At 34.8% G+C, this 72,089-nt stretch overlaps 6 protein-coding genes across 6 annotated transcripts; 3 read left to right on the top strand and 3 right to left on the bottom strand.

Moving 5' to 3' along the window:
* Window positions 1-19,817: 19,817 nt before the first annotated feature.
* LOC133328592 (neuropeptide FF receptor 2-like) lies at window positions 19,818-21,679 on the bottom strand. The gene is made up of 5 exons (XM_061537149.1): window positions 21,662-21,679; window positions 21,112-21,597; window positions 20,916-21,059; window positions 20,198-20,548; window positions 19,818-20,009 (listed from the first exon to the last, which is right to left on the bottom strand). Exons 1-5 carry the CDS (start codon window positions 21,677-21,679, stop codon window positions 19,818-19,820), a joined length of 1,191 nt encoding a protein of 396 aa, XP_061393133.1.
* Window positions 21,680-23,011: 1,332 nt separating this feature from the next.
* On the bottom strand, window positions 23,012-24,087 carry LOC133328591 (alpha-tocopherol transfer protein-like). Its single transcript, XM_061537148.1, has 3 exons — window positions 23,777-24,087; window positions 23,330-23,702; window positions 23,012-23,266 (listed from the first exon to the last, which is right to left on the bottom strand). The coding sequence occupies exons 1-3, from the start codon at window positions 24,085-24,087 to the stop codon at window positions 23,012-23,014; spliced, it is 939 nt and encodes a 312-aa protein (XP_061393132.1).
* Window positions 24,088-30,133: 6,046 nt separating this feature from the next.
* LOC133328590 (uncharacterized) lies at window positions 30,134-36,350 on the top strand. Its single transcript, XM_061537147.1, has 3 exons — window positions 30,134-30,432; window positions 35,647-36,013; window positions 36,093-36,350. Exons 1-3 carry the CDS (start codon window positions 30,134-30,136, stop codon window positions 36,348-36,350), a joined length of 924 nt encoding a protein of 307 aa, XP_061393131.1.
* Window positions 36,351-40,323: 3,973 nt separating this feature from the next.
* Window positions 40,324-41,541, top strand: LOC133328589 (glutathione S-transferase theta-1-like). The gene is made up of 4 exons (XM_061537146.1): window positions 40,324-40,439; window positions 40,526-40,628; window positions 40,902-41,221; window positions 41,384-41,541. Exons 1-4 carry the CDS (start codon window positions 40,325-40,327, stop codon window positions 41,539-41,541), a joined length of 696 nt encoding a protein of 231 aa, XP_061393130.1. The 5' UTR covers window position 40,324.
* Window positions 41,542-42,659: 1,118 nt separating this feature from the next.
* LOC133328588 (glutathione S-transferase theta-1-like) lies at window positions 42,660-61,262 on the top strand. Its single transcript, XM_061537145.1, has 4 exons — window positions 42,660-42,774; window positions 43,700-43,802; window positions 43,870-44,189; window positions 61,135-61,262. The coding sequence occupies exons 1-4, from the start codon at window positions 42,660-42,662 to the stop codon at window positions 61,260-61,262; spliced, it is 666 nt and encodes a 221-aa protein (XP_061393129.1).
* Window positions 61,263-63,163: 1,901 nt separating this feature from the next.
* Window positions 63,164-64,221, bottom strand: LOC133328564 (retinol-binding protein pinta). The gene is made up of 3 exons (XM_061537122.1): window positions 63,913-64,221; window positions 63,482-63,854; window positions 63,164-63,418 (listed from the first exon to the last, which is right to left on the bottom strand). Exons 1-3 carry the CDS (start codon window positions 64,209-64,211, stop codon window positions 63,164-63,166), a joined length of 927 nt encoding a protein of 308 aa, XP_061393106.1. The 5' UTR covers window positions 64,212-64,221.
* Window positions 64,222-72,089: the final 7,868 nt, after the last annotated feature.

The following is a 72,089-nucleotide window of genomic DNA, read 5'->3' as shown; positions in this document are numbered from 1 at the left end:
CGAACATGTGTCACTCTTATTAGAATATAATGCCGCTTCGATAGATGCGCACATCTAAAGCCAACAAAAATGTATTTTTGCACATACATTTTAAATATGGTGTGCTCCATTCCTTCGAAAAGAAACCGAAACCGAGCCACATGGCATTAGTAAGCAGTAATCATCATATATTGTGAGAGAATTATATCATTTTCTCATGAAAACCCAGCCATACATACAAACATTTGAAATAGCAACTACTGTTGCATTTTATTAAATGACATTTGTAAACACAATGCGCTGTTATAGTTACATCAAAAATGGGTTATTCTTTTTATTCATCATCAAATCCTGAGTACGCTCTTTTAGCCAGATGGTATACATGATATATGTGAGGATGCACACACACACATGCACATGTTCCTTTTTGTCGAACCAAGGGGGACAAAAAGACAAACATTAAACACTAAACCACATGTTTATCATGGTGATTTGTTCATCGGCAAAGATTTTACCAGGATGTTGAGAATATTCTCTAGAGGGCTACAGCAAAAGTTTTGGAAATAAAAATATTTATAACCAAAATTGTAATGAACTTTTCCAAGATAGTTTATCTTTGTTACAGAGTGGAGAATTGTCTTCTGGGAATGTTTGGCAATTTGACTTTTGTTTAATTTCTGTTGAAGATTATAAAATTCTCATAATAATTGAGGTCATAAAGTGAAATCTACGAGGTCTGATTACCAATAAAACATTAAAGTCTAATCAACTAGACTGCTTATTTATCCATCAATAAACATCTCGACATCATCAAAGTAATTCCCCTCAAATATAAAATATTTATGCCAGCGTTCATATCCATTTTATGTATTTAAGCATATTTTTGTAAAAGGTAAAACGAAACGAGATATACCCATGGTTCCTTTTGAGAATATATGCATAGAAGCAAGACCTTCCGGTGAAAAATTAAAAAAAAAAACAGTAAGGAAAGTAGTAAAGTCGGACTGGGCCGACTATATGATACAATTCACCACTTTGGGTATATTTTACATGTGTATCCTAACAGACGACGCGTTTTGTTATAAATCTATATCTGAGCCGATTTCAGGGAAACTTGCCAGAGACTAATTTATATAACATCAGTACGTTATGTCAATCGGCCTAGCTATGGATCTTTTGACGAAGCTTAGCAACATCATTCTAGACTTAATTCAGTACCCTATACCACAATTCGTGCAAATCGAAAGATATATAGGGTCTTGCAAATTTCGTGCAAGTTAAAAGATTCCAAGGACTTTAGTGGACTATTTACCTAAAATCGGCGAAGCTATATATGGGAGCTATGTCTAAATCTGAACCGATTTTCTCAAAACTTTTCACACATCCTTCTAGACTTAATTCAGTACACTATTCCAAAATTCGTGCAAATCAAAAGATTTCCAGGGACTTTAGTGGACTATTTACCCAAATTCGGGGGAAGCTATATATGGCAGCTATATCTAAATCTGAACCGATTTTCTCGAAACTTTGCACACATCATTCTTGAACTTATTCATTACGCTGTGCCAAATTTCGTGCAAATCGAAAGATATATAGGGACTTTGGTGCACCATTTACCTTAAATCGGACGGATATATATATGGGAGCTATATCTAAATCTTAACCGATTTTTCCCATTTTCAATAGGGTTCGTCCTTGGGCCGAATAAGTGACCTATGCCAAATTTTATCCAATTCGGATCACAAATGCGACCTGTACTTTGTTTACAATTTATCATGGACAGACAGACTGACGGACGGACATGCATTAATGGACATAGAAAGTAATTCTATGCATATTCTCAAAAGGAACCATGTGTCCATCTCGTTTCCTTTTGCATGTTACAAACAAATGCACAAAGACATAATACCACAGCATGGTGGTGGGTATACAAATTTTGCCCGCATAATTTGCAATGAAATTTTATGAAATTTGGAAAGCATACTACATTATGGATGGTATAAACTTAACGTTATTTTACACCTTTAGTAGATTGACCCTTTCTATTATGAAACATAAACGTGTTCATTCATATAACTGATAGATGGTTCATAACTGATAGATGACACGATAATATTTCCATGTATTTATGGCAAAAATAGAAAAATGGAAAATTTTCTCGTAGAGTTGGTTTTGTCCGCATAATCATTACTAACCTTCATTCATTGGCATGACTTGATGTGCAAATGTGTTAAACTTTGACAAACTCCAGTGATATGTCAGCAGAGTCATCATCATTATCCTCATCAGCATTACAGTAGCAGATTGTCATACCTGGAGAAATTCATCTATCTTAACTTAGCAAATATCAAATTTCATAAAATGGCATTACTCAAAAATGGGAAAAAATTTTTTTGTTCTGCTCTCTGGTATGGTGACATGAATGTCTTTGACTTTATCTCTATGATGAATCTTTCGTCCACATGTGTGTTTTGCTTTGTGTGGATCATAATTGAGTTTTACATTTCATAAAATATATGATTAGATTTTAATGTAAACTTTTCAAATAAACCAATTAAAAGTACATCGTCAATTATCGATGTTTTTGTTTGAGTTCTAATTTGAATTTAAACTTTCATATAATTTTGTTGGGGGATCAATTAAAATACAAGTTGAAGGATTGCGTATACATGATGTTGATGATATTTATACGTCTCTGTGGTTTACATACGACGTATGAGTTATGTTATCATACGCTCCACATACGCTACACATGCATTTGAAAAGTTGATACCGTTGGAAATTACTTTTGAATGCATTGGAAAGCAATATTTGATATAGGAAATGTAACATTACACACATCTTTATATATAAGTAAAATACGTTATTAACTACTTTGTTTCATTCTCCTTTTATTGGACTGCAATTTCTATTAATTTATTGAATGCCTATAGTACCTGCATTCTTCAATATTCCATTTTTGTGATAATTCTATAAATATTTCAACAACAGCAAGAACCGATAATAATAGCCTAAATATTTTCATTCAGTAATAAATTAATTAAGGACAATTTATCTTCGTTTTATATTGGCCATAATTTCATTACGGCAACATGAATGGAGAGACAATATTAATACTTTATAATGGTTATTGTGTGCAGATATTACTAATTTATTTCAGTGGTATGGACATTTAGTTATAATAAATTAGTGCACATATGAATAATAACCAAAGTATTGTCAGCATTCCGCAAGTTAATATTTGTGTTTTCTTAGAAACCGAAATGCTAAATTTAAAATCAATGAAAATCGACCCTAGGGTCTTCAATCTCCTAAAAAATTTAAATCATAGATCTATAATGAACACTTTCTATTTCCAACCAAGTTTTTTTATTTAAAGAAAACACACAAAAATAGAAATACTTCGGGAAAAACATGCAAAGAGTGCAATATTGAACTCAAATCTTTGTAGGAAAATGAACCATCCTAATTGAAAAACTGGCTTATTAATTGATGATCGAAAACGTCCGAAAACGGCAGTTGAAACATAGGCGAAGTGATAATGTCATGTGAGACATAGGCATTCCTTCCTTCAACATATCCTCGAAACTAGAGGCTCACCTGGCCGTAAAAAATCGCGGTATTTCATAATACGACTGATATATACGCAGGAGTCCAAAACAAAACATCAATTGATCATGTGGATCTTCGAAGACGGATCCAACGAAAGTTGTTGGTTGACGAAGCACGTCGCAGCAATTTATCGCCTGTTTTATATAGTCTCATATGCAGGTCACGCCAAGTCTTCAGTAGTTTGAGGGTTTAAACCGCATTTTCAACCGATTTATTCGAATTTCGGAGTTTTGGAGGCTGGCATGTATGTGAGCTACAAAAGAATATTATTGGTTTGACTAGCCCCATATTTAAAATATACCAATATAGGTATATTCATTGTTTTGGCCGCATTTTTCTAATTTGGCATTCCAAGTTCTTGGTAAAGAAATTTGTCAATATAGATGTATGCTTGTAAATACATACAGAGGTCTCGCTAAATTTTTGCTATTAAAATGTGCAATTTTCACAGTAGTAGCAGACTATTATACAAACTTTTTAAAGAAATATTGAATTCATACCACATGGAGAGTGTGAAACATTTGGCTCGGCTGAACATACCTGGTTTTAATTATTTCTCATAAGTCCATATTCATATCTGAAACCAGTAAGGAAAGTAGTAAAGTCGGACGGGGCCGAATATAAGATACTCTTCACCACTTTGGGTATTTTCAATAGATGGGATCCTAACAGACGTCGCATTTTTGAAGGACCATTAATATGAAATTAAACATGTCATTCTGCAACCTATACAAAATTTTGGTCAGATATAGAGTTGCTTCTTACAATGGGACAAAATTATGTAAATAAATTAAAAGCAAAATATCGAAATCTAAACCGATTTCATCGAAACCTGTCACATCTTCGGCCACATTTTGAGTTCTTCATTTACTTTTAAATCCAAATTTCTGGATATATAGGGACTTTGGTGCACCATTTACATAAAATCGGACGAAAATATATATGGGAGCTATACCTAAATCTACAGCGATTCCAACAAAACTTGGCACACATCGTTCTAGGCTTTATTCAGAATGCTGAGCCAAATTTCGTGGAAATCGAAGGATATATAGGGACTTTGCATATTTACCTAAAATCAAAACTATATATGGGAGCAAAACTTGGCACACGTCGTTCTAGGCTTAATTCAGAATCCTATGCCAAATTTCGTGCAAATCGAAGATTATATAGGGACTTTGGTGTACCATTTACATAATATATATGGGAGCTATATCTAAATCTTAACCGATTTTTCCCAATTTCAATAGGGTTCGTCCTTGGGCCAAATAAGTGAACTGTGCCAAATTTTATCCAAATCGGATCACAAATGCGACCTGTACTTTGTTAACAAAAATACATGGACGGAAGGACAGACGGACGGACAGACATGCATTAATCGACTTAAAAAGTGATTCTTTGCATATTCTCAAAAGGAACCATGTGTCTATCTCGTTTCCTTTTGCCTGTTACAAACATATGCACAAAGACATAATACCCTGTACCACAGTGTGGTGAGGGGCATAAAAAGAATTTGGTTCAAGAACCCCAAAATACCGAAAATGGGGGGGGGGGTACCCTTATATAAGTGCTAACCGAAAAAATTGACCTATATTTATAATTTATAGTGGAGAGATTTGCTACCTAATAAGTACTCGATGTACTAAATTACAGTCAGTTTGGTCGAAAAATACGATCAGAACCCCAAAATACCAAAATTTGGGGGTACCGTTATATGGGGACTACCAGAAAAACTGGACCTATATGTACAAAATTTCAGAGAATTCAGTTATAAAAACGAGCCCAAGAAACCGAAAAAAACGAAAATTGGGGGTACCTTTATATGGGGGTTATCCGAAAAAATGAATCTTTATTTATAAGTTTTGGTAGGGAGATTTGCTTCCCAATAAGAGCTCAAAGTACCAAATGTCAGCGAATTCAGTTAAAAAACGCGCTCAATAACCTCAAAATACCGAAAATTTGGGTTACCCTTATATGGGAGCTATGCCTAAATGTGGAGCGATTTTCTCCAATTTCAATAGGGTTCGTCCTTGGGCCAATTAAGTGACCTGTGCCAAATTTCATTTAAATCGGATCATAAATGCGGACATGCATAAATCGACTCAGAAAGAGATTCTATGCATATTCTCAAAAGGAACCATGGGTCTATCTCGATTATTTTTGTCTGTTACAAAAATATGCACAAAGACATAATACCCTGTACCACAGTGTGGTGAAGGGTATAATTAAGTGTTTAGAAGACTTCAACCCACGATTATCAAACATCTTGATTACTGTGTTATTGAATTACTTTAAAATGATTAGCACTTCAAAGTTCAACAATGGGTCTGCGACCTGCATAACCAACAACGGACTGTGAAACAGGGTATTATGTATTTATGCATATGTTTGTAACCTGCATAGACCCATAGTTATACTTTATGATTTATGCATGTCTGTCCGTATTTCAATAAATTATTGTAAACAAATGTTGACACAGCTCATGTTTTTCGCTCAAGAACCAACACTATTGACGGTTCAGATTAAAGTATAGTCCCCATATATACCTACCGAATTTTACACAATGTACCAAATTCATTGTGTGAACTTGGGAGCCTAGAATGAAGTGCCTTGAGCGATTTTCGTCCGATTTCATACATGTACCTAATATAACCAACGTTGTAAACATGTGAGGTTTAATTATATGTATGCCACGTTTAAGGATATGGTAGGCGTTTGTTAATGATTGTTGTTGTAGAGAGTGTTTTCACATACATGAGACAGTTTTACTATGCCGCCATTTATATCCAATATCAAGGGTTTTGTTCTCTATGCCTTCTGAGTTGTTGATACACACACATGTACACAATGCGCAAAGATGACTGACAATATGGCGGAAATAGAAAACGATGTCGGCAAGGAATAAACAAATGTCATTGTATTATCCCACCGGCAGCAATAACGGCGACAATGAATATATTGAAGAACGACTATTGAATAGATGTTAACGAATTTGAAGGCTGCTACACAGATTGACATGCATTAGAATGTATTAGAAAACAGCTTAAGAGATTTATCGCGCAGAAATGAATAGTATTATTTTCAATTCAAATATCATTATCTTCTTCTATACGTACCAGCATTATGTTCGAATGAATGGTGTAAACTTCACTTAAAAAAAAAAATAAACAGTATTTAAACAAACATTATTGACTATTCATATAAATGTGCATTTAAAGGGTAATGACACTCACATACGCAATCCAAACCAGTAAGGAAAGTAGTAAAGTCGGGAGGGGCCAACTATTTTATACACTTCCCATAGTGGTGAACAGGATTGTTAATATGAAATTGGATTAACTGAACTATGTGATTCATATTTAATTGGATGAACAAAAATGTGTGACATTTATCATTCGTTTGTTACAATGCGTCAAAAGTATGTAAATCGACTTCAAACAAATATCAAGAGGCCATCAGTTGGACTATGTCTGTACTTCTAGAAAACGAAACTACGTTATTCTATGCTACATTTTGTAGGTTGTGCAAAATTTTATGTCAATCTGACAAACAGGAGGAGTTTGATGCACCATTTACTTAAAATCGGACGAAAATATTTATGGAAGCTATATCCAGATATGAACCGATTTCAACAAACCTTATTACGGGTTAGGTTGTACTAATTTACGTTTTGTTCCCATCAGCCATATATTGGTTCCTTGGTGCCTCAACGAAACTTGGCACACATCATTCGGGACTAAATTCAGTACGCTATGCAATATAAGAACTTTGGTACATTCTTTAAATTAAATCGGACGAAATTTCGTGTAAATCCGACGAAAATATATATAGGAGCTATATGTAGATCTGGACTGATTTTCACGAAACTTGGCAGACATCACTCTGGGAGCTATATCTAAATCAGAAACGATAGTCACGAAACTTGGCAGACATCACTCCAGGTTCAATTCAGTATGCCATGCCAAATTACGTGCAAATCGAAAGATACATAGGCACTTTGGTGCACCATTTACATAAAATCGGAAGCTATATCTAAACCTGGAAAAATTTCCACAAAACTTGGCAGACATCAATCTAGGCTCAATTCAGTACGTTGTGCAAAATTTCGTGCAAATCTTCCATTCGGACGAAAATATATATAGGAGCTATATCTAAATCTGAACCGATTTTTTCCAATTTCTATAAAGTTTGTCCTTGGGTCAAATTAATAAGCTGTGCCAAATTTCATGTAATTCGGATTATAAATGCGACCTGTACTTTGTTAACAATTTAACACCAACAGAAGGACAGACGAACGGACGGACATACCTAAATCGACTCAGAAATGATTCTATGCATATTCTCAAAATGAACTATGGGTATATCTCTCGTATATCTCGTTTCCTTTTGCCTGTTACAAACATATGCACAAAGACATAATACCCTGCACCACAGTGTGGTGTAATGAGGCGGAACCCTGATGTGTGGGCTATATTAAACATGGGTATTATCTTCTAACAAACCAAAATTCTTTAAATATATCGGAACGCCTAAATATTAAAACTTTGGTCTACACTGCGAATTATCCTTATATCGAAAAAACTCTAGGTTCTTCGACTTTTAGAAACCGAAATGAAAAATTATAAATCGAATACTTGGATTCGCTGCAGTGCAAAGTGTTAAAATTATTATTCATTTTTTTACCGAGAAATTAAAAGTGCATTAAATTATATTAAAAATCCCATTTTTATATTTCCATTAAATTTCCTACTTTATAGACTGAGGGTTTTGTTTTCAATTTTTAAAACCGGCTTTAGCTCCAAGAATTTCTTGTTTTTTTACCAAATTTCGCTTCTTTGCTATTGATAAATCGTTATAATAAATATTGTGTTAAATCAAAGTTTTCTTCAGGCCAAACAAGTCCTCTCAATTTAACAAACCCAACCCTTCGTTTCTGTAAGTCCAGTGTTGTCATTTCTAACGACCCGAAAAACACATCTCTTTCTTTTTTGACAAGGACGAGCATATACAAACATACACATATTTATATACATACATACGTATACGTTTGTTGTTTTTCATTTTTGTTGCCTTGTTTTCACGCTTTAAGGAGTTTTTACCGTCATCGTACCACATTAACGTGTCTTTGTGGGCATATAAATGTTTTCGTGTGAACGTGTGGATGTGTGTGACCATTTGTTTGTTCTTAGTTTTTCAAAAATTATTGCTAACAGGCTTTTTTGCTCGAGCTCGAGAGTGTCAACAATTTTCAATGATTGTTGTTCGTGTGTTAGGTAGTGCCGGTTGCTGCTGCCAAAGTCGAGGCTTGTTGTTATAGATACACCAATGTTTATAATATAATTTATAACGAACCACCTTAATATCTTTCTTTTCTATAAATTATAACGAACCACCTTACTATTTAATTGTCAATCTTTCTTTTCACTCATTCGTAAACAAAACAAATTGAACTTCCGTAATATTTAACTAATTAATTATCATTAACTGCAAATAATTGGGTCAACTTACAAAATACAACTTACAAAAAAACTAAATAATAATTCATATTGTCAAATAAGCATTTATTATAAGTTCAATCACTTTATAAAATTAAAATTCAAAATCATCAATTCCAAAGAACTGGGTCACAATAGTAACAGTTCTTCGGAATTATTAAAATTAAGATAAGCATTATTCTCATGTAAAAATCATATATAAGCATCGATAAAAATTGTAAAATATCAGTTAGTGTTCAATTTTGAAAATAAATTAACATCTCTCGAAACCTAAAACCGTGTTTTTTTTAAAATAAAGAAACCGGTAAAACTAAACTGGCGCAGTCGGTAGGATCCGCGAAATACATTACGAAGGATATGTATTTACGTTTCAACGTTTTATCGCGGAATAAAAAGGATCTATAAAAATAGATCCTCCGGAGTTTAAAAAAAGGATACTAGAAAATAATATCCTTATCAGTGACCACGAACTAAGGACGAATATTAATCGATAATATTCCTTGTCGTGTAAAAAGGATCCGCGTAATACTTAACAAAAGTTTACGGTTTCACGCGGAATCAAAGACAGAAAGGACCTAAAAAATAGATCCTCTACTATTTAAAATAAGGATTATTAAATAATAATATCCTTATTCGTTCGCGAATTTAAAAAAAGGAATATTAATCGATAATATTCCAATTCGTGATTAAAAAAAAATATATATACGTGGAATAAAGAACAAAGGACCTAAAAAATAGATCCATTAAAAAAAAGGATTATTAAAAAGTTATATCCTTAATTATTCCGCGAAATAAAAAATAAAAGAATATTAATTGCTGATATTCGAAAAAAAAAATAGACAAAAAAACCTAGTGACAAATTAATAAACAAACAAAAGAAGAAAAGATTTTCCAAGACGCAGATTTCCAAAGACGTTGATCTCCAAAGACGCAGATTTCCAAAGAAGCAGATTTCAATAAAGAAGAGAAGCAGTATACTAAAAGGACGCATAAAAAGGACGAGCACGAGTGAATTCCCATAAACATTGTAAGATTAAAATATGATATATTTTTATTAATATAATTAACATAACTATATAATAAGGAACTACCATACATATTATTTACTTTTTTAATTTGTTTTCACCTTGAATTATTTAAAAACAAAAAATCCATGAGCGAATCTGAAATTTCGGACTACCCTTCAGACTTAGATTACGAAATAGAACCAGAATTTATCGACTATATAGAACAAACTCTCGATTCAGGATTTGAATCAACGGACGATTATTTAACTGACATTAACGATAATATCAGACTAGAAGTCAATAATCAAACAAGAAATCGTTCTAGAAACAGGATAATTAATAGAAAACGTAGACTTCAGAGAAGAAATTTATAAAAACAAAATGCCTAACGACAATTCAACTCCCCTATCGATCACTATCGATCCCCTTAAATATTTAGGTACACTTCCCGAATTTACCGGAGACTATCGAGATCTTCAAACTTTCATTAACCCAATAGAGAGAGTTCATCCTCTTCTCCAAAGATACGATGAACCATCTCAATACTTATTTTCTGACATAATAAAAAGCAAATTGAAAGGAAAAGCTAGGGAAATAATTGAAATAAATTGCCAAGCGCAATCTTGGAATGAGATAAAATCGATACTTATGAATAACTTTGGCGAAAGACAAAGTTTAGAAGAATTATTTGACAAATTAAAGAGTGTTACTTTTAAAACTAACAGTGTTGATTTTTATAATGACATTAAAACCCATCTAAGAAGTCTCAATAACAAAACAATTATAACATTAGGAACAGGACCAGGAACTAATGAATGTGCCAAAAATAACATGAAGACAGCCCTAAACATATTCAGAAAAGTTACCTGAACCTATGAAAACTATAATTACATGTAGGAATCCAGATACATTAGAAATAGCAATGGATATATTATTTCAATCAGGTTATGCATATTACACTACATCAAACGGAGTGTTTAATACTACTCCAAAACAATTTAATAAACAAGACAACAATAAACACAAACAAGAATACAGAAACCAAACACAAACACCACAAAACAATGACAGACCCCAACAAAACAATTCAAATAACCATAATAATTTCCAAGGAAACAAAAATTACAGACCAAGACCAAATCAAGGATATAGGAACAATAATCAAATCAATAGGAACTTCAATGGTAATAATTATCAACCAAGGGACAATTATTTTCAACAAAATAGATATGTAAACAATAATCCAGCCCAACCAAATTTTCAAAATAATTGGAAACCCAATTTCAATCATGTAAACAGACAACCTGTCCCAGAACCAATGGACATAAATATGGTTCAAAATCAGGCACAAACTTATAATAATGAACAGTACTTCGATAAAAATAACCAAATATACTCAAATGCAGAACAACAATATTCAAATTACCAAATACATCCTAACAATCAAGAAATATCAGAACATCAAGATCAAAATAAACACGATATTCCTCAAAATTTTCTTACACTAGCCTCCGGGGCCAATTACCCCATATAATAGTAAAAGACTATCTTAAATTTATTATAGATACCGGAGCTACTCATTCGATTATAAATCCCGGTCTATGTAACCCAAAATGGAAAATTGAATCTGGATCTTTAATACTAAAAACTCTTCAAAATCAAGTCAAAACAACAACAATATATAGTGTTCCTTTATTTACCGAATTAGGAAATGAAAACGAAAAAATTCAATTGATTGAATGCAAATTTCATGATTATTATGATGGAATAATTGGTAATGATGTACTAAAACGATTCGGAGCAGTAATCGACTATACAAATGACAAATTAATGATAAACGATAAAGAAATACCATTGCAATATGAAGGGTCTCGTACAGTAAACTTTATAATTCCAGAAAAATTTGGACTCTTTCACTTTCCAGAACAACGAAATCATTCTGGACAAACAATTCTAAAAGAAGGAATTTATAACGTACAGAATTATAAGTTAGAAATACAAACACCATTTGATAGCTTAAATGAAATCCATCTCAACAAAGACATTATAACTACAGTAAATGCTAAAAACTTCTGTATTGTGGATGAAGAATTCCAACAAACAGAACCCGTACTAAAACAAATCCGCATGTCTCATATGAATAGCGAAGAAAAATCATCTATATTAAAAATAATAAAACGATTCAATAATGTTTTTTACCATCCAGAATCTAATTTGACATTTACTAATGCAATAAAACATAAAATAAATACCACGTCAGATATTCCAATACATTCAAAATCTTATCGTTACCCATATATTCATAAGGAAGAAGTTCAAAACCAAATACAAGAAATGCTCGATAATGGTATAATACGCCATAGCTCTTCTCCCTACTCTGCACCTATTTGGATCGTACCCAAAAAGGAAGATGCAAGTGGTAAAAAGAAATGGAGATTAGTAGTTGACTACAGAAAATTAAACGAAGTGACTATTGACGACCGTTATCCAATTCCGAACATCGACGACATACTTGATAAATTAGGAAGATGCATGTATTTTACAACTTTAGATTTAGCAAAAGGTTTCTATCAAATTCAAGTCGATGAAGCAGACGTACATAAGACGGCTTTTACAGTCGAAGGTGGACATTATGAATTTTTAAGAATGCCATTTGGTTTAAAAACAGCACCCGCAACATTTCAAAGATTAATGAATACCATCCTAAAAGACTATATAAATAAAATATGTCTAGTTTACCTAGATGACATAATAATATTCTCGACATCCCTTCAGGAACATGAAGATTCAATAAGACTTATCCTCAAACGCTTAGAAGAAGCTAATTTGAAAGTACAACTGGACAAATCAGAATTCTTTAAAAGAGAAACCGAATTTTTAGGACACGTTATTACTCAAAATGGTATTAAACCTAACCCAAAGAAGATCGAATGTGTCGTAAATTTCCCAATACCTAAAACTACAAAACAAATTAAACAATTTTTAGGACTAACAGGATATTATAGGAAATTTATAAAAGATTATTCATTAATAGCCAAACCAATTACTACTTTCTTAAAAAAGAATGCACAAATAAATATTTCTGACACTGGATACCAACATAGCTTTCAAACATTCAAAAAACTTCTTACTAATGATCCTATATTAGCCTATCCAGACTTTAATAAAATATTTACATTGACAACAGATGCCAGCAATTATGCACTAGGGGCAGTACTTTCACAAAATGATCGACCAATATGCTATGCAAGTCGCACTTTAAATGAACATGAAATAAATTATAGTACCATAGAAAAAGAATTACTAGCCATAGTCTGGGCAACAAAATATTTCCGACCCTATCTTTTTGGAAGAAAATTCATTATTGAAACAGATCATAAACCTTTAACATGGCTATTTTCCATAAAAGAACCCAATTCTAAACTTATACGTTGGAGACTAAAACTATCCGAATTCGATTATGAAATCAAATATAAAAAAGGAACTAAAAATGGAAATGCAGATGCATTATCTAGAATAATTCCTGAAATGAAGGAAATTAATACAATCGAAGGAAGCATGTTCTCTGAAACCACATGTCCCATAAATTTCTATAAAAATCAAATCGTAATAAAGAAAATTACATCAGGTTCAGTAAAAATTAAAACACTTAAAATATTTGAAAGAACAAGAAAAATATTCCATTTTAAAGACTTGGACAGATCTTCTACTATAACATTATTTAAAAACCATTTCCACCCTACACAAACTAACGCAATTATAATTGACGACTCACTCTTTAATATATTCATAACAACGTACAACGAAGTTTTCAGGACTAATTTAAAAATAGTAAAATGTACAACGATACTAGAAGATGTTGAAGACGAATTACAACTTACCGAAATCATAAAAAATGAACATTTAGACAAAAATCATAGAGGCATTAACGCCGTATTCGAAGAATTAAAACTGAAAATTTACAATCCAAAACTAAAGTTAAGGATAACACAATTTATTAACAATTGTGAAATATGTAATATAGAAAAATATGACCGAAATCCACCCAAAATACCCTTCCAAATAACTGAAACACCAACAAGACCTCGAGAAATCGTACATATAGATGTCTTCTACTCTTTAAATAAAAGCCTTTTTATGACAGCTATAGATAAATTCTCTAAATTCGCAATGGCTTACCAAATTACAGGTAGAACTTGGACGGAATTTAAATCAAAACTACTACAAATAATTAATACAATAGGAAAGATGGATAAAATAGTTGTTGACAATGAACTAGGGTTTAAAGCAATACCAATGCAACAATTTCTAAAAGACGAAAAAATTGACATACATTATACATCCAACAGTAACCACACTTCGAACGCAGACATTGAACGACTACATAACACCATTAACGAACATCTAAGACTTTTAAGACATGACGATCGAACCAGTAATGATACAATTGAAGAGAAAATGATCAGAATCATCGGATTCTACAACAATACAATCCATTCTACTACTGGACATAAACCCATTGACTTTATTAACGGAAAAATCCATGAAGACTCCTACAAAGATATATATGACAAAATAATTTCAAAAAAAGAAAAGTATATAAACAAATTGAATAAAGACAGAAAAGATGTGACATTAGAAGACGGAACAAATTTCATAAAAGAAATACGAGGAGGAAAAAATCATAGGAAATACAGAAAAATAGACAGTACAAAAATAGATGACAATCATATTGAACATTCTACTACCAAACTAAAATACTATAAAACGCACGTCAAACCGAAGAAACGATACCAAGACAGAGATAATCCAACTATTGAAACTTAAACTTTTATCTTTTCTAGACAATGGACCGGCTTCTACTACTGACATTGATTACGATTACAACGGCACAGAATATAGATATACAGGACTTGACTAATAATAATGGTTATATTCCAATAAAAGTTGGAGAATTCAAACCCATTTCACACTACAACACAGTCTTACACATCGTAAACCTAACAGCATACCAATACACATTAAACAATGTAATGGAAAACATCAACACTATCAAAACAACTACACTAGATAATAAACCACTAATAAACACTATAGATACAAATTTTGATCTACTTCAAGCTAAGATAAACAGTCTATATCCTCATTTTAAATCAAAACGTGGATTAGTTAATATATTAGGAAAAGGATTAAAAATAGTAGCAGGAACAATGGACAGTGACGACGAAAAAGACATTGAGAACAAACTTAAAAATCTTTTTTCTGGACATTCAAACTTAAATAATAAAATGGACAAATTGATACAATACAATAATATTATAGCTTCCCAGATACAAAATATAACCACTCATATAAACACACAACAATACAAAATAGAAATATACTTAAATAATTTCAGGAAAACAATACAAAATAAAATAAATACATTAGAAGACGAATTCACATACATGACACAAATTTATCAAATTAATAATGACATTATGTTATTTAAAGACCATATAGACGACATAGGACAAATAATATTTTCAAGTAAAGTAGGAATAATTCCAACAAACGTCCTAACCAAGACCGAACTAGATCTTATAAACGACTTTGACTGTTATAAGGATATTAAAGTTTCAGTCGCTTTTCACAGTGAAAACCTTATAATAATTTTACAAATACCTACTTTATCCAATGAATATTTCTCTAAAATCCACTTTGAACCCATTCCTAATACTTTTAACAAATCTATAGAACTCAACTTAAAAGAAGTTCTAGTTGATTCCAATAACAATATTTATGAACCAAGTGTTGAAAACAAATTATTAAAAAATATGATAAAAATTAACAATAAATGTGTAATAGATATCTTAATGTTTAAAGAGGCTAAATGCCCCATGAAATTTCTAAATGACACAATTGTAAAGGAAATAATTCCTGGTGTCTTAGTATTTAAGAATTTTTATGCTAATATAAATCATAATTGTAATCAAATGAAAGTAAAACAAAAAGGAAATTTTGTAATCAAGTTTGAAAACTGTCAAATTGAAATATTTAATGAAACTTACACAAATATACACATAAAGATACATGATAAAATTATTCTACCCAACATTGTAACTAAAATTAAGGAATTAAAAAACACAACAATTGATACTTTAGAATTAGAATATCTCTCAACAAAACAAGAAAAATATGAAAATGATATTAATGAAATGATATATGAAAGTAAAAAAACTGTATTAATAAGTTCTAGTATTGATTTAATAATTATAATTTCCATAACAGTAATATGTATTTTGTTTGTAATGAAACCCAAACAAAAATTTGTAATTTCGTCGGAGCCTCAATCTAACGGTGGGGGTGTTATAGCTACACCAATGTTTATAATATAATTTATAACGAACCACCTTAATATCTTTCTTTTCTATAAATTATAACGAACCACCTTACTATTTAATTGTCAATCTTTCTTTTCACTCATTCGTAAACAAAACAAATTGAACTTCCGTAATATTTAACTAATTAATTATCATTAACTGCAAATAATTGGGTCAACTTACAAAATACAACTTACAAAAACTAAATAATAATTCATATTGTCAAATAAGCATTTATTATAAGTTCAATCACTTTATAAAATTAAAATTCAAAATCATCAATTCCAAAGAACTGGGTCACAATAGTAACAGTTCTTCGGAATTATTAAAATTAAGATAAGCATTATTCTCATGTAAAAATCATATATAAGCATCGATAAAAATTGTAAAATATCAGTTAGTGTTCAATTTTGAAAATAAATTAACATCTCTCGAAACCTAAAACCGTGTTTTTTTTAAAATAAAGAAACCGGTAAAACTAATCTGCTGAGGGGGTAATTGACAATTACTAATGTGCTCTTCAACTGGGCATAAATTAAATTGGTGCTCTTAAGATCCCTAGCCTCCCATCACTGGTAGGGGTGGCCCTAACCCTTTCTGAGGAAGCGGAGCGTTAAGAAGTACACAACAGGCAGCCTTGAATGCAATCCAGAATCTCCGACCACTGGACATTCTGATTAAATTCCAGGCGGCCAGGTGTGCTTAGAAACCGTTGAACTATGGCCACGCTAGTAACCTAAACATAACGCTAGGTTGTGACCTCTTGAGGGGAAATAGACATATTAGTGACTATGTTCCCTCTCACAGAGACTTTAATAACATCAAAGTAGAATTTCCTAGTAGGGAATCCTGGACTAGTGGCTCCTTACTACTCCAGATCTGTCATTCTTTACAGACGGGTCAAACATGGAGGAAGGCACTGGTGCAGGCGTTTACTGAAGGGAATTAGAAACATATAACTCATATAAACTTAACAATTTCTGTAGCAGAAATCCTTGCAATCACGAAAGCGGCCGAGATAGTAAAATCACTTACTGCCGACATTACGGGACCGGTGACTATATATGTCGATAGTCATGGCGGCCCTTAAGGCGGTGAAGTCGTGTACTATAAACTCAAAAGCAGTTCATGATAGTTAGCTTATGTTGGGTTCCCGGACATAGTAACATTGAAGGGAATGAGATAGCCGACGAGTTTGCTCGAGGGGGCTCACGTCCAATCTTCCGATTGAGAGATCTGTGAAACCACCCATTGGGTATTTCATTTGCAAAATCCCTTTGTTCTACTGCGATGTAATCGGCAACAGATGGTTGAGGGGACCTGGTTGCAGAATCTCAAAATCTATTTGGCCTGAATTCTCTCGCAAAAGAACGTCTTCGCTGCTGGCACATAATAAAAGAGAGATCAACATCATTGTGGGAATCATTACAGGCCACTGCAAGAATAGATCTCTCACATCGATGTGGGACTCAAGCGGAGAGGATTACTGTCGTCTATGTTGGGACGAAGAAGAACTAGAAACAATTGAACATATCCACTGTAAATGTCCATCGCTGATTGGCAGAAGACATAAACAGTTTGGGAAATATGAAATTGATAATCTAGCCTTCTTTTCTAAAATAGATCCTAACCACATCCTAGGCTTTGTCAAAAATCGGACATTGCTAAAATAACAATTTCTTCGCTCTTCTTCTCTCTCTATCTTTTCTCCTTTCTCTTCTACTTTTTCTTTTCTTTCTCTTTGCAGGTAAAAAAGGATGATTACAATGGACATTTAACAACCGTACATCCCTAACCTATAGGGTCCTGTAGCGGTCCGTTTGGATTTTTTTCACATATAGTTCTAAGGGTCTAGATTACAACGAGATATTTTTCTATTGTGGAAATCCAACAGATGCCAACTCAACTAAATCTACTTTGTAATAGATTAGTATGGACTTGTTCGACAAAATAATTAAATATTTTTAATCAACACTTCAGCCGCTTCAAATTGATACGAAAACACAAGGGTTCCAGCGGAACATTGGTGTATCCTATCTCAGGAAATATAGAAAAAATATCTCCGAAAAAAATCAAATATAATGTAATAACACACCATTTACCTTCATCCACTGGCCACACAAAATCCTCCAGCTGCCTTTTCTGCATATTTCCATGGAATGTTTCGACATTCAAATCATTTTTATAATAAAAATTTACATTAAATCCAACACCAATCGCAATAAAATTTATTATTAAAAATATTATAATATTTTTTATTGACATTTTTTTGATATTCTATTAAAAATGTTTCACATTTAAACACTGTATCGAAATGTGATTGCAAATTAAACCGTTATCATTTCAATTAGGAACATAGATAGGAACTTGTGATGGGTCCAAAAAATGATTTCAACTAACTGTTCATTCATAAAAAACTGAGAATGGTTGGGGACATAATTACAACTATAATGGGAACGTATGACAAGAGCCGGATAATATTCTAGGGTTGCCACTCTTGGGAATTTTTTTGAAATTAGGGATATATTAGGAATTATATTTTAATTCCTCGCCTTAGATAGGCCTTGAAAAAATATTCTTTAAAAAATCCACGCCTTAGTTATGCATTGAAAAAATATTCTTTAAAAAATCCAAACCTTAGATAGACCTTGAAAAAATATTCTTTAAAAAATCCAAGCCTTAGATAGGTCTTGAAAAAATATTCTTTAAAAAATCCACGCCTTAGTTATGCCTTCAAAAAATATTCTTTAAAAAATCCAAGCCTTAGATAGGCCTTGAAAAAATATTCTTTAAAAAACCCTCGCCTTAGTTATCCTTGAAAAAATATTCTTTAAAAAATCGGAGCCTTAGATAGGCCTTGAAAAAAATATTCTTTAAAAAATCCACGCCTTAGTTATGCCTTGAAAAAATATTCTTTAAAAAATACAAGCCACTCTTGGGAATTTTTTTTGAAATTAGGGATATATTAGGAATTATATTTTAATTCTTCGCCTTAGATAGGCCTTGAAAACATATTCTTTAAAAAATCCACGCCTTAGTTATGCCTTGAAAAAATATTCTTTAAAAAATCCAAGCCTTAGATAGGCCTTGAAAAAATATTCTTTAAAAAATCCACGCCTTTGTTATGCCTTGAAAAATTATTCTTTAAAAAATCCAAGCCTTAGATAGGCCTTGAAAAAATATTCTTTAAAAAATCCACGCCTTAGTTATGCCTTGAAAAAATATTCTTTAAAAAATCCAAGCCTTAGATGCCTTGAAAATATTATTTAAAAAATAATAATATTTTCAATCTTTAAAAAAATCGATTATCCGGGTTCCTTTTATTTATTTTTATTGTTTTCTTTAAAATAATAAATTTTACATAATTATATATGTTCTTCAATTGTTGAATTTCCAGAACCTTTAGGCTTATTTTGAACAACTTTATCCTCTTCGATAGCATCATTTATGAAGCCTACGTTAAAATTTTGATTCCGCAGACTGCCGTTGAAATCATTGGTGGTTTTGAAACAACATAGATTTTTACGAAGCCACATCTTTACCGATTTCCATAAAGTCTAAAAATAAAATAAAAAAGAAAAAAGGAGAATACAAAGGTCAATAAAATTTTCGAAATATCCGCGTAAAAAATTTATCACGATATAAAATTTAAGTCCGAACGTTTTAAGTTATATTTTTATTTAAATTTTAATTAATACCAAATATTCAACATTTCGAAATAAATTCTATTTTTTATTTTACTTACATTTTTCGGTTTTGGCAGCATCGTTTTTGGACTGCAACATGATTTACACAGCGGCAATTGTTCATAGGCCCTTCGAAAATTATCATTAGTATAGCCATAAATTACCGGATTGATAGCAGCATTCAGAAACATAAGATATTGTGAGATATACCAAAATATACGAAAGCTACTTTTTATCATACTTTCAGTATTGGCAATAATACGGTCACGCATTATAACCAATATGGTAAAGGGTAAACGTAGAACGACAAATACGATAGTTATTATGAACAGGGTTCGGGCCACAGTTTTTTTGTATGATACTGTCAGGGGGTGTTCACGATTTAGGACACGTTTTTCATAACGATCCAACTGTGGGGGATAAATTTGAAAACATATTAAAATAAACTCTAATACTTTAAAAAATCCATGCTTGAAAAAATTCTTTAAAAAATCCACGCCTTGAAAAAATTCTTTAAAAAATCCACGCCTTGAAAAAATTCTTTAAAAAATTCACGCCTTGAAAAAAAATTCTTTAAAAAATCCACGCATTGAAAAAAATCTTTAAAAAATACACGCCTTGAAAAAAAATTCTTTAAAAAATCCACGCCTTAGGTAGGCCTTGAAAAAAATATTCTTTAAAAAATCCACGCCTTTGTAGTCCCCGAAAATATATTCGTTAAAAAACTCCACGCCTTTTGTAGTCCCTGAAAAAATATTCTTAAAAAATCCATCTCACCTTATAAAATATAGCCGTATAACAAATCAGCATTATGGCCAAGGGCAACCAAACCATCACCGTTATTAGAACATACCAGTATTTTGGTAAAATACTGGGATTTTCTTTACAATACATCTCCGTGAAGTTTTTCCAATGACGAACCTGAAAAACGGAACTTTGTAAATAAAAAAAAGTTAATAATTCCAGATCTTACCTTATATGTCCGATATATGGCCAAAGGCAAGGCTATCAAAATCCCTGCCAACCATGTAAAGAATATGACAATTTTGGCTCCTCTCATTGTCAAACGGGCCTCACTCGGCAAAACAATGGCCGTTAAACGGTCATAGCTCACCGCAGAAAGGTTCAACACGGCTGTTATTAAAAATGCCCCCTCCAAAAATCCTTCCAATTTACAGCCAACCGATCCGAGTAAATAATTTTGATAGAAATCATTTATGAGAAACATCGAGGGACATATTAAGAGGGTTAATAAATCCGCCACTGCCATATTGGCAATAATTAAATTTGTTGGAGTTCTCAAGGCCCGATTTTTAACAATCAAACGTACGATAATATAATTGCCAATTAAACCAAAAATCAGAACCGGTACAAAGGTACAGATTTTTATGATCATCTCCGATTCTGGAATGTGTAGCCATATGCGATCCTCGGGGAAATCCCATTTGCTGAAATCGAACTAAGGGTGCAAGGAATCAAGTTATATTTGCAGGAAAATTTGAAGAAATTTGTTTTGGGTATACCTGGCTATCGTCCGACATTTTGTCTGGCTGGTTTGTCATTAATTAGCACAACGGAAGTTTAACATTTTGTAAAAATTCGGAATTATTGTTGTCAATATTATATTACCCCTCTATTCGAAGGTTGGAATAATTCTGGTAGCAATCTGATTTAATTAGGTCTGTTACGAGTCACCATCTGTTTATTGCTTTATTTGGTACCAAATTGTCTCCATCATCAGTCAACCTGTTATCATTTCCATTAACGTTTTATCAGTTGTACAGATAGGTTGGCGGCGGGATGCCAAGAGCTTCTGTCAATCCATATAATGACACATTTCGCGGAGTTTAATGTATTTGAAGGACTAATAAAATATTGACAATACACACATATTTTACATTCAATTAAATATGGAGGGGGATTGTAACGGGATGAATCGGAAATTTGGGGAATAGATATCAATGGCACAGTAGGAGATCAAGGAACTCGGAATTGTTCCTGACAAACTTTTTCAATCATCTTTTCAAGGCCTATATAAGGTGGGGATTTTTTAAAGAATATTTTTTCAAGGCCTATCTAAGGCGTGGATTTTTTAAAGAATATTTATTCAAAGCCTAGCTTAGGCGTGGATTTTTTAAAGAATATTTTTTCAAGGCCTAGCATAGGCGTGGATTTTTTAAAGAATATTTTTTCGAAGCCTAGCTTAGGCGTGGATTTTTAAAAGAATATTTTTTTCAAGGCCTAGCATAGGCGTGGATTTTTTAAAGAATATTTTTTCGAAGCCTAGCATAGGCGTGGATTTTTAAAAGAATATTTTTTCAAGGCCTAGCATAGGCGTGGATTTTTTATAGAATATTTTTTCAAGGTTTGGCATAGGCGTGGATTTTTTAAAGAATATTTCTTCAAGGCCTAGCATAGGCGTGGATTTTTAAAAGAATATTTTTTCAAGGCCTAGCATAGGCGTGGATTTTTAAAAGAATATTTTTCAAGGCCTAGCTTAGGCGAGGATTTTTAAAAGAATATTTTTTAAGGCCTAGCTTAGGCGTGGATTTTTAAAAGAATATTTTTTCGGGAAGTACAAAAGGATTTGTTTAAGAATATTTTCCAGGAAGTAAAAAAGGCCTGGATTTTTTAAAGAATATTTTTTCGGGAAGTACAAAAGGCCTGCATTTTTTAAAGAATATTTTTTTGGGGAGTACAAAAGACCTGCATTTTTTAAAGAATATTTTTTCGGGGAGTACAAAAGGCCTGCATTTTTTAAAGAATATTTTTTTGGGGAGTACAAAATGCTTAGATGTTTTTTAATGTTTTTTCGTAGAGTTTTCTTCTTTATTTACAAAATTTACAACTACAAATAATCTCCTTATAATGTTTTAATCAATATCCAACTTGCGGAATGAACCCTCAATGCCAAACAGTGAATCCATATCCACCTTTTTACCCGTTCTCAATCGCTCATCAACACCATATTTATCCTCTTCGGCAAAATATTCATTCAGGGCCAACAGATTCTTTTCGGTTTCTTCAATTAATTCGGGAATTGTACCATTTGTGCCGCCATATTCAACGGGCAGATATTCTTTGGGTATAATTTTGTAAAGATCCTCCAGGGATTTGTGGACATAGAACTGAGAAAGATTTTCATACAATTAAGGTATTCAAAGTTCCGAAGTAACGATTTCAATACTTACACGTTTCTGTAACTTTTCACTCATCATGCTGCGGGCCAAATTCAAAACGGTTTGGGCTTCCTTTGGACAATTAACCAAATGGACACCCTTGAAACGCATCGGCGCTGCCTTTTCGGTAAAAACTCCCAATTTCTTAATTAACATCGGATCGAATTGAGTCAAAAAGGAGAGGCTCAATTTGGTCAAGTCAATAATTTCAATATAGCCACTGACAATACAGTTATCATCATTGTAGATCTGCCAGTCCATAAGTAAATTTTGAAAGCGGAACAAATCCATAATTGTAAATAGTTTGGGATCAAATTTCGAATAGTTTGTGAGTTGGATGCGTGGACCACCCTCACCCAAGGGTTTGGGTAAACGGACATAGGTTCTGCAAAAGATAATATGGAAGAATTTGTTATTATTTCAAGTACTCACTCTCTCTCTTCCTCCACAAAAACTCACCCTGATCTACACAAATTAATCGATTTCTCATCCATGGTATTGCGGGCAAACAATTCCGGCATCATGGTCTTAATCGTATAGAAATAATCCACTTTCGATTTGGTCTTTTCCAAACTATATTTACATCCTCTTAAAAACGACACCAAAAATTGATCATCTGTGCGGGCCTTAATGTGGGGCTGCTTCTCCAACCATGTCCTCAGAGCTTCGATATCTTCAGCTATGCGACTTTCCACTTCATTCAACTCTTCTTTGGCCACTTTTTTCAAGGCATCGTTAAGGGGGCGTATTTTTAATGTATCGGCCGTCATTTCTTAGCCCAGGTTACGAAGGTCTTAAGTGTTGCGATCAGAATTTAAGACTATTTTCTTCTTCTAAACACAAAGAATAGTTGTTATCCGAACTGGTCAATTGAAAGCAATTAATATTTTTGGATGTTGTTGTTATTGTTTTTTGATAAGCTTTTTCTTGTTGTTGTAGTCAAGTTCGCAAGGCTAATCTATGGTACATTATTATTAGCAGAACATTTGTTTGTTGGCTAAAATTATTGGTGATAAGTTTGAAGCGTTCCGTTTTTGTTTTTTTTCAGGGTGGGTAATAATAGTAGTGGGGGTGGAGGATAGTAAATGTTGTACGTGATGGGTACATGACGACCTTTGTAAAGCAAATTTAAAGATTGTGGATGAAATGTTGATAAGAAAAAATAATTTTATTGATTTTAAAACAAATGCTATCCGACTAATCTAAGAATGATGTCTTACACATTATGGGACGGATTTTGAAAATAAACATAAGAAAATTAATCTGCATATGTAATTCGGATTACACTAGTCTACAAATTTCTTCAGATTTGGGTAATAAAATTAAAAAAACATTAGTAGTGTATCCTTCTTGTAATAACATTGGTATACTGGCAAAAAGAACTGATCATTAGTACACATGAATCAGTTGGGCGCCAATAATCATTTGGGTCATAAAATTAAAAAAATATATATATAGCAGCGATTCCTTCTATTTAATAATATTGGTATTGTAGTAGAATAGAATAGGGAATCAGTCTATTGAAAAATATTACTGAACAGGTCTATTGTGAATACCAAAGCGGTTGGTATTTAATCATTGGTACACATAAATCAGTTGGGCGCCAATTATCATTAAGATTGGTGTAAATTATAATAAGTAGTCAATTTTTACTATTTATTGACAGATTTTAAGAGCATAGAACTCGATTTTCTAAAGAATATTTTTTCGGGGACTACAAAAGGCATGGATTTCTTAAAGAATATTTTTTTTTTCGGGGACTACAAAAGGCGTGGATTGTTTTAAAGAATATTTTTTCGGGGACTACAAAAGGCGTGGATTTCTTAAAGAATATTTTTTCGGGGACATAGGCGTGAATTTCTTAAAGAATATTTTTTCGGGGACATAGGCGTGAATTTCTTAAAGAATATTTTTTCGGGGACAAAGGCGTGGATTTCATAAAGAATATTTTTTCGGGGACAAAGAATATTTTTTCGGGGACAAAGGCGTGGATTTCTTAAAGAATATTTTTCGGGGACAAAGGCGTGGATTTCTTAAAGAATATTTTTCGGGGACAAAGGCGTGGATTTCTTAAAGAATATTTTTCGGGGACAAAGGCGTGAATTTCTTAAAGAATATTTTTCGGGGACAAAGGCGTGGATTTCTTAAAGAATATTTTTCGGGGACAAAGGCGTGGATTTCTTAAAGAATATTTTTTCGGGGACAAAGGCGTGGATTTCATAAAGAATATTTTTTCGGGGACAAAGGCGTGGATTTCTTAAATAATATTTTTTAAAGAATATTTTTTTCGGGAACTACAAAAAGCGTGGGTTTTTTAAAGAATATTTTTTTCGGGGACCTAGGCGTGGATTTCTTAAAGAATATTTGTTTCGGGGACCTAGGCGTGGATTTCTTAAAGAATATTTTTTTCGGGGACCTAGGCGTGGATTTCTTAAAGAATATTTTTTTCGGGGACCTAGGCGAGGATTTCTTAAAGAATATTTTTTCGGGGACCTAGGATTTCTTAAAGAATATTTTTTTCGGGGACCTAGGCGTGGATTTCTTAAAGAATATTTTTTTCGGGGACCTAGGCGTGGATTTCTTAAAGAATATTTTTTTCGGGGACCTAGGCGTGGATTTCTTAAAGAATATTTTTTTCGGGGACCTAGGCGTGGATTTCTTAAAGAATATTTTTTTCGGGGACCTAGGCGTGGATTTCTTAAAGAATATTTTTTTCGGGGACCTAGGCGTGGATTTCTTAAAGAATATTTTTTTCGGGGACCTAGGCGTGGATTTCTTAAAGAATATTTTTTTCGGGGACCTAGGCGTGGATTTCTTAAAGAATATTTTTTTCGGGGACCTAGGCGTGGATTTCTTAAAGAATATTTTTTTCGGGGACCTAGGCGTGGATTTCTTAAAGAATATTTTTTTTCGGGGACCTAGGCGTGGATTTCTTAAAGAATATTTTTTTCGGGGACCTAGGCGTGGATTTCTTAAAGAATATTTTTTTCGGGGACCTAGGCGTGGATTTCTTAAAGAATATTTTTTTCGGGGACCTAGTCGTGGATTTCTTAAAGAATATTTTTTTCGGGGACCTAGGCGTGGATTTCTTAAAGAATATTTTTTTCGGGGACCTAGGCGTGGATTTCTTAAAGAATATTTTTTTCGGGGACCTAGGCGTGGATTTCTTAAAGAATATTTTTTTCGGGGACCTAGGCGTGGATTTCTTAAAGAATATTTTTTTCGGGGACCTAGGCGTGGATTTCTTAAAGAATATTTTTTTCGGGGACCTAGGCGTGGATTTCTTAAAGAATATTTTTTTCGGGGACCTAGGCGTGGATTTCTTAAAGAATATTTTTTTCGGGGACCTAGGCGTGGATTTCTTAAAGAATATTTTTTTCGGGGACCTAGGCGTTGATTTCTAAAAGAATATTTTTTTCGGGGACCTAGGCGTGGATTTCTTAAAGAATATTTTTTTCGGGGACCTAGGCGTGGATTTCTAAAAGAATATTTTTTTCGGGGACCTAGGCGTGGATTTCTAAAAGAATATTTTTTTCGGAGACCTAGGCGTGGATTTCTTAAAGAATATTTTTTTTCGGGGACCTAGGCGTGGATTTCTTAAAGAATATTTTTTCGGGGACCTAGGCGTGGATTTCTTAAAGAATATTTTTTCGGGGACCTAGGCGTGGATTTCTTAAAGAATATTTTTTCGGGGAGTGAGTGTGATGATATTTTCGATAAGAAACTTGTACTGCAAGATACCTTAGTAAGTACCCAAGCAAGAATTCTACTGCAAGAGACCTTAGTAAGTAATCAGGCAAGAATACAGAGGATTATATTGCAATGGACCTAAGTAAGCATTTAAGCACGGAAACGGAAGGTATTCAAGCAAGGATAAAGATTCAACTGCAAGAATCCTTAGTAAGTACTAAAGCAAGAATAGTGCAGGAATCTACTCTAAGATACCTAAGTAAATACTCAAGCAAGGATATAGAAGGATTCTATGTGAGAGACCTTAGTAAATATTCAAGCAAGGATACTACAGGCTTCTACTTAAAGATACCTAGTAAGTACTCAAACATAGATAAGGAATAATTTCAATTGTACAAAATAACTTAGTAAGTACATATCCTTGGAAGGATACTACTGTAAGAGACCTTAGCAAATACTCAAGCAAGGATACTACAGGCTTCTACTGCAAGAGATTCTACTCCAAGGGACCAAGGTGTATGTATTCAAGCAATTATACGAAAGGATTCTACTGCAAGAGACCTTTGAAAGAACTCAAGCAAGGATACTACAGGATTATAGTGCAGGGACCTGAGTAAATATTCAAGAAAGGATACTGACGGATTTTACAGCAAGAGAACTTGTTAAGTGCTCATGGAAGGATACGGAAGGAGTCTACTGCAAGAGACCTTAGTAAGTACTAAAGCAAGGATACGGAAGAATTCTACTGCAAGAGACCTTACTAAGTACTCATGAAGAACCACAAAATATTCTATTATGTAATCCTCTTATTTTATTTATAAAGTTGTAAATTTGTATTGAATATTTGCATTTGTTTGAACCCACTGTGCCACAAAATATTCTATTATGTTATCCTCTTATTTTATTTATAAAGTTGTAAATTTGTATTGAATATTTGCATTTGTTTGAACCCACTGTGCCACTCATGCCATTTTTTCAATGTGCAATATATATTTTTTGTCTGATATTTATTTTTTTTTTTCGCACAAGAAAACCACCTGACGCAATATACACAATATTCCCAAACATATTGGATACTTAGTATATATTTTTTGCATAGTAATGCTATTCACATACATATATATATATATACAAATTGTGTGTGTATATATGTCAGCGTAATCGTTCATAAATGCTAACAATCAATATACAACCTTTATGAAGAAATTCATACGTTTTTGTTGTTGATGGGGTTCATGTGAAATGATAAAAGAAAAATTCGCATTTAGTTTGTCATGTTTAGTACATATTCGAATAGACGACAACAACAACAACAACAAAAATAGGCAAAGTATGAAAAGTTTTTTTTTATGGACCCCACTTGTTGGACCATGACAGGTTATAATCGCAAATTTTGTGTGCATATGACCATTTCTGCTGATAAACACACGGAGAAAAAAATTGGGGTCTGGGAAGAATTGAAGGACTATCAGATTTTTTTGGGGACTATACTTTTTTCGGGGTCTATACAAGGCGTGGCTTTTTAAAGAATATTTTTTCCGGGTCTATACAAGGCGTGGATTTTTAATGAATATTTTTTTCGGGGTCTATAAAAGGCGTGAATTTTTAAAAAATATTTTTTTTTGGGTCTATAAAAGGCGTGAATTTTTAAAAAATATTTTTTCGGGGTCTATAAAAGGCGTGGATTTTTAGAGTATTTTTTCGGAGTCTATACAAGCCATGGAGATTAAAAGAATATTTTTTTCGGAGTCTATACAAGCCATGGAGATTAAAAGAATATTTTTTTCGGGGTCTATACAAGGCGTGGATTTTTAGAGTATTTTTTCGGAGTCTATACAAGCCATGGAGATTAAAAGAATATTTTTTCGAAGTCTATACAAGCCATGGAGATTAAAAGAATATTTTTCCAGGGGTCTATACAAGGCGTGGATTTTTAAAGAATATTTTTTTCAGGGGTCTATACAAGGCGTGGATTTTTAAAGAATATTTTTTTCAGGGGTCTATACAAGGCGTGGATTTTTAAAGAATATTTTTTTTCAGGGGTCTATACAAGGCGTGGATTTTTAAAGAATATTTTTTTCAGGGGTCTATACAAGGCGTGGATTTTTAAAGAATATTTTTTTCAGGGGTCTATACAAGGCGTGGATTTTTAAAGAATATTTTTTTCAGGGGTCTATACAAGGCGTGGATTTTTAAAGAATATTTTTTCAGGGGTCTATGCAAGGCGTGGATTTTTAAAAGAATTTTTTTTCAGGGGTCTATACAAGGCGTGGATTTTTAATGAAGATTTTTTTCTGGGTTTATAAAAGGCGTGAATTTTTAAAAAATATTTTTTCGGGGTCTATAAAAGGCGTGGATTTTTAGAGTATTTTTTCGGAGTCTATACAAGCCATGGAGATTAAAAGAATATTTTTTTCGGAGTCTATACAAGCCATGGAGATTAAAAGAATATTTTTTTCGGAGTCTATACAAGCCATGGAGATTAAAAAATATTTTTTTCGGGGTCTATAAAAGGCGTGGATTTTTAGAGTATTTTTTCGGAGTCTATACAAGCCATGGAGATTAAAAGAATATTTTTCGAAGTCTATACAAGCCATGGAGATTAAAAGAATATTTTTCGAAGTCTATACAAGCCATGGAGATTAAAAGAATATTTTTCGAAGTCTATACAAGCCATGGAGATTAAAAGAATATTTTTTCAGGGGTCTATACATATATTTTTTTCAGGGGTCCCTAATTTTTCTTCGTGTATTCTGAAATTATTCACGATAAACATAAACGAATATTTTATTATTTGTTTGTTTCGATACAATAATTAATCGGCCCGCGACAATATCTTATCAATTTAAATAGCGTTAAAGAAACGAATGTTTGTTTGTATGTCTGCATATGATATATACATGTGTCGGATATGTATCAGAGAATGTATGACAAAGAAAAAAAGGCAGTATAGAATAAATGCCTCTATCTTCCCATACCGGCGAAAAAACACCGCTTTTTAGCTTCAAAAATATCGAAGTAAAAACAGTTATAATTCGGATTTGCACAGAGGCGAAAAAGTTTTCGGTGGGCTCCGCAACCTCACAGAGAATTTAAAAATTAATAAATAAAATACAAAAAATCGAAATGGCTCAACTAAGACCCCTAAATCCTGAACTTGAAGAAATTGCCCGCACGGAATTAAATGAAGTGAAATCACGGATTCCTGCCGATTTGGAAGCCCTGCGTGAATGGATAAAAAAGGAACCCCACTTGAAGGCCCGCACCGATGATCAATTTTTAATTGCATTTTTAAGATTTTGTAAATATAGCCTGGAGAGTGCCAAGAAACGTATCGACTATTTTTATACCTACAAATCATCGGCTAAAGATCTGTTGAAATCCAGACATATTGATGATAAGATTATCGATATTGCCAGATCGGGGTGAGTAAGCATGTTATGATTTATGGGGGAGGGAAGGGATGTACCGTTGTGTAGATGAGTGGGATTTTGGGGGCATTTATTTGAGTGATGATGGAAATGTGAATGACCCGAAAAAAAAAATAATTAAGAAAAATGATCAGTGATTGGGAAATATTTTTTTCGGAACGTAAATCGTTTTTGTAGTCAGGCAAAACAAAAAGGAAGGATTCTACTGTAAGAGACCTTAGTAAGTACTCAAGCAAGGATATGGAAGGGTTCAACTGTAAGATACCTTAGTAAGTACTCAAGCAAGGATACCCAATAGAAAATATCAGAAAACTATTCTGATTGAAGATATTTTCCCTCTCTATGATGTTTTTGGACTGAAGAACTTCCCAACGTATTTTTGGGAAATAGTTTTTAATCATTAAAAATCCTTTTATATAGGAGAGCCTTGAAAAAGTCCTCTGCCTATACCCGTCTATAAAACAGCTATTGTGGAAGTTTTTTTGTTTTCAAATGTATTCGGTTTATAAAAGAAATCTTAAAATTGCTCCGTCTATAGAAGACCTCTTGAATGTTTTGTATCTCCAGACTATCTCTTGTCGAATAGAATGATTTCAGTTTTTGTTTTGAAAAACCTCTTCTGTTTTTCGATTCCTTTGGAAGACATCCGGAATATCATTCAACTTCTTGTAAGCTCAGAATAAAACTGAAAGGCTTCCATCAGATGATCTTGAAAGCCCTCTCTCCGTAAGTGGTCTCTCGAATGTCTTCGGGGTTTTGTGAAGATCAGTTATCTTCTAAAGAGGCACTAAAAGGCTAGGAAAGTTCTCAGTTTGTTTGTTTGAAAACCTCTTCTGTTTCTCGAAGCCCTTTGGAAGACATCCGGAACGTCATTCGTCTTCTGGCGAGCTCTGAAGAAAACTGAAAGACTTTCTACCTTCAGAGGATCTTGAAAGCCCTCTCTGTAAATAATCCCTCGAAGGGCTTCGGGTTTTTGTGAAGACCAGTTATTTTCTGAAGAGCTTTGAAGACCAATGAAAGGCTGGGAAGATTTTTAGTTTTTCTGAAAAAAACTCTTCTGTCTTTTGAAGTTCATTGGATGACATCCGAAATTTGATTCGAGTCTTCTGACGAGCTCTGAAGAAAACAGAAAGACACATCAGTTTTCGAAATCCTATGGAAGTCATCCACAATATGATTTATCTTCTGAAGGTCTCTGGAAAGTTTTCGAAAACCTATCTTCTGAAGGTCTCTGGAAAGTTTTCCTTCTTCCAATTACCTCCGCAAGCTCTTCTATTTTCCGGAGAACTCTTAAGAGACTTCTATCTTTAGTTTATGTCTGTCTTCTCGATGGTCTTCAGGGGACCACTTCTTCTCCGGGAGTCGTCCTTATTAAAGATGACATCCCGATGATCATTTATTTTCTAGGGAATGTTTTTGGTATGTTTTCCTTCTTCAGATGATTTCTTGTTCTATTCTCAGAAAGCCTCTGAAAGGTCCACTTCCTTCAGAAGTTCTCTTGAGAAGACATCTTATCGTCTCCTATCTTTAGATGACCTTGGATGGTATTCTCTTTTCTCGAAAGGACTAGAAGATCTCTAGAAGGTCATCGAACTTGATAATGGATAATGTGCAGAAGGCCTCCAGAAGGTTTTATATCTTCAGAAGTCTTATTGGACGTCTTTTGTAGAAAGTCCTTTAACTTCTTGAAAACATTTTAGATGATCTTTTTTCTCGGATGGACTAGAATAGCTTTAGGAAATCTTCGAATTTCGTAAGATTTCTGGAAAGCCTATAGAAAGGCTTATACCTTCAGAAGGCTCTTTTTGTTGTAGAAAACGTCTGGGAGGGTTTCTGGTTAATGAACACCTCTTACGTGTCTTTTATATTCCGAAGAAGTTCTCAGGAAGTTCCTTTATCATGCTAAGTATTCTTGAAGCTCTCTATCTCAGGAGACGTTAGAAAACCTTGTATATTCGTAAGATCCTGGACTGTCATTTAGCTTTAGAAGACCTTCGATAGTGTTCTTTTTTCGCGAAATTCTAGACCCCTAGAAAGTTTCTAAAATGAACTTCAGTCATCAGAAGACCTCTGTATTCTATCTGTAGATAACTTCTTAAAGGCTTCTAGAAAATCTGAAGAAGGTATTATATCTTCAGAAGATCCCTTGAATGTCTTTGTAGAAAACCTCTTAAATGTCTTCTAGTTTCCGAAGATCTCTGGAAATTATTTTGTTCTTGGATGTTCTCTATTTTGATGAGGCGTCTTTATGGACTTCAGTCCTTCAGAAGACCTCATTATTCTATCTGCAGATGACCTACAATTGACACATAAGTTCTCTGAAAGTTGTTATACATTCAGAAATACCTTCAAAGGTTATTGCCGGTTTGTATGTCTTCGGAAGATTTGCATAAGATCTTCTAAAAATTATATCTACTGAAAACCTTTCGAGGCAAGAAGGGTCTTCTATCTTTTGAATATTCTTTCGATGTTTCCTATTGATTTCCTGGCAAATTTTTTGTCTTCCATACTTTATTTTATATTATATTTTATCTTCAGATCACGATATTTTCTTCCTTAGAAACGTTGTGAATGGTCTTCATTTCCTTTCAGAAGGCCTCTATAGGTTCTCGGGGGGGGGGGGGGGACTTTTCATCTGTAGAAGACCTGTAGTAGTATTCTATCTTCAAAAATATAACTTAAAAAGACTACTTAAGGGACTTTAATCTCCAGAAAACCTCTGGAGGGCCTTGTGTCACTAGAATACCTCAAAATGCCTGTTAAGGGTCGTCTATCATTTGAGGAATCCGTCGAGGTTTTCTATGCAGAAATTTCTCAAGTCTAATGTCAACGAAATTGGACGTTAATTACGTTTATTTTTTTAATGGGAGTAAATTCACAATAATGGATTTTGAGAGCAAACGCGAGAGGCAGCTGATATCCAGCTGGTCTCACTGAATGACCTTATTAATAGGCCTTGGTTCCGACAAAGATCTATTAATAAGGCCACCTAGTTAGTTAGTTAGTTTGAAAAGAGGGGTGGTTTCAAAGAACCACCACATGTCCATTATGGGACATACTCTTAAGCCATAGGAGGCCTGTTGTGCGCTCTAGGAAGGAAAAGTATTTAGATTTGAATTATTCTTATAGTTTTGTTTGGTCTCCCTATTCTTCTAGGAATTCTGTGTTTTTACAGAAGTCCTTTAGTATTTTCCATTTACACCCCCTTAGGTCATTTAGTTCAGGAATAGTATCGTTTTTCAAGAATTGGGTTCGGATGAATGCAAAAGCTGGGCAGTGGCATAGGAAATGTTCCAACGTTTCGTTGTCTTCCCCACACGCTCTGCACCTGCTGCTTCCCGAACACCCAATCTTGTGTAAATGTGACTGCAGGTTAAGGTGTCCTGTAAGAATGCCTATCAGTCTGCTTAGTTCTTTCTTGTTTAGCGTAAGTATTTGCTTAGTCTTATCCTCATTTGGGTCTCCCCATAAGATTTTTGTGTTTTTTCCAGTCCTCTCGTTATTCCAGAGTGTTTTGTGCGCCTCTTCCGCCCATGACCTCATTTCTAGACGTGAAGCGCTGAAAGGTTTAGCACTGTTCACATCTATGTTGATTAGGTCTGTAGCACGTCTGGCGAGTTGGTTGGCTATCTCGTTTCCTATAACTCCTGAGTGACCCGGTACCCATATTATACGTACAAGACCGTGTCGTGAGAAGTTATTTATTGTTTTTATACATTCCAATACGGTTTTAGATGTAACTGTCTTGGATGTTATTGCTTTAATAGCATGTTTACTATCTGTCATGATGTTTATGTTATTGTGCCCAGAGTTAGAGCTTAACCATCTTAGACACTCCGTTATAGCTTGAACCTCCGCCTGTAGGATCGTGTTGTGATCCGGCAGGCGAAGTGAGATTTCAGTCCCCGGTTCTTCAATAAAGAGTCCCAGTCCCGTCTTTCCCGCTAGCCGGGAGCCATCCGTGTAACAACAATTCCCCGGAGGCATATGAGCTAGTGTTCCGCTGTTCCATGAGTCTCTGTCCGGTATCATGATTTCACACAATGTGATAAGGCCACCTAAATAGCAAAAGTCAGCTGTTTTTCCGCAGGTCAAATGTCAAAAATGTGGACTTTGTTTACTTTTTCATAATGGGAGTCAATTCACAATAATCGATTTTGACAGTAAACGTGAGAGGCAGCTGGTCTCCGTAAATGCCCTCATTAATAGGCCTTGGTTTCGACCAAGATCTATTAATAAGGTCAGCCAGCAAGCGAAAGTCAGCTGATTTTTCTCAAGTCTAATGTCACAAAATTTGCACTTTGTTTACATTTTCATAATGGAAGTTAATTCACAATAATTGGTCTTAAAAAGACTACTTAAGAGACTTTAATCTCCAGAAAACCTCTGAAGAACCTTGGTCTGGAGAAAATCTTAAAATACCTGTAAAAGGTCGTCCATGTTCTGAAGACTCCGACGACGTTTTCTATCGCTTGAAGACCTTTGCAAAGCCGTCTGTCTTCAGATACCTCTGTCATTTCTTTCAGGAAGACATTTTTCCTAAATAAGCTCTTCGGAACAACTCTTCAAGATCTTGGGAGGATATTGTCAAAGAAATTCAATTTACAGAATGCTTATAGAGATCACATCATTCTGTCTGTAGAAGACCTATTCTATCTTTCGAGATGTATTCAAGGTTTTCTACCTTTTGAATACCACTTTAGAATCGTCTGACTATAGACCGCCTCAGAATGGTCTTGAATTTTTAGAGGGGTATTATATTCCCTTCCGAAGAACTCTTCAATATTTGGGTATGAATTTTTGTTTGTTGAAGATCTTCTTCCGTCTTCAGAAATATTCTCCAGACAATATCTAGAGATCCTTCAGTCTGTAGAAGACCTATTCTGTCTTTCCGTTACCTTTCTGGTAAGGTTAGATTGTCTGTCTATAGAAGATCTTTAAAATGTATTCTTTATTAGAAAGATCTGCAAACGAAATTCTGTCTATGGGTGTTTTCTATCTTCAAAAGATCTTTGGAATGTTCAGAAGATCCCTTAAAAGTATTCGGAATATTAAAGAAGACCTTCCAGGTGTTCTAATAGTTTTAATATATTGTCAAGTCCCCACGAAGTTAATCTAGGAAAGGTCCATGCACCTAAGGATCATCTACATATATTCCATCCATACCTAACCTATAACTTATTTGTTCTTCCTCTTTTTATCGTTTAGGATTTTCTGTACTCTGCCGAAGCCCAAAGGACCCGGTGGACCACGTATACACGTTATGCGTATGGGTAATATTAATCCTGCCCTACACACCGTGCAGGATATTTTCCGCTTTCATATAATGCGTTGTGAAATCGAAACGAATAGCGATGATAATTGGAATATTGCTGGTGTTATTGAGATTATGGATTTCTCGAAGATACCATTTGGAATATTGAAACAATTTGAAGCGAATTTGTTCCGGCAAATGTCATCGGTACTGGAATATGGTATACCAACAAATTTGTTGGGTACACATATTGTTAATGCCTCCAAGGAAGCGCAGCTTATTTTGGGCATCATACGCAATGTGATGAAGCAAAAGGAATTGGTAAGTGGGAGAGGGAGGAGGATAGAGAGAAATATCAATTATTGGAGATAAATTATTAAAAATTTGTTTTATTTTCCAGCTCAACATCCACCCAAATTTGGAATCTTTACAACAAGCCATTGGCAAGGAGTATTTACCCGCTGAATATGGTGGCACCAATAGCAGTTTTGATGAATCCGAAAAGAATTATGAAAAACTTTTGATGACCTATAAATCCTATTTCGATGAGGATGACCAGTATGGTGTGGATAAAAAATTGCGTCAAGGCGAAAATGGAATTAATGATTTGTTTGGTGGTAGTACCAGTGGTTCATTCCGTAAATTGGATATCGATTAGTGGGTGTGTGTGTTCCATTTTTTGTTGTATAATTGATCGAGGTGTTTTTGTGGGTTTTTTTATCGATAATTTATTTTATTTGTAATAAAAATGTTAAAAAAACGATTTTGATAAAACAAACAAGAATGATTATGATATGTTTAAATTGGGGCGTTTGTTTGTATTGAAATTTGTTTACCGAATGATAAGCGGGCTAGAAAGTAAATAAGTTAATTTTTTTGCAGATGGAAAAAGTTTCGAAAGTTTGTCTAAACCATGATGATGTATCAAAACAAAAACCTTTCTTTTTGTCTCAACCATCTGTCAAAATTTTCTTTATAATATTTCACATGGTTGGCTACACTGCACATTGAATTCAAGTAGAAATTAGACACTTTGACAGTTAATCGAGTCATTAGCTGCGCTAAATGGACTACCTATTTATTGTGCCTTGGTCTAAACTATGTTTTTTATGAAATAACAAAAATCTATTTTTTAAATGCACCCAGCAAGCGAAAGTCTAATGTCAAAAATTTGAACGTTATTCAAAGTTTTCAAAATTGAAGTCAATTCACAATAACGGATTTGATAGAAAACTGTATGACCTTATTAATAGGCCTCGTGCCAGGGGATCATAATACAAAACTATTGATGAGTCATGATAGAGATTTGAGAATTTTTATTGGTTTTGGTATACCTAACCTCTCAGTTGCTAAACACTGACGGAATACCACTATCTCCATCTGCTTTACATCTTGCTGGCTAATTTTACATTTTCTTCACTATTTTTTATTTGTATTTATATAGAATGTCGATTTGGCTTTTGTTTACTTTTTCATAATGGAAGTAAATTCACAATAATGGATTTAGACAGCAAACTTGAGAGGCAGCTGATATCCAGCTGGTCTCCCTGAACGACCTTATTTATTGGTCGTTAATTTTTTTCTAGTAACATTTCACATAGTTGGCAACATTACACATCGAATTCAAGTATAAACTACGCACTTTGACAGTAAATCGTATAGTCAGCTGCGCTAAATGGAACAACACTTTAAAGTTTTTTTAATAATGCCATTATTTTTAGAATGCCTCTGGAAAGTCTTCCATCCTCAGATGACTTCCTTAATGTATTATATATCTATAAACCCAGAAGAATTCAAGGACATATAATCTTCTGAAGACTCCTTCAAGGCTTTCTGTTGCACCCTGAACTTTAAAGGATCATTAGAAGAATACATCATTTATCTATCTTCCGACAATAATTGAAAAACTTTTTCTTTAAGAAATCTGATTGTTATTTTATTCTTCTCTGAAGACCTCTTTAAGATCTCTGAAGGACTTTCCTTCTGTAGGAGATCTCTAGTAGTCCCTCTACTCAGAAAAACTCTGAAAAACCCTGTGTCTGTAGAAGACATGTTAAGACCTTCAGATAGCATTTGAAAGTCTCCTATCCATAAAAAATCTGGGAGGTCTTCTATTCTCTTTAGAAGTCCTATTTAAGGTATATGGAGGATTTTCCGTCTGTAGAAGACAACTGCTAGTCCTTTAATCTTGAAGAAATTTAGAACTCTTTTCCATCATTGAAAAACTTGTTAAATGTCTTCCAGAAAATCTCTGCAGAACCTTGTATCTGTAGAAGATCTGTTAAGACCTTCGGATCAATTCTGCAGGCCTCCATCCATAAAAAATTTAGTGGTCTTCTGTTCTCTTCAAAAGACCTCTTTAAGATCTCTGTTAAATTCATCAGACCATGAAAATGTCTTCTATATTAAGATCATTTCGGAATTTTTTTCGAAAAACCTTTTGATCTACAATCTGGTCTTTTATTCTCTTCAGAAGACCTATTTAAGGTATATGGAGGATTTTCCGTTTGTAGAAGACAACTGCTAGTCCTTTAATCTTGAAGAAATTTAGAACTCTCTTCCATCATTGAAAAACTTGTTAAATGTCTTCCAGAAAATCTCTGCAGAACCTTGAATCTGTAGAAGATCTGTTAAGACCTTCGGATCAATTCTGTAGGCCTCTATCCACAAAAAAAATTGAGTGGTCTTCTGTTCTCTTCAAAATACCCCTTTAAGTTCTCTGTTAAATTCATCAGACCATGAAAATGTCTTCTATATTAAGATCATATCGGAATTTTTTTCGGAAAACTTTTTGATCTGCAATTTGGTCTTATATTCTCTTCAGAAGACCTATTTAAGGTATATGGAGGATTTTCCGTCTGTAGAAGACAACTGCTAGTCCTTTAATCTTGAAGAAATTTAGAACTCTCTTCCACCATTGAAAATCTTCTTAAATGTCTTCCAGAAAATCTCTGCACAACCTTGAATTTGTAGAAGATCTGTTAAGACCTTCGGATCAATTCTGCAGGCCTCTATCCATAAAAAAGTTGAGTGGTCTTCTGTTCTCTTCAAAAGACCTCTGCTAAATTCATCAGACCATGAAAATGTCTTCTATATTAAGACCATATCGGATTTTTTTCGGAAAACCTTTTAATCTACATCTGGATAGTCTTATTTTTTTCAGTAGACCTCCTGTCTGATATTCAGAAAAACCTCTACTTCCTTATTTCGAAAATTTCTTGAACGATCTGAGGAAGGCATTAAATGCCTTTTAAAGTCCATTTTGGTAAATCCTATAGTTCCGACCACGATGCAATAATAATGTGATGTATCAAAACTAAAATCGTTGATTTTATCTATATTTCACATGGTTGACAACATTGCACATCGAATTCAAGTAGAAATTACGCACTTTGACAATCGATACATCAGCCGCGCTAAGACTACCTATTTACTGTGCCATGGTTCCGACTAAGATTTATTAATAAGGTCAGCCAGTAAGCGAAACTCAGATGATTTTTCTCAAGTCTAATTTCAAAAATTGGGACCTTGTTTACGTTTCTATAATGGAAATTGATTCACAATAAGGGATGTTGACAGGAAACTTGAGAGGCAGCTGATATCCAGTTGGTCTCCCTGAATGACCTTATTAAAGGCCTTATTTCCGACCAAGATCTATTAATAAGGTCACCCAGCTAGCTAAAGTCAGCTGTTATTTCTCAGGCCTAATGTCAAAAATTTGGGCGTTGTTTACGTTTTATAATTGAAGTTAATTCACAATAGGGGATTTTGACAGGAAACATGAGGGGCAGTTAATATCCAGCTGGTCTCTTTGGATGGCCCTATTATTAGGCCTTGGTTCAGATTATGATGCAATAATAAGGCGATAAAAAAACATCTGTTTTTTATTCGACCATCTGACAGTTAATCGAGTCATCAGCTGCGCTAAATGGATTACCTATTTATTGTGCCATGGAATTCGAGTAGAAATATCGCACTTTAGCGCAACTGGCTGTTCAATCGATGGAATGGAATCGAATGGAATGCCTTTTAATTGTGTCATGGTTTCGATAAGACCATTTAATATGTATGTTTCTAAAATAGCACAATTTTTGCCCTGCCGTATAGTTAGCAACACTTAATATAAGCTTTTTTTTATTATTAATATAAAAGCTTTTGATTTTTGGTGCCGGTCACCGGTGCCGAACATATTTTCTAGAGAGACATAAACAAGTATTTTAGTTGCCAAATTGGTAGTTTAAAAAGTTTTGGAACACAATTAAGAAACATATTCTAAAAATAATCAAAAAGATAATGATAGACTTTGTTTTTTTTTCTAATAGTGGTGGAACCTTTAAAACCATAGTTACGAAATTAGAAAAAATAAAAATTCAATTAACATCGTATTTATATATAAAAAATATTTTAATATTTTTGGTCGAAAAAGTCCCAAAATGGCATCTACATTCTTCAGAGATAGAGAGAGGGAAAGTATTAAGAGCACATACCCCAGCCGAAACAAAACCAAAATCCAATTGAACTTTAGTCGCCGCTAACAAGAAGTGGGAATTGCAGGTGATCTGCCAAATAGCACTGTCGAAGCAAATCTGAACGGATTTCCAAATTAAAATTAGAAATAATTAATCTTAAAACATGTCTAAAGTAAAATATTTCTATGATTTGCTATCGCAACCATCGCGAGCCCTATGGATTGCCCTGCAAATGGGTAAAATACCCTATGAAGATTGTCCGGTAGCACTTAGAAAATGTAAGTAAGTAGGTTAATAATACTACTAGCAAAAAACATTATCAATATAAAACAAAATACAACAAAATCTGTTATCTCTATTACAGTGGAACAACGGACCGAGGCATTTAAGAAAATTAATCGCTTCCAAAAGGTACCATGTATTGTGGATGGTGATTTTCATTTGAGTGAATCGGTGGCGATTTTAAGGTAAATATTTATGAAATTAATAAATGGAACTAATGGAAAGGCACTCTGCTAATTTTACAGATAGCATTTTGCCGATTTGTGAAGAAATTATCCTCAGTTAGAAAATAAATTGGAAATATTTACGATCCACAAATTGTTTTGTAGCGATTGAGGTGATTTCTGTGTATTTTTATAAGAGATTTGAACTATTTTTTAAATCTAAAGCAAACATCAGTAACCCCTATCTTTCAATATTAAAAAAGCACTTATTTTAATCTCCTTTTCCATTTTCAGATATTTATCCGATAAGGGTTTATTCTGTGAAAAACTCTACCCAAAGGATATTAAGGAACGTGCACGTGTCGATGAATTTTTGGAATGGCAACATTTGTCTATACGTTATGGTTGTGCCTTCTATTTTGCCCGCCTATGGTTATATCCCATGAGAGGTATGGCTGAAAAACCAACTGCAGAAGAAGCTGCCAAATTTCGTAAAGAAATGGAAACACATTTGAAATATTTGGAAACAATGTGGCTGAATGATAGAAAATTTGTTAGCGGCAATGCTCTGACCGTGGCTGATCTATTTGGGGCATGTGAAATTGAACAGACAAGTGAGTAAAGAAATTTATGGAGTCGTACATCAATTTGAGGTGGTATTAAAAATTTTCACCTTGCGGTTTTTATTCAATTAGATATTTTATTCAATATTATTTTTTATTTCAATATTATTTAATAATTCCAATATTCTAATAAGAACTGTTTTCCTTTTCTAGAAATCTGCAATTACGATGTCACTAAGAAATTTCCCAAAATCACTGATTGGTTAGCCAGAGTACGTGAAGAATCAAATCCATTCTATGATGAAGGTCATAAGTATGTCGAAAAATTGGCGGCGTTTAATGCAAACAATTCATTAGTTAAAGATAATTAAAATTATAATGAAACTGCCATTTGATTTGGAGATTAGTTACTTACTATTTAGGACTAAAATTTGGAAATGTACATGGATCTTCAAATCATAAATTGTTGAATTTTTAAATGTAAATAAAATTGTTAATATAAAATCAAATAATACACCTATACACGAGCTGAAGGGAGTCTTTATAGACGAGCTGAAGGGAGTCTTTATAGACGAGCTGAAGGTAGTCTTTATAGACGAGCTGAAGGGAGTCTTTATAGACGAGCTGAAGGGAGTCTTTATAGACGAGCTGAAGGGAGTCTTTATAGACGAGCTGAAGGGAGTCTTTATAGACGAGCTGAAGGGAGTCTTTATAGACGAGCTGAAGGGAGTCTTTATAGACGAGCTGAAGGGAGTCTTTATAGACGAGCTGAAGGGAGTCTTTATAGACGAGCTGAAGGGAGTTTTTTTGTAGACTTTATAAAGACGAGCTGAAGGGAGTCTTTATAGACGAGCTTTTGAAGGGAGTTTTATAGAACGAGCTGAAGGTAAGAAGATTCATTCAAAAGATGACTTGATGAAAAGCATCTTTACATAAGGGATTTATTTGCGCAGATCATTAGGGTAAAAAATTATTTTTACAAGCTGCATGAACCAGAATGCAAAAAGCTGATAAAAAAATATTATTTTGTTCCTAACCATAAATTCAAATTCAAATTCAATTAAATCCATGAACCTCGATGTGGCAACATTCTGGAAGATAATTTCTATTCTCAATTCATGTTTAACTTCTTCGATATTCTCTTGAATGACTGCATACGAATATGCGAACCCGACCATCCCGCATAAGAAGCCAAAAAAAAGATCAACAGAAAAAAAGCTTGGAGAGAAGAACTTTGGACTGATATGAAGGCGTACAAAAAACACACACTTCTATTATGCACAAACAGTAGACCAAAAGCAAGCAGTCGCATCGGATTGGTATTGTTTAGCAAACAACAAAAAGAAAAAAAAAAAACAGCTGGGCCGGGTCGAACGGAGTGTTTGCATTAACAGCAGCAGAAAAACAACAATATAATATATTTTTTATTTAATATTCTACATATTTTTGTTAATATATTTGATAACATTTTCATATACGACGCAATAAAATGACAAAAATTAAATATTTCTACGATTTAATGTCTCAACCATCGCGAGCCCTATGGATTGCATTGCAAATGAGCCGAACTTCATATGAAGATTGTCCGGTGGCAATTAGAAAATGTAAGTATGTATAATAGATTTTTTTGAGACTGTAAACAAAAATGTAGAATAATTTACCATTCTAATACAGGGCTGAATTGGCAATGTGAAATTTTGTTATTGGGGCCTTTGATAAAACCGAATTTGTCTAACTATCCCCGTTTTTTGATTGACGAACTGTGGAGAATATTTTAAAATGAACTAAAGGGAGTCTTAACAGACAGCCTGCAGACAGGGAATCAAGCTGAAGGGAGTATTTTGAGACGAGCTAAAAGGAGTCTTTATATACGAATAGAAGATAGTATTTATAGACGAACTGAAAGAAGTCTTTATATACGAGCTTTGAAGTCTTTATAGATCTGCTAAATGGAGACTTTAGGAAAAAGATGAATGAATTAAAAAATGCAGGTAGTCTTTATAGACAAGTTGAAGAATGTCATTATAGCCGAGTTTTAGGGGCGTCATAATAATTGAGCTTAGTTGAATGAAAATAGTCTTTATAGACGAACTGAAGGTAGTCTTTACAAATTAACTGAATGAGTGAAAGGAGTTGAAGGAAACTTTTAGAGACGAGCTGAATATAGTGAGCGGTTGTATACGAACATAACGGAAGTATTTATATTAACGACCTGAACGAAGAATTTATATACGAACTGAAGGGAAGTTTCATACACGAACTAAAGGAAATCTTCAAAGACAAACTAAAGGAAGTTTTTATAGACCAACTGTAGTGAGCTTTTACAGACGAAAATGCTTTATAAATCAGCTTAAATGACTGCTTGGAGATTTAATGGTTTTTTATAATAACTGAAAAGTCTATAGATAATAAAAGGTACCCTCGGGGGATAACAATAAAATTTTCCAATTATTTTAATTTACCAATATCCCCCTTATCGCGAAAACCCTACGATATATGATTTAATTTAATTTGTTTTGTCATTTTTAGTGGAACATCGTTCGGCGCAATTCAAGAAAATCAATCGTTTCCAAAAAGTACCCTGCATTGTGGATGGTGATTTTCATTTGGGTGAATCTATAGCCATTTTAAGGTTAGTTCTTTACCTTATTCTCCAAATAAAAAATAGTTCATCTTTTTTCGTTTTTCCCTAATTTCAGATATCTATCCGACAAAGGCCACATTGATGATCAGTTGTATTGCAAAGATTTGCAAAAACGTGCACAAATTGATGAATTTTTAGAATGGCAACACTTGAGTGTACGTCTCCCTTGTGCAACATATTTTCTACAGGTTGGCCTGTATCCTATGATGGGTTTGGCTGAAGTCCCTACAGTTGAAAAAATGACCGCTCTCCAAAAAGATATGGAAACCAATTTAAAATTAGTGGAAAATATATGGTTAAAGGATAAGGATTTTCTAACGGGTAATAAAATGACGGCAGCTGATCTGTTTGGAGCATGTGAAATTGAGCAGATAAGTAAGTTTGAAAGGACATTTTTGAACAAGAATTTTATATTTTAAATACATTTTTCTTATAGAAATCCCTAAATATAATGTGGGGGAAAATTTCCCAAAAATCTCTGAATGGTTAGCCAAAGTTCGCCATGAATCAAATCCATTTTATGACAAGGCACATAAATATGTGAATAAACTTGCTGGCGTATAAATTGACGATAATGAAAGGATATAATGAAGAACAAGAGAACTGATTTTGAATTAGGGACTTTGCCTTTGTATAGCCATAAGCAAATATTAACTAAAAAATAAATACATATAACCTTTTTATTGCATTTAAAAGTCATACAAATATACATAAATATAAAAGATTCGAATTTACCCATATTGATTATTTATAAACTGCAAATTCTATAACGATATATTTCTATATAAAGTAGCAGTCAACTTTCTACGTTAACTTCTGCCTTCAAAGAAGTTGCACTGTATAAAGAGGCTCTTTTATAGACGAGGTGAAGGGAGTCTTTATGGACGAGTTGAAGGGAGTCTTTTTGGACGAGCTGCAAGGTAGTCTTTGTAATCGAGCTGCAAGGAAGTCTTTATAGACGAGCTGCAAGGTAGTCTTTGTAATCGAGCTGAAGGGAGTCTTTATAGACGAGCTGAAGGGAGTCTTTATAGACGAGCTGAAGGTAGTCTTTATAGACGAGCTGAAGGTAGTCTTTATAGACGAGCTGAAGGTAGTCTTTATAGACGAGCTGAAGGTAGTCTTTATAGACGAGCTGAAGGGAGTCTTTATAGACGAACTGAAGGCAGTCTTTATAGACGAGCTGAAGGGAGTCTTTATAGACGAGCTGAATGGAGTCTTTATAGACGAGCTGAATGGAGTCTTTATAGACGAGCTGAAGGGAGTCTTTATAGACGAGCTGAAGGGAGTCTTTATAGACGATCTGAAGGCAGGGAATCGAGCTGAAGGGAGTCTTTATAGACGAGCTGAATGGAGTCTTTATAGACGAGCTGAAGGGAGTCTTTATAGACGAGCTGAAGGGAGTCTTTATAGACGAGCTGAAGGGAGTCTTTATAGACGAGCTGAAGGGAGTCTTTATAGACGAGCTGAAGGGAGTCTTTATAGACGATCTGAAGGCAGGGAATCGAGCTGAAGGGAGTATTTTGAGACGATCTAAAAGGAGTCTAAAGATGAACAGAAGGAATAGTTTTCAGAAGAACTGAAGAGAGCCCTTATAGAAGATCTGAAGTGACTCTGTCTAGACGAATTAAAGGGACGTTTTTTTGTAGACGAACTGAATTTAAAGAATCTTTATAAACAGAAGTCAGTTTATAGAGGAGTGGATCGATTTTATTGGAGGTGTTTTTAAATACGCTAATGGAATTTTGTTTTATAAGCTCGCTGATGAGAAGATTTTATTGCAAACGAGCTGAAGGAAAACCTAATTTAAGAAGATTCATTCAAAAGTTGACTTGATGAAAAGCATCTTTACATAAGGGATTTATTTGCGCAGATCATTAGGGTAAAAAATTATTATTACAAGCTGCATGAACCAGAATGCAACAAGCTGATAAAAAAAATTATTTTGTTCCTAACCATAATCTTCAAATTCAATTAAATCCATGAACTTCGATGTGGCAACATTCTGGAAGATAATTTCTATTCTCAATTCATGTTTAACTTCTTCGATATTCTCTTGAATGACTGCATACGAATATGCGAACCCAACCATCCCGCATAAGAAGCCAAAAAATGATCAACAGAAAAAAAGCTTGGAGAGAAAAGAACTTTGGACTGATATGAAGGCGTACAACAAACACACACTTCTATTATGCACAAACAGAAGACCAAAAGCAAGCAGTCGCATCGGATTGGTATTATTTAGCAAACAACAAAAAGAAAAAACAGCTGGGCCGGGTCGGACGGAGTGTGTGCATAAACAGCAGCAGAAACAACAACAATATAATATATTTTTTATTAGATATTCTACATATTTTTGTTAATATATTTGATAACATTTTCATATACGACGCAATAAAATGACAAAAATTAAATATTTCTACGATTTAATGTCTCAACCATCGCGAGCCCTATGGATTGCATTGCAAATGAGCCGAACTTCATATGAAGATTGTCCGGTGGCAATTAGAAAATGTAAGTATGTATAATAGATTTTTTTGAGACTGTAAACAAAAATGTAGAATAGTTTAACATTCTAATACAGGGCTGAATTGGCAATGTGAAATTTTGTTATTGGGGCTGTAATGTGGCTGGCAAGTATGACCTCTATTTATTACCAAGGTGTCAATGGTATTTTGCTAATTTGGCTCCGGCTAAAACTCTAGCGGCGAGGAGGTACACTTGAGCACATACAAAAATAACATTATATCATTTTACAAGAAAACCGTTAAAACATGTTGTTGTATTGTTTTTGATTGTTGTTGTTGCTGGATTGTATTTGGTTGCTGATGTTGTTGTTGCTGGTACCCCTAGGTGGAGTTTGGGTACCCTTTGCCCTCCCTATGGGTTCCTATCTTGAACCCCCTTAATGGGCCTCTGAGTCATGAGGACCCCCATTACTTATATTACGGCTGCCCAATTACCTTTACATTACCTTTCTTTATTTACCAATTAATTCATGGCTCAAACCTTTCATTTCAATTCATAATTCGATAACATTTTTATTGTTTATTCAAAGGTTATACCATATAAGCTTAAAGTAGTTACATCTAATAACAATTGGATTCAATAATACTCAAGATTATGTTTTTTCTTAAACCTTAGGATGATGTAATATAAATGAACGATTTACAAATATGCTTCAGGAAACTAAAGAAATATACCAGGACTGAATTTGGAACATACTCTCAGGTGATTTCCCCAGATATTTGGGTTAAAATGGTTTAAAATTCAAAATGAAATAAATTTCCTTTACCTATCGAGCTCGATGTGATGTAGGATTTCGTCGCTACTACTGTATTTATCAAAAAAATATACCAGAATATGGTTAATTTCGAAATGGGGAGATCGCCGAGGCGTAGTTAACAATGATTATAAAAAAAATGAAATGAAACTGCAAAATATTGTATGTATAAATGAATAATAATCATGTACGTATAAATGAATAGTAATGAATGTATAATAATAAAGTATGTATAGAGGTATAATAACGTCTGTATATATTATGACTAATTCATTAATAGTAAAGGTATGAGGACACTGCTGCCAGTCAGAATTCAGGACCTCGATCTAATATCCGGGCTACAGTCAATTTGATTCCTGTTAGGTCTTCTACGGGTTTACTTACAATTTCAATGGATCCAACAACAGAAGGCTGCGCGGCTGAGGGTGGTATGTTGAGGAAACGAAATGTGGGCTAACGGTAGTTGAATTACTAACGGCAGTTGATGTGGGTTGAATTTCAGGCTATTGATGATGATGTATGAATTTGTCTATGTAATGCTGTGTATGTACTGGGCTATGGGATAACTGAGGTACAGCTGGTTTATTGGGTGGCGGTGCACAATTTCTTTGATGAAAGGTTGATGTGTGAACTGTTTTGCGGAAGGTTTAGGTCTGAACCGGGATTATTATATTTTGATTGCACTAGCTTGTCTATGGGATGTTGGTGTGTACTGGTTTATGAGATTGTTCGGTATGAATTGGGTTATTTGATTTTGATGGCACTGGGTTTTTTTGTAAAAAGTTGGTGGGCTGATGAATTTTGAGTTGGTTAAGTCTGAACTGGGTTAATGAATTTTGGCGGCACTATTTTTGTCTATTGAATGTTTGTGGGTTTACTGATACCCGAACAAAACTTGTTGTATAGTAAAAAAACTCACTGTACCGTTACCCAACTGCGCGTGCACCATCACGTGTAATTCACTGGTACAGTCCCAGCGCCTCGGTGGCGGCTTTTCACTGTTGTTGGGTTTGCACAAATTAACCCAACCAGTTAAAAAAAATATTGAACAATTTCAATATTAATTCACGAAAACACACACTTTTTATTTTTAGAGTGCATCCATTTGAATGTATATTCTTCACTCTTTATTAGTGTTTTTTTTTTTTTATTATTTTCACACAACACTCTAACACCGGTAAAATTCCTTTATTTTTCTTTCTGTTTCTCCTTTTCTTTTCGTTTACGTATTCGGTCTTATCTCGCCGGCCGCTACTCTCGAGAATGAAGCGATAGTAATTTCCAGGCCGGTTAGGGATCGCTAATTTGCAAAAATGCATCAACCAATCAAATCCTGACACGTCAGCAGCACATATGATCACCGTGCAGTGTTGCACATGCAATGGTGATTCGTGTAATATGACGTAGGCAACAGGGTGACATAACAAACCCGAAGAGTTACCGGAGACCTGTCGGAGGAGAACTAATTCGGGAAGTCGACCTATCATAACCTTGGAGTGGGGAAGAACTGCGACCCTGAGAATAAGAGTCTCATGTTCTACCGACTGAGCTAACCGGGCGTCTACTTCGAGGGTACCATATGTTGGAGGTCTTTTGCGTGGTAGATTCCTATTCTCCTACCCTGTAAATCCTCAATTTCGTAAAGGGAATTACCTAATTTCTGAACAACACGGCACTTAACGAACTTCCGGCAAAGTTTAGCATTGAAATGGCGGGAAGCGTCACTTTGCACGAAGTTTCTTCTTAGAATTTCTTGACCGGGTTTAAACGTGACGTCGCGAGATCTTCTATTATACCGAGCCGCTGATTTCTCATATGATTCATGTAGTTTTTTCTTTATCGCGCTTCGAACTAATTCCAATACATTGTTTTTCGGAACGACTTCAATCGATCCGTCTTCTAAAGCGCCAAGTTTATCTACTATATCGTAATAGCTGGCGTGCGTGACCATATGTGAGCCAAATAATGAAAAATACGGTGAATATCCGGTAGAAGTGTGTATTGTAGACCGAAGTGAACATTCTATAGCCGATAGAAAACGGTCCCAATCCTTTTGATCTTCTGATACATAAGCGCGTATTGCCGAGATAATAGTTCTGTTCACGCGTTCCGATGCATTCGCCTGTGGCGAATACACGGCATTTCTCATAGGTTTGCATCCGTATTTCTCTAAGAAATCTGTGAACTCGGTAGAAGTGAATTGCTTTCCGTTGTCGGAATGGACTGTTTGGGGAACCCCAAACTTATGAAAGACTTCACTTTCTAAAAACTTTATTACGCTTCTAGTATTCGCTTTCGGCAAAGGCTTTAACAAAACGAATTTTGTTAAGTGATCTAGCACAATGAAAACAAAACTGTTACCGGATTTCGATCTCGGAAAAGGTCCTATGAAGTCTATAAAGATCTTCTGCCATGGTCTGCAAGTTACGGTTTCAAACCCCATTTTTGGTCTCAGAACTTTGTTTGGAGCTTTCGTCTCCTTACACAAAACACAAGCGTTAATAAATTCTTGAATTTGCCTTGCCATTTTTGGCCAATAAAAATATTGTCTGAGCGCAGCGATAGTCTTACCAATACCGCAATGGCTTTTCACAGTAGAAGTATGCGCATTTTCAATAAGTGCATTCGTCAAACCTGAAGGAATCCATAATTTCCATATGAAGTTTTCATGAATTGGATTGCCATCGGATGGAAGAGTTTTCTTGTACACAAATGAATCGCAGATCTTCAAATCTGGAAGACTGTCTTGATTTTCCTTGACCATCGCAATCAATTTCAAATATTCGTCGCTCTTGAATTCAGGAGAATTTAAATCGATTACGGGCCCCTCATCTACAAACATATTTAGCTCATCCATGTGCAATCGCGACAATGTGTCAGCGACAACATTCTGAGTACCTTTCCTGTGCTGTATATCAAAATTATACCCTTGGAGTTTGAGACTCCATCTTGCCAATCGACCACTGAGGTCCTTCTGACCCATTAACCACTTTAGCGCGCTATGATCCGTTACCACTGTGAACGGCATAAGTTCAATAAAAGGCCTGAACTTCTTGATGGCGCTAATAACGGCTAAGCACTCACGCTCTGTTACGCTATAATTCCGTTCAGCCTTGGATAACTGAGCGGAGTGAAAGGCGATGGGTCGTTCCAAACCTTCAGCATCTAATTGGTACAAGACTGCACCGACACCTAGGTTGGACGCGTCACACTGCACGTAAAATCGCTTGTCAAAGAATGGATGGCTTAATACAGGGCTTGTAGTAAGAGCTAACTTTAATTGGTTGAAGGCATCAACAGCATCTTCATCAAACGAAAATTGCTTACCCTTCTTCAAGGTACGAGTAATTGGAGATGTAATTTCTGCGTAATTCCGAATGAATCGCCTGAACCACGATGCCATTCCTAGGAAACGTCTGACCTCGCGAGTATTCTTCGGTACTGGTATGTCTGTGATTGAATTGATCTTTGAAGGGTCGGGTTTCAATTTCCCCTCACCGACAATATATCCTAAGTATCTCAATTGACGGCGGCAAAATTTCGACTTCTTAATGTTTATGGTCAAATTCGCCCTGGACAACATCTCGCCTACCCTCCTCAACAGATCGATATGGATTTCAAAATCTGGAGATACAACCAAAAGATCGTCGAGGTACACGAAAACTTTGTTCTTCAGTTCCGGAGAGATCACTTTATCCATTAACCGACATAACCGTTGGGCTGCGTTACACAATCCAAACGGCATGACGGTGAATTGATAATGTGGTCTTCCCGGGACCGTGAACGCTGTCTTCGGACGGCTGTCAGCTGCCAGGGGCACTTGCCAAAACGCGTCTTTCAAGTCAATACTTGAGATATAATACGTATCCTGTAACCGTCCTAGCAACGCATCTATAAAAGGAAGAGGATACGCATCTTTAACCGTGACGTCGTTCAGCTTTCGCGCGTCCAAGCAGAGCCTATTCTTTTCCCCTCGGCGTACGAGCGTGACTGGCGAATTCCAGGGACTGGTACTGGGTTCTATTACGCCTAACTTCAACATGCGATCAAGTTCCGAATATATCAAAGCCTCAACAGCTGGAGACACTGGGTAGTGACGCTGTTTTATGGGGGCGGCGTCCCCCGTATCTATAATGTGTTCTTCCAAATCAGTTTTCCCGAGTCCAAATTGTTCAAAGTCTTTGAAACTTTCTTTAGCTTTCTCGAGCATAGCTGCTTGATCTGGCGTCAACACATGCATATCGGAATCTTGAATATCGGACTTGATCTCTATACTGTGTATAAGTTTAGGCGCAACATTAAATTTCCTCCAAAAATCAACTCCGCAGTACATTGGATTCTCTAGACCAGGAATTAAATAGATATCCATGGTCTCCGTCTGGCCATCGTACTTGAGCTCAACTTGAACTTTGCCTGAACACGAAACTCGCTGTCCGTTTGCTGTACCGACGCTACATTTATGAATGGGAATGACATTCAAATTCAATTTTTCAATCAGAGACAAACAATTCTTACCCAAACAGGTAACAGAAGCTCCACTGTCAAGGAGTGCTAATACTGGAGTGCCGTTAACTAAGACTTCACGAAATGGTCGAGGATCATTGGAATAAACATTGCAGAAATTAGCCGAAGAAATAGACAGTCTCCTCTGACGTCTGATATTATAACGCTCACGAGCTTTCATGATGCGTGGAGAAACGAAAATCTTGGGTTTGACAGAAATTTCGGAATTAAAAATACGATTACGGGTCTTCATATAGTTTGCCATGCGGACATGGAAAGGTAAAGATAAGTCTGGTTTGGTTCTGGCTGGTAAATTGGAAAGTCCGGGTAAATTATTATGGTCTAAATCATGTGGATCTACAAATGTGGAACTATCTTTAGTAGCTAGTCAGTCTACAGTTTGTGTAGACCGAGACTCGGCTTTGGAAGAATCAGAGAAACGAATATTCTTTTTGCAATTGTTGCATTGTGGCGCAGTAACTCCAGGAGATCCGCATCTAAAGCAAAACAGCGATCGTTGCGAACTGTCGCACTGCTTAAAAACGTGACCACTATGCCCACAATTCCAACAACGAGATTTATCAGTTTTTAAAGCGACAATAGGTCTTGACCTAATCTTCAATTCGTCGATCTCTTCTGTAATTTCATCGACATCACTCCCAATGATTTCATTGACCATACGAGGGTTTCCTGTTGGCCTGAACCTTTGGGATGATTCTCTTTCCAAAAATTCTTCAGCCTTCTTACATTCGTTACGAAGACCTTCTACTGAAAAACATTCGGAACTAAAGATAAGGTGTGCCACCTTTGGCTTTAAACCGTTCTTAATAATGTCGATAACTTCGTAATCATGCAGGGAATTTCTCAACTGGCTACGTAAATTAGTTATCGCATCAATATACTGTGTTGCCGATTCGTCACGACCTTGCTTGCGGTCCATCATTTGTCTTAAAACGTCAAGATTTGAATGATATTTTTGAAACTCTCGAATAATAGATAATTTGAGATTAGTCCAGCTCATATTTGGATGAAGACGTACTTGTGCCCAATACCATTGATTTGGTCGGCCTTCAAGCAAATGGTGAAATCCATCCAATAACTCTCTATTGGAACAACCGTAGCTCTTTTGCAATCTTTCAACCCTAAATATGAAATCCTCCACTTGAGGAGTTTTCGGAGTTGCATCAAATTTCACTCCCCATTTACTAAGATATGGGTATTTGGGTTTATAAGAGTTGTAATCTTGTGTTGGTCTATCCTGAGGCTGAAAAGCATGCACTTCCTGTCTTCTATCTGACTCTGGGTTAAGTGGTGGTAAATCGTGTGGCCATGGGATATCTTGTGAAGTACTTTTCGAATTACCGGTAGGACTCGGTGTTTGTGACAGCGCCTCTTGGACTGCCTCTGCTACTGCATTTTTCATTTCACTACGAAACAATTCTATCATCGAAGCTTCAACTACTCCTGTACTACTCAATTTCCGAGACTCTTGAAGGCTACCACCTAATTGTGTCAACGGGCTAAATGACGGCTGAGTTACAGTACTTGCTTCCTCAGCACCTCCTATTGCTGTGGCCTGACCCTCATCATCAGTATCAGAAGTATGGACATTATCAACCGGAACATCATCACTGGCTTTACTGTTCGAACGGGTGATGGGACCTCGGGTTTTCTTCGATGCTCCCGTTGCAGGATCCATATTAAAATCGAAAGTCAATTCAACAAAATCTCAAACTAGAACTCAAAACTAGAATTAATGTTTCTATATATCAGTTTTCCAAAAGAGTATCAAAAATTAAAAAAAAACATCAACATTATATATATAATTGCTATTCTAAAGTCTTCTCACTTCAGGAACTATTTTCCGAAAGATCTATAATGTTATACTATATTCATCCAATAATCGGCGAATGTAAAAAGGTTTGGGTCAGTCGTAAAATTAAATAAACAACAACAAAAGAACATCCAAAATTCCAACAACCGGAAAATTTTTCCAAAAGGAATTGCGAAAATGATATAATATTAATTAAGCCGTTGGGTAATATCGCTAATAACACCTCAATCATAAATTTATCGACGGTGAATGACTATATATTACCAACTGCCAATATAAAAATGTTATGAATTCATAATAATATTTTGGTCACAAATTGAAAATGTCATAAAAACTACTTTTCAAGACGACTAAAATATTTCTCAACGAGATGGAGTTTGGAGATATAGATCATCTGAATTAATTTACTGCATTTGAGTGTTGTAATTTAACAACACCTCAAGACTCATAATCAAAATCAGATTAAAAAAAAAAAAACAAAATTATTGCAAAAAGTTTAGGTATGGACACATTAGATCCAAAACCTAAAATTTGCCCCACGTTGGGCGCCATTTTGTAATATGCCTGACAAGTATGACCTCTATTTATTACCAAGGTGTCAATGGTATTTTGCTAATTTGGCTCCGGCTAAAACTCTAGCGGCGAGGAGGTACACTTGAGCACATACAAAAATAACATTATATCATTTTACAAGAAAACCGTTAAAACATGTTGTTGTATTGTTTTTGATTGTTGTTGTTGCTGGATTGTATTTGGTTGCTGATGTTGTTGTTGCTGGTACCCCTAGGTGGAGTTTGGGTACCCTTTGCCCTCCCTATGGGTTCCTATCTTGAACCCCCTTAATGGGCCTCTGAGTCATGAGGACCCCCATTACTTATATTACGGCTGCCCAATTACCTTTACATTACCTTTCTTTATTTACCAATTAATTCATGGCTCAAACCTTTCATTTCAATTCATAATTCGATAACATTTTTATTGTTTATTCAAAGGTTATACCATATAAGCTTAAAGTAGTTACATCTGATAACAATTGGATTCAATAATACTCAAGATTATGTTTTTTCTTAAACCTTAGGATGATGTAATATAAATGAACGATTTACAAATATGCTTCAGGAAACTAAAGAAATATACCAGGACTGAATTTGGAACATACTCTCAGGTGATTTCCCCAGATATTTGGGTTAAAATGGTTTAAAATTCAAAATGAAATAAATTTCCTTTACCTATCGAGCTCGATGTGATGTAGGATTTCGTCGCTACTACTGTATTTATCAAAAAAATATACCAGAATATGGTTAATTTCGAAATGGGGAGATCGCCGAGGCGTAGTTAACAATGATTATAAAAAAAATGAAATGAAACTGCAAAATATTGTATGTATAAATGAATAATAATCATGTACGTATAAATGAATAGTAATGAATGTATAATAATAAAGTATGTATAGAGGTATAATAACGTCTGTATATATTATGACTAATTCATTAATAGTAAAGGTATGAGGACACTGCTGCCAGTCAGAATTCAGGACCTCGATCTAATATCCGGGCTACAGTCAATTTGATTCCTGTTAGGTCTTCTACGGGTTTACTTACAATTTCAATGGATCCAACAACAGAAGGCTGCGCGGCTGAGGGTGGTATGTTGAGGAAACGAAATGTGGGCTAACGGTAGTTGAATTACTAACGGCAGTTGATGTGGGTTGAATTTCAGGCTATTGATGATGATGTATGAATTTGTCTATGTAATGCTGTGTATGTACTGGGCTATGGGATAACTGAGGTACAGCTGGTTTATTGGGTGGCGGTGCACAATTTCTTTGATGAAAGGTTGATGTGTGAACTGTTTTGCGGAAGGTTTAGGTCTGAACCGGGATTATTATATTTTGATTGCACTAGCTTGTCTATGGGATGTTGGTGTGTACTGGTTTATGAGATTGTTCGGTATGAATTGGGTTATTTGATTTTGATGGCACTGGGTTTTTTTGTAAAAAGTTGGTGGGCTGATGAATTTTGAGTTGGTTAAGTCTGAACTGGGTTAATGAATTTTGGCGGCACTATTTTTGTCTATTGAATGTTTGTGGGTTTACTGATACCCGAACAAAACTTGTTGTATAGTAAAAAAACTCACTGTACCGTTACCCAACTGCGCGTGCACCATCACGTGTAATTCACTGGTACAGTCCCAGCGCCTCGGTGGCGGCTTTTCACTGTTGTTGGGTTTGCACAAATTAACCCAACCAGTTAAAAAAAATATTGAACAATTTCAATATTAATTCACGAAAACACACACTTTTTATTTTTAGAGTGCATCCATTTGAATGTATATTCTTCACTCTTTATTAGTGTTTTTTTGGAACAACTCTAGTTTAGTAAAAACGATCAAATTTTTCTGAAATTTTTTCCAGAGGTAGGTATTTTTACCCTAATTATGGGGATATCTTTTTTTCTTGGGGGACGTACCCGGTTACCCGGTTATTTGACCCGGAAGTTCGGGTACGGGTACCCGGTTATATCCGGTTCTACGGATCCGGTTAATATAATATGGGTATCATTTTAAAGGTTATAAAAATACCTTTCCATTGAGTGGTAATATGATGGGGTTATCTCAAACCATTTTGGGGATATAGTCAAAAAACTGGGTTTTGGTCCCCGATTTTTTTGAAAGACTCCCTAAAAGTCGAACTTGGGTCCATTATAGTCCCTCTCCAAACAGGACCCAAATGATAGACCACAATTTGCCCTTTCCAAAATGGTGCGATATGTGGCTGTATCTGTTGTGGATCAAAAGATATGGGCCTTAGAACCCTATAAAACAAGGAAAATCTTTCTACATGACAGAATCTTCTTTTAAATAGCATGGTGTTTTTTGGGTGACCGGCCTTCGGCCGGGGATTTAAGACTTTCTCCTATGGACAGACGCAACACCGGCTAACGCGGCAGAAACTCCTTCTAAATAGAATATTTTTTTGTGTAGCCGGCCTTCGGCCGGGTATTTAAGACTTTCTCCTATGGACAGATACCAACACCGGCTACGCGACAGAATCTCTTGTTAAATGGAATACTTTTTTGGGTGACCGGCCTTCGGCCGGGGATTTAAGACTTTCTCCTATGGACAGATGCCAACACCGGCTAACGCGGCAGAAAATCCTTCTAAATAGAATATTTTTTTGTGTAGCCGGCCTTCGGCCGGGGATTTAAGACTTTCTCCTATGGACAGCTACCAACACCGGCTACGCGACAGAATCTCTTGTTAAATGGAATATTTTTTTGGATGACCGGCCTTCGGCCGGGGATTTAAGACTTTCTCCTACGGACGGATGCCAACACCGGCTAACGCGGCAGAAAATCCTTCTAAATAGAATATTTTTTGTGTAGCCGGCCTTCGGCCGGGGATTTAAGACTTTCTCCTATGGACAGATACCAACACCGGCTACGCGACAGAATTTTCTTGTTTTTGTAGGGTTCTAAGGCCCATTTCTTTTGATCCACAACAGATACAGCCACATATCGCACCATTTTGGAAAGGGCAAATTGTGGTCTATTATTTGAGTTTGGGTTAGAGAGGTACTATAATGGGCCCAAGTTCGACTTTTAGGGAGTTTTTCAAAAAAATCGTGGACCAAAACCCAGTTTTTTGACTATATCTCCATTAATAGTAAAGGTATGAGGACACTGCTGCCAGTCAGAATTCAGGACCTCGATCTAATATCCGGGCTACAGTCAATTTGATTCCTGTTAGGTCTTCTACGGGTTTACTTACAATTTCAATGGATCCAACAACAGAAGGCTGCGCGGCTGAGGGTGGTATGTTGAGGAAACGAAATGTGGGCTAACGGTAGTTGAATTACTAACGGCAGTTGATGTGGGTTGAATTTCAGGCTATTGATGATGATGTATGAATTTGTCTATGTAATGCTGTGTATGTACTGGGCTATGGGATAACTGAGGTACAGCTGGTTTATTGGGTGGCGGTGCACAATTTCTTTGATGAAAGGTTGATGTGTGAACTGTTTTGCGGAAGGTTTAGGTCTGAACCGGGATTATTATATTTTGATTGCACTAGCTTGTCTATGGGATGTTGGTGTGTACTGGTTTATGAGATTGTTCGGTATGAATTGGGTTATTTGATTTTGATGGCACTGGGTTTTTTTGTAAAAAGTTGGTGGGCTGATGAATTTTGAGTTGGTTAAGTCTGAACTGGGTTAATGAATTTTGGCGGCACTATTTTTGTCTATTGAATGTTTGTGGGTTTACTGATACCCGAACAAAACTTGTTGTATAGTAAAAAAACTCACTGTACCGTTACCCAACTGCGCGTGCACCATCACGTGTAATTCACTGGTACAGTCCCAGCGCCTCGGTGGCGGCTTTTCACTGTTGTTGGGTTTGCACAAATTAACCCAACCAGTTAAAAAAAATATTGAACAATTTCAATATTAATTCACGAAAACACACACTTTTTATTTTTAGAGTGCATCCATTTGAATGTATATTCTTCACTCTTTATTAGTGTTTTTTTGGAACAACTCTAGTTTAGTAAAAACGATCAAATTTTTCTGAAATTTTTTCCAGAGGTAGGTATTTTTACCCTAATTATGGGGATATCTTTTTTTCTTGGGGGACGTACCCGGTTACCCGGTTATTTGACCCGGAAGTTCGGGTACGGGTACCCGGTTATATCCGGTTCTACGGATCCGGTTAATATAATATGGGTATCATTTTAAAGGTTATAAAAATACCTTTCCATTGAGTGGTAATATGATGGGGTTATCTCAAACCATTTTGGGGATATAGTCAAAAAACTGGGTTTTGGTCCCCGATTTTTTTGAAAGACTCCCTAAAAGTCGAACTTGGGTCCATTATAGTCCCTCTCCAAACAGGACCCAAATGATAGACCACAATTTGCCCTTTCCAAAATGGTGCGATATGTGGCTGTATCTGTTGTGGATCAAAAGATATGGGCCTTAGAACCCTATAAAACAAGGAAAATCTTTCTACATGACAGAATCTTCTTTTAAATAGCATGGTGTTTTTTGGGTGACCGGCCTTCGGCCGGGGATTTAAGACTTTCTCCTATGGACAGACGCAACACCGGCTAACGCGGCAGAAACTCCTTCTAAATAGAATATTTTTTTGTGTAGCCGGCCTTCGGCCGGGTATTTAAGACTTTCTCCTATGGACAGATACCAACACCGGCTACGCGACAGAATCTCTTGTTAAATGGAATACTTTTTTGGGTGACCGGCCTTCGGCCGGGGATTTAAGACTTTCTCCTATGGACAGATGCCAACACCGGCTAACGCGGCAGAAAATCCTTCTAAATAGAATATTTTTTTGTGTAGCCGGCCTTCGGCCGGGGATTTAAGACTTTCTCCTATGGACAGCTACCAACACCGGCTACGCGACAGAATCTCTTGTTAAATGGAATATTTTTTTGGATGACCGGCCTTCGGCCGGGGATTTAAGACTTTCTCCTACGGACGGATGCCAACACCGGCTAACGCGGCAGAAAATCCTTCTAAATAGAATATTTTTTGTGTAGCCGGCCTTCGGCCGGGGATTTAAGACTTTCTCCTATGGACAGATACCAACACCGGCTACGCGACAGAATTTTCTTGTTTTTGTAGGGTTCTAAGGCCCATTTCTTTTGATCCACAACAGATACAGCCACATATCGCACCATTTTGGAAAGGGCAAATTGTGGTCTATTATTTGAGTTTGGGTTAGAGAGGTACTATAATGGGCCCAAGTTCGACTTTTAGGGAGTTTTTCAAAAAAATCGTGGACCAAAACCCAGTTTTTTGACTATATCTCCAAAATGGTTTGAGATAACCCCATCATATTACCACTCAATGGAAAGGTATTTTTATAACCTTTAAAATGATACCCATATTATATTAACCGGATCCGTAGAACCGGATATAACCGGGTACCCGTACCCGAACTTCCGGGTCAAATAACCGGGTAACCGGGTACGTCCCCCAAGAAAAAAAGATATCCCCATAATTAGGGTAAAAATACCTACCTCTGAAAAAATTTTCAGAAAAATCTGATCGTTTTTACTAAACTAGAGTTAAGCCGTTTTTTTTTTTTTATTATTTTCACACAACACTCTAACACCGGTAAAATTCCTTTATTTTTCTTTCTGTTTCTCCTTTTCTTTTCGTTTACGTATTCGGTCTTATCTCGCCGGCCGCTACTCTCGAGAATGAAGCGATAGTAATTTCCAGGCCGGTTAGGGATCGCTAATTTGCAAAAATGCATCAACCAATCAAATCCTGACACGTCAGCAGCACATATGATCACCGTGCAGTGTTGCACATGCAATGGTGATTCGTGTAATATGACGTAGGCAACAGGGTGACATAACAGGGCCTTTGATAAAACCGAATTTGTCTAACTATTCCCGTTTTTTGATTGACGAACTGTGGAGAATATTTTAAAATGAACTAAAGGGAGTCTTAACAGACAGCCTGTAGACAGGGAATCAAGCTGAAGGGAGTATTTTGAGACGAGCTAAAAGGAGTCTTTATATACGAGTAGAAGATAGTATTTATAGACGAACTGAAAGAAGTCTTTATATACGAGCTTTGAAGTCTTTATAGATCTGCTAAATGGAGACTTTAGGAAAAAGATGAATGAATTAAAAAATGCAGGTAGTCGTCATAATAATTGAGCTTAGTTGAATGAAAATAGTCTTTATAGACGAACTGAAGGTAGTCTTTACAAATTAACTGAATGAGTGAAAGGAGTTGAAGGAAAAATTTTAGAGACGAGCTGAATATAGTGAGCGGTTGTATACGAACAGAACGAAGTATTTATATTAACGACCTGAACGAAGAATTTATATACGAACTGAAGGGAAGTTTCATACACGAACTAAAGGAAATCTTCAAAGACAAACTAAAGGAAGTTTTTATAGACCAACTGTAGTGAGCTTTTACAGACGAAAATGCTTTATAAATCAGATTAAATGACTGCTTGGAGATGGTTTTTTATAATAACTGAAAAGTCTATAGATAATAAAAGGTACCCTCGGGGGGATAACAAAATTTGCCAATTCTTTTAATTTACCAATATCCCTCTTATCGCGAAAACCCTACTATATATGATTTAATTTAATTTGTTTTGTCATTTTTAGTGGAACATCGTTCGGCGCAATTCAAGAAAATCAATCGTTTCCAAAAGGTACCCTGCATTGTGGATGCTGATTTTCATTTGAGTGAATCTATAGCCATTTTAAGGTTAGTTCTTTACCTCATTCCCCAAAATAAAAATTAGTTCATCTACTTTTTTAATTTTCCCTAATTTCAGATATCTATCCGACAAAGGCCACATTGATGATCAGTTGTATTGCAAAGATTTGCAAAAACGTGCACAAATTGATGAATTCTTAGAATGGCAACACCTGAGTGTACGTCTCCCTTGTGCAACATATTTTCTACAGGTTGGCCTGTATCCTCTGATGGGTTTGGCTGAAGTTCCGACAGTTGAAAAAATTACCGCTCTCCAAAAAGATATGGAAACCAATTTAAAATTAGTGGAAAATATTTGGTTAAAGGATAAGGATTTTCTAACGGGTAATAAAATGACGGCAGCTGATCTGTTTGGAGCATGTGAAATTGAGCAGACAAGTAAGTTTAAATGTACATTATAGATTCTGGATTTCTAATTACAGGTGGAATTGTTTTACAGAAATCTGCAAATATAATGTTTCGGAAAAGTTCCCAAAAATTTCCGAATGGTTGTCCAAAGTCCGTCAAGAATCGAATCCATTTTATGACAACGCACATAAATATGTGAATAAACTTGCTGGTGTATAAGTTGTTGATGATGAAAGAATATAACGAGGAACGAGAGAAAAATAAGACCACTGATTTTGGAGTATGGACTTATGTGCCTTTGTATTGCCCTAAGCAAATATTAACTAAACAATAACTACATATAACCTTTTGATTGCATTTTAAAGTCATACAAATATACGTAAATATAAAATATTCGAATTTTCCCATATTTATTTTTTATAAACTACAGATTCTATAACAATATATTTCTATATAAAGTAGCAGTCGAATTTTTAGTTTAAGTTTAGCTGAAGGGAGTCTTTATGGACGAGCTGAAGGGACTCTGTATAGACGAGTTGAGGCGAGTCTATATGGACGAGCTAAAGGGAGTCTTTTTGAACGAGATGAAGGTAAAGAAGTCATTACAAACGTGCTGAAGGTAGTCTTTATAGACGAGTTGAAGGGAGTCGTTCTAGAAGAGCTGAAGGGAGTCTTTATAGACGAGCTGAATGGAGTCTTTATAGACGAGCTGAAGGGAGTCTTTATAGACGAGCTGAAGGGAGTCTTTATAGACGAGCTGAAGGGCGTCCTTATAGACGAGCTTCTTTATAGACGAGCTGAAGGGAGTCTTTATAGACGAGCTGAAGGGAGTCTTTATAGACGAGCTGAAGGGAGTCTTTATAGACGAGCTGAAGGGAGTCTTTATAGACGAGCTGAAGGGAGTCTTTATAGACGAGCTGAAGGGAGTCTTTATAGACGAGCTGAAGGGAGTCTTTATAGACGAGCTGAAGGGAGTCTTTATAGACGAGCTGAAGGGAGTCTTTTTAGACGAGATGAAGGGAGTCTTTATAGACGAGCTGTAGGGAGTCTTTATAGACGAGCTGAAGGGAGTCTTTATAGACGAGCTGTAGGGAGTCTTTATAGACGAGCTGTAGGGAGTCTTTATAGACGAGCTGTAGGGAGTCTTTATAGACGAGCTGAAGGGAGTCTTTATAGACGAGCTGAAGGGAGTCTTTATAGACGAGCTGAAGGGAGTCTTTATAGACGAGCTGAAGGGAGTCTTTATAGACGAGCTGAAGGGAGTCTTTATAGACGAGCTGAAGGGAGTCTTTATAGACAAGACAACTTTAATGGAGCCTTTATGGACTAGCTGAAGAAAGGCTTTATAGACGAGTCTTTATTTACGAGCTAAAAATAATTTATTTGACAGACTGAGTGTAGACGTGATGAAGAGAGGCTATATATACCAGCGGAGGGGATCCTTTATAGTCAAGCTGAATCGAGTTTTTATAGACGAATTTAATGGAGTATTTATGGACCAGCTGAAGGAAAGCTTAATAGACGCATCTTTATATACGAGCTAAAAAGAATATTTTAGGCAGACTGAGTTGAGTTTTTGTAGATACGCTTTTGAAAGACCTTATAAAGGAGTTGTTTCGAGCACGATGCAATGTTTATAGACGAGCTGAAGGGAGTCTCTTTAGAAGAATTGAAAGTAGTCTCTTTTGATCGGCTGAAGGGACTTTTTATAGAAGATGGGAAGAGGGTTCTTATAGATGAGCTAAAGGCAGTTTTTATAGAAAGGCTAAAATGAGTCTGATGGCAGGGAATCTTTATAGACGATCTAAAAGCAGGGAAATCTTTATAAACAAGCCCGAATGCAGAAACAAGGTCTAACTGATAAATAAAAATACGCTTTGTATGGAAACTGAAGCAAGGAAACCAAATTACATTAGAACATATAAATAGATACTTATTTAATGATAATACATATATTTTTATATTTCTAAGTTTTTTTTATTAAAATTATTAAAAACGTGCAAAGTATGTCTTGAAAATAATAAAACTACTAAAATCTAAAGCATCTGAAAAAGCATTGTACATTGTACTTTATGTTACTGCCCACCAAAAAATTCCCCAAAAATAAAAAAATCATTCACTTAATCTATATCTAATTTTCTAAATGAACCCTCAATACCAAACAAGGATTCCGAATTCAATGGTCGGCCTTTTCGTAGCTTTTCATTTGTACAATATTGAGCTTCTTCTTCAAAATATGATTTATATTCCAATAATTTCTTTTCCCAGGTATTGATGACATCGGCTATGGTACCATTACTGCCACCATATTCTTCGGGCAGGCATTCTTGGGGGATATAGTCATACAATGATTCGTATTTACTATGAATGTGGAACTATAAGGAAAAATAAAAATTAGATAAATAAAGTCGAATTAAATGCTTAGATCCACAACTCACCCTCTGTTTAATTTTCTCACTCATCAGCCCCTTGGCAATGGACAATAGTTTCTCGGTGCCCGATGGTGCATTGACAAAATGAAAACCTTGTGGCCTATAGGGCCATGCCTTATCACCCAAAACCGCTAATTTCTTAATGAGTACAGCATCGAATTGGAAAATGTGTCCCGCTCCGACACCTTTGAGATCAATAATTTCCACAAAACCCATTACCATGGCATGATCATCTTCACGAAATTGTATTTCGCCAAGCATGGTGCCAACTTTAACCACCTCCGACAGGCCATATTTATTTGTATCGTACAGGCCATAACGGGAAATGTGTATGCGGGGTCCAGCTTCGCTTAAGGGTTTGGGTAGGCGTAGTAAACATCTGAAAAATTAGGAAAATAATTATTAAAAATTTAGAGACCTAGTTTTGGTTTACTTACCCCTGTCTTAATATATCTATTGCCTTATCGTCAACAAAACGATTCTTATAGATTTCAGGTACAACATTACGCATCGCATAGAAGTTATCGATTTTCTGTTTCGCCTTTTCCAAACTATATTTACAGCCACGTAAAAATGCTACCAGCATTTGATCATCTGTGCGGGCTTTTAGGTGGGGTTGTTTTGAGATCCAATCACGCAGCACAGCAATATCTTCATCAATGCGTTCGGGTACTTCACCTAATTGTTTTTGGGCATTTTCAGCCAGCTTTGGTGATAAAGGGCGGATTTTTGACATGATTTAAGGCTTTTGGCTGGAAAAGAAAAATCAAAGTGGGGGAAAAAAGGTTAAATGTGATTGATCGAAATTTTTCTAAGGGGGATTAAGGGCATGGGGTTGCCCTCCCCGCGTAAACCAATGTATATCAATTATTTGAATATAAAAAATCCATTATTTTTTGATGGTTACTGTCCCTAGTTATCATTATTATCTTATCATTATCCATTTTTTGTGTGGCCAGCGTCACATAGCAATATATTTATAGTTGTTGTGCCATGACTTCTTTCTTTTTGTTGTTGTAAATACGTATTTTTTTTATTTAGATCATATTTTCTATGTCTATATAGACCATGGAGACCCCATTCTTTTAACATACATAGTTGTGTGTGTGATTATCGTTTTTTTTTGTATTTACTTTTGAAGCCATCATTTTGTATATTTGTTTTTGTTGGTGACTTAATTTTATGAACACAAAGAACCTATCTTTGTCATTGACAACAAGCTAGGCACCTAAGTGGTTCTTTCGTTGGTTGCATTGACATTTTGAATTGATTAGTCCAGAAGTTATCAGTTCTTTTATTGTGGGAAAAGTAGAACAAATGCCCTGTGGGTTTTTTTGGTTATCTGAAGGTGTTAAGGTGAAACACAGTTGGGTAATAAGGCTTTACGCAGGGGTAGAAGAGCTAAAGGAAGTTTTTTTGATAAGCTCAATGATGTCTTTATAAACGAGCCGAAGTTAATCTTTATATACGAGATGAAAAATGTCTTTATAGACCAGCTTGAAGGGTATCTTTATAGACGAGTTGAAGGAATTATTTATAGACAGTCTGAAGATAATCTTTAGAGACGATACACAGTGGGTTGATCGGTAGGCAAAATGGCGATTAATTCAGGAAAGCAGTAATTTTAAAATATTATTATTTTTTATTGATAGACATTATTAAATACATAAAAAATCATAATTAGAAAAAAAATAAAAAAATAAAAAAAATGGTTTCAATATTTTATGGCCTTTTTTGTATTTTGAAAAAAGTGGTCTTATATCACAATTTTCGCTATAACTATTCAAAGAAAAATGATAAATTAGAAAATATTATTATATCTTATTGATCTATATTCATAAACAAAAACCTTAGTATAAAAATAAAACAAACAACCATTACAGGAAAAATAACTAAAAAATATATTTGTACGGTTTTTTATTTACTTCATTTCATTAATTTTAACAGTATTATTAATTTCATAATCATCATTTACTTCACAAAAATTATAAAATTAATTTACTTAACAATAATAATTTACTTCTTCATCATACAATTCGTTAAAATAATATTCATCATCTTCGTCACCATTATCATTTTCCTTTTGGGTAAGGATAAGTAAGTCCAAAGCAGTCTGAGGCATTTGCAGTATTTTCTTTTTACAACTCTTCCTCTTGCTCGAAATAAATGGATCTGAACTTAAAAGAAATCTATTAAAGACGTCTTCTATTGTATTTTCCCCGACTGAATTTACTGGAAAAGTGTTCCCAAAGTGTTTTGAAGTCATTATTTCTGGTTTCCTGAGATTCTTCATTTAGCTGGGTTATTTTACAAATTCTTTAATAATTCAAAAAATGCACCAAAGCGGCAAAAAGTTTTTCTAGAATATAAGCTTAAACTTCATATTTTAAGAAAATATAAGCAGTTTTACTATGTTTCACTGATAATTCAGTTGAAATCCAATACAAACATCAAAAATATCTCAATTTTGGAGCATTTTCCTTATTATTTTTTTTATATTTCCAAAACATTTATCTAAACAAACAAATATTTTTCATATGCTCAAACACCTGAAGTAGACGGCTCCATAATTAAAATTTCACTTTTAGAAGTCTTTATTAAAATAATTATTACTGGAAATATGCAAATTTTCATTTTTAACCAATGCGCGCAAAAATAACAATAATTACTGAACTTTGAAGACACACTACAAATAAAGTAAACAACTAAGAACTTTTATTTTGGCAATTAGTGATGTAGAATTTTATCTTCTTTCATTCGGTACCAAAAACGGCTATTAAAGTTAAAGTTCATTTTTTGAATTAATCGCCACTTTGCCTACCGCTCAACCCAGCGTGCGACGTGAAGGGAGTCTATATAGACGAGCTGAAGGGAGTCTTTTAATAGAAAACCTCTGTCAAAAATATTGATTTTGGTGAACTTGCAGATAGAAAACGTATCTTCTATTGTACATGACCTTTGTTAATAGAAAAATTTTGAGGTTTAACAAAATGTATTTGTGGTTTGTTAATAATAACTAGTAAGTCCGTACTGAATAGTTCTTCTGTAGATATAAGACCTTCTATTGTGTCAGAATATTTTCTTCTGTTATTTTACACATATTTCGTTAATAGAAGTTTGTCGGACCCACTGCTAATTGCAAAACTTTGATCTTCTACTCAGATATCCAGATGGTCTCCCTCGATGACCTTATTTATTTGCTTTGAACGTAAACAAAGACCAAATTATTGACATTAGACTTGAGAGAAAACAGCTGATTTTCGCTCTGTGATTGACCATATTAATAGATCTTGCATCTGATATTTCTGGGTCTTCTGAGTGGTATATATTGTTTTCTTTTCCCTGATGCAGCAAGAAAGTGATGTATCAAAACAAAAACATTTGTTTTTGTCTTGGCCATCTGTCAAATTTGTGCTTATAATGTTTCATATGGTTGGCAACATTGTACATCGAATTCAAGTAAAAATTACACATTTTGACAGTTAATCGAGTCATCAGCTGCGCCAAATGGACTACCTATTTATTGTGTCATGGTAGAAACCAAGATCTATTAATAAGGTCACCCAGCTATCGAAATTCAGCTGTTTTTCGCAAGTCTAATGTCTAAATTTTGGGCTTTGTTTACGATTTCATAATGAAAAGCAATGCACAATAATGAATCTGGATAGCAAACTTGAGACGCAGCTGTTATCCAGTTCATGGCACAATGAATAGGTAGTCCATTTAGCGCAGCTGATGTCTTGATTAACTGTCAAAGTGGGTAATTTTTACTTGAATTCGATGTGCAGCTGTATTATATGGACAAATTTGTCAGATAATCGAGACAGAAACAAAGGTTTTTCTTTTGATACATCACCTTATTATTGCATCATGATCCAGCTGTTCTCCATGGATGACTTTATTAATAGACCTTGGTAGAAACCATGACGCAATAATAAGGTGATGTATCAAAACAAAAATCGTTGTTTTTGTCTCGATCATTTGTCAATTTTTTTCTTATAATATTTCAAATGGTTGGCAACATTGCACATCGAATTCAAGTAGATATTACGCACTTTGATAGTTAATCAAGACATCAGCTGCTCTAAATGGACTACCTATTTATGGTACCATGGTAGAAACTATTCACTTTGACAGTTAATCTGATAGTCAGCTGACCTAAATGGAGTACCTATTTATTGTGTCATGCCTTACTGCAATAGTTTTTAATATTTTTTCGATATCATAAAGGAAAATTGGTTTTTGGTCAGTTCCCTTACTGCAATGATCTACTAGATTTTACAATTTTCTTCGATATCATAAAGGAAAATTCGTAGTAAAAAGTAGTAGATTCTTGCAATACAGGAACAGACCATTTATTAGTAAAAAGGGGGTATAATCGGTTTACATCTTTAACGTCACACTTGTGAATGTAAATCGTATTTTTCTTTTATAAAAAATTAAATATTGAAAAAAAATATTCAAATTGCGTTCTTCAGAAATAAATTAATTAATTAACTTCTTGTTTCTTTGAGTGTATTTTGATGATGAAGTTCCACCTTCTTCCGCCTTCTATCTATATTTTTATATAGTTTGTCTGCGTACTTTTCCAGTAATAAGTATCCTATATGCACAATTATAATAATTATTTTAAATTATATGTCTCGTCGACATTCATTACTGAGGGGTTTTACCGTGCGACAAAACGTGACGGCCTTGAGAATTCCCAAATAGTTGTAATTTCCGGTAAATTTGCTCAACGGAAATGAATACCTTTTCCGAACCAGAGGAGCTAATTATTTCATATGGACTAAATATTTGTCCAATATAATATATATAATATGACTTTTAGCTGTTTTATTGTATTTCAAATTTTATAGTACGTTTGAGTTTAACCGGATTTCGTTTGGGTTTCAATTGTCTATTCCTTTGTATATATGTCAAAAAAATCCTCATAAAGTAGGTTAACCCGGTAAAAAGTTCTAATGTATATGTCGTTTTATAGATTTAAAAAATATTGGTCTGACCCACTATTCAAAATATATTTTAAATTTATAAAAAAATTTAGATTAATGGAATTTTTTTTTTCAAGTTCTGTGCCAGATCGATTATTTCCTCATGACTTTAATATTTTAAACTTGAAACTGTTACAATTTTTGTTTTATTTTTATTCACACATATCACGTTTCACTGTATTTCTTTGCCAACATCTACATATATGACGTCTGGTTCATCAATCTACTCTAATTAAGGTGAGAATTCTAACATTTTTTAATTTAAGGTCAAACCGAGGCAAGGTCTTGGAAATTTCAGTGTCGTCATAAAACCGACACATTCCAAAATTTATTTCAAAACATTAAAATTGTTTTATTTGGAATTCAAAACAAATAAAACTTTGCACTTAATGACACATACTTTGTTTTTTTTTGCACTTTGTTATAATGTTCACTTATTAAATATTTTTTCTTAATTTAATTTATGATTAATTTTTATTTTCCGCTGCTTGCTCGTTTGTCACTTAATAAATATTTGACACGCGTTGTCTTCAAATAAAATATGAAAATTTCCCCAAAAAAAATCTAACGCGTTCTAAGTTACGTTTTTTTTTCAGCAAACACACTTTACCTTTCGTTGCAGATATTCAACTGACGATCGTTTAGTTTATGCCAGACCTCTAAGAATGTATTCCTTCAATATTGTAGCTGTGTATGTGTATATGAGAGTGCTTAGTTTTCGGGGGGAGGGCAGTAAATGTCTCTGACATTAGAGATATCAATGTTCACACACTACCTCGACCATTGCCGCCCCGCCCTACCGTTTCTGCCCCACCATTCTATACAGTATCTAATAGCCTCCTCACAGAGTACATTTGCTGGGTTGAATTCCACATTATCTTATTGAAGTATTACCTATTTTTGTTTTAGTTTTCTTTTCTTGATAATAATAACAACAACAACAGCAGCGACAACAACAAAAAATTGCACTGAAGTTTAGTTTTATGACTGTGTATTGTCCATATGGTTTTAAGTGGATTATTGACTCATACATATATTTCCTGATTAAATCTTTTAAGTACATATTTAATTTATGGAGAGAAATAAAATATGAACATTTTTATTTTTATGAAAAAAATGTACCCTAGAGATTAAAAATCGTATTTATTCCAGATGTTCATATTTATATTAATCTATTTCAAATAGATCGGTATTTTTAGATCACGATAACTTAGCCTTTATTTTCGGCCTTTCTACATTTTCCGATGATGAATATTGTACTTCCGAGATTATACTTCACATGTACTCCTCAAACTCCTTTTATTTATATATTTTAAATTTATCCATATTTCTTCGAGACTTCGATCGAGGTCTTCTCCACAAAAAAATAAACTCTAACGAGAGAATATCGTGTTACCGCCGGATTATATGTTTGAAACAGGTTAGTATCACCGCTAAACACCTCTCTCGTAGTGGTATCAATGTATAGTGGTCGATCCACCGATAAATTAACGCCCATTAGTGTACCGTACACTGAGAGCAGGCAAAAGGCGCACTTCCCTCCTTTGTGACGGTCGAAACTACATTCCAGTTAAGCATCCGTGGGTCCCACACCAACTACTGTGATAGATCAACAGATATTGGGACAGCTAGCATGCAATGTCCGAAAAACAACCGCTCAGGTTCTATCAGTTCGATGCAATTCACCCAATGCTAATAAAAACAACAACAATACCCCGCCCCCTCCATTACCCATGCTGCAATAATAAGTTGATGTATCAACACAAAAACATTTGTTTTTGTCTCGACCATCTGTCAAAATTTTTCCATATAATATTTCACATGGTTGGCAACATTGCACATCGAATTCATGTAGAAATTACGCACTATGACAGTTATTCAACTCATCAGCTGTTCTAAATGGACTACATATTTATTGTGCCATGGTTTTTACCATACTTACTAAATCTCTAATGTCATTATAGTAACAGAATTCCGCCAGTTTACAGTCTTCTGTCATCCCACACCCACATAAATCCATCTGGGATAGGCTGCCTTAATACAAAAGTGAATTCAGAAAACCATGTCATGTCAGTAGAAAATCATTACTTATGTTGAAGCGAAAGTCTCGACGGTCCAGTACAAACGTTGTATTACGAACAAATTTTTACATCCAACCTCTAACAACACACTCCGGTTATTACGCCATCCAAAATCTATTAAAGAGTCGACCAACAATCGAAAATCAGTTGTTTTTTTCGCAAGTCAAATGTCAAAAATTTAGACTTTGTTACGTTTTCATAATGGAAATCAATTCACAATAATGGATTTTAGCAGCAAACTTAAGAGGCAGCTGGTCTCTCTGGATGACGTTATTAATAGGCCCATGAACCAAGATATATTAATAAGGTCATCCAGCAAGCGAAATTCAGGAATTTTTTCTCAAGTCTAATGTCAAAAATTGGGACTTTGTGTACGTTTTCACAATGAAAGCCAATTAACAATAATGTATTTTGGATTTTGACAGTAAACTTGAGACACAGCTGATTACAGCTGCTCTCCCTGGATGACATATGCATAATTTCTACTTGAAATCGATGTGCAATGTTGCCAGCCATGAGAAATATTACTCTATAAAATTTGACAGATGGTCGAATAAAAAACAGATGATTTTGTTTTGATACATATACTTATTATTGCATCATGCCAGGCACCTATGAAACTATCATTATCATTCAGCTCCAAAACACGCTTAAGCTTGTACTTGATAGCCCAACATCGAAGCCTCAAGTAAGAGGGTGCCAAGCAGCACTTTGCAACGTATCCGTGAATATAGTACGACACACATATGATGCACAAGCCACCATCAGTCCACAAAACAACCTTGACGGTACCAACGACCGCTGTCAGCTTATCATTCAACCGATTAAAGTGTACAAGGAAAGTCATTCTCTCGGACGTAATTCCCCAGACGAATATCCCCCTAATAAGAGATGAGAAAGCCATCCGCAGCTCCTTCGAGATAATAAACACGAATTTAAAATCGGTCTGACCATAGTTTATTATGACCTTCAACACATGAAATCAATATTTGAATGTGGTGTCAAATCTTTATATCAAAAATTATCAATATAGGTCCACATAATTTTGTATACATCCATAGAACGGTATCTCCTTGGGTGGCAAGTAACCGTTTCTAACCAAACTTTACATAGCGTAATTTGTCTTACCTACCCCACATAATATAATATTAAATAATACTTTAACCAAACCTGCATGGTATTGTTAGAATTTGATGATGGCAACCCTTCTATCATATTAAATAATAAATTCCATAAAATTTTATGTATGTTGATTGTCATATTTTCCATAAATTAAAAAATATATATTTTCTAAAGAAAAAAAATTAATACGTTTTAGAAGCAGGAAACTTCAAAATATTTATAACTATAAATTATTTAGCAATTTTTGCCACTGAATATATGATATGCGTACATTTCGAAGGAAGGTATTTTCATTTAAATTTTGAAATCTGAATACTGTCAAAGGCAAATTTATGAAAAAATTGGAAACATATGGCTGCATGGGACTGTATAATGTATAAAGAAATAACTTATCATGATACAATAATACAAGGTAAA

This window comes from Musca vetustissima, unplaced genomic scaffold (genome assembly GCF_032173495.1).
Source record: "Musca vetustissima isolate MV318-11 ecotype Yass unplaced genomic scaffold, APGP_CSIRO_Mvet_v1 utg2116, whole genome shotgun sequence".
NCBI classification, from domain to species: domain Eukaryota; kingdom Metazoa; phylum Arthropoda; class Insecta; order Diptera; family Muscidae; genus Musca; species Musca vetustissima.
The sequence above is the reverse complement of the archived record's forward strand: the minus strand, read 5'-3'. Positions and strand labels throughout refer to the sequence as shown.

Coding starts and splice junctions, on each gene's coding strand:
- LOC133328590 (XM_061537147.1), top strand. CDS start 30,134: ATGGCTCAACTAAGACCCCTAAATCCTGAACTTGAAGAAATTGCCCGC. Junction 30,433..35,646: donor ATCGATATTGCCAGATCGGG/GTGAGTAAGCAT, acceptor TTTATCGTTTAG/GATTTTCTGTACTCTGCCGA. Junction 36,014..36,092: donor TGATGAAGCAAAAGGAATTG/GTAAGTGGGAGA, acceptor TTTATTTTCCAG/CTCAACATCCACCCAAATTT.
- LOC133328591 (XM_061537148.1), bottom strand. CDS start 24,087: ATGACGGCCGATACATTAAAAATACGCCCCCTTAACGATGCCTTGAAA. Junction 23,703..23,776: donor ATTAATTTGTGTAGATCAGG/GTGAGTTTTTGT, acceptor TATCTTTTGCAG/AACCTATGTCCGTTTACCCA. Junction 23,267..23,329: donor GTGAAAAGTTACAGAAACGT/GTAAGTATTGAA, acceptor AATCTTTCTCAG/TTCTATGTCCACAAATCCCT.
- LOC133328589 (XM_061537146.1), top strand. CDS start 40,325: ATGTCTAAAGTAAAATATTTCTATGATTTGCTATCGCAACCATCGCGA. Junction 40,440..40,525: donor TCCGGTAGCACTTAGAAAAT/GTAAGTAAGTAG, acceptor TCTCTATTACAG/TGGAACAACGGACCGAGGCA. Junction 41,222..41,383: donor ATGTGAAATTGAACAGACAA/GTGAGTAAAGAA, acceptor TTCCTTTTCTAG/AAATCTGCAATTACGATGTC.
- LOC133328564 (XM_061537122.1), bottom strand. CDS start 64,211: ATGTCAAAAATCCGCCCTTTATCACCAAAGCTGGCTGAAAATGCCCAA. Junction 63,855..63,912: donor ATAGATATATTAAGACAGGG/GTAAGTAAACCA, acceptor CTAATTTTTCAG/ATGTTTACTACGCCTACCCA. Junction 63,419..63,481: donor GTGAGAAAATTAAACAGAGG/GTGAGTTGTGGA, acceptor TTTTCCTTATAG/TTCCACATTCATAGTAAATA.
- LOC133328592 (XM_061537149.1), bottom strand. Junction 20,549..20,915: donor ATACGGCTATATTTTATAAG/GTGAGATGGATT, acceptor TATCCCCCACAG/TTGGATCGTTATGAAAAACG. Junction 20,010..20,197: donor TGCTGCCAAAACCGAAAAAT/GTAAGTAAAATA, acceptor TTTTATTTTTAG/ACTTTATGGAAATCGGTAAA.
- LOC133328588 (XM_061537145.1), top strand. CDS start 42,660: ATGACAAAAATTAAATATTTCTACGATTTAATGTCTCAACCATCGCGA. Junction 43,803..43,869: donor GAATCTATAGCCATTTTAAG/GTTAGTTCTTTA, acceptor CCCTAATTTCAG/ATATCTATCCGACAAAGGCC. Junction 44,190..61,134: donor ATGTGAAATTGAGCAGATAA/GTAAGTTTGAAA, acceptor ATTGTTTTACAG/AAATCTGCAAATATAATGTT.